At 45.9% G+C, this 71,705-nt stretch overlaps 3 protein-coding genes across 4 annotated transcripts; 1 reads left to right on the top strand and 2 right to left on the bottom strand.

Annotated features, from left to right (window-relative positions):
- Nucleotides 1-4,809: 4,809 nt before the first annotated feature.
- snf8 (SNF8 subunit of ESCRT-II) lies at nt 4,810-16,041 on the top strand. Its single transcript, XM_078424847.1, has 8 exons — nt 4,810-4,950; nt 7,484-7,534; nt 7,675-7,813; nt 8,830-8,934; nt 14,026-14,098; nt 14,197-14,338; nt 14,654-14,728; nt 15,040-16,041. Exons 1-8 carry the CDS (start codon nt 4,897-4,899, stop codon nt 15,175-15,177), a joined length of 777 nt encoding a protein of 258 aa, XP_078280973.1. The 5' UTR covers nt 4,810-4,896; the 3' UTR covers nt 15,178-16,041.
- A 3,080-nt stretch (nt 16,042-19,121) lies between these two features.
- On the bottom strand, nt 19,122-40,571 carry ube2z (ubiquitin-conjugating enzyme E2Z). Its single transcript, XM_078424373.1, has 7 exons — nt 40,390-40,571; nt 33,291-33,363; nt 31,852-32,039; nt 30,607-30,718; nt 29,332-29,444; nt 27,895-27,985; nt 19,122-24,632 (listed from the first exon to the last, which is right to left on the bottom strand). Exons 1-7 carry the CDS (start codon nt 40,560-40,562, stop codon nt 24,462-24,464), a joined length of 921 nt encoding a protein of 306 aa, XP_078280499.1. The 5' UTR covers nt 40,563-40,571; the 3' UTR covers nt 19,122-24,461.
- Nucleotides 40,572-44,329: 3,758 nt separating this feature from the next.
- On the bottom strand, nt 44,330-50,329 carry atp5mc1 (ATP synthase membrane subunit c locus 1). Of its 2 annotated transcripts, none has more exons than XM_078424755.1 (5): nt 50,269-50,329; nt 49,509-49,558; nt 48,243-48,320; nt 46,039-46,229; nt 44,330-44,623 (listed from the first exon to the last, which is right to left on the bottom strand). In XM_078424755.1, exons 2-5 carry the CDS (start codon nt 49,548-49,550, stop codon nt 44,509-44,511), a joined length of 426 nt encoding a protein of 141 aa, XP_078280881.1. In that variant the 5' UTR covers nt 49,551-49,558; nt 50,269-50,329; the 3' UTR covers nt 44,330-44,508. The 2 variants fall into 2 exon arrangements, with proteins under 2 accessions (XP_078280881.1, XP_078280880.1); XM_078424754.1 differs by having other exon boundaries at nt 50,200-50,280.
- Between the last annotated feature and the right edge of the window lie 21,376 nt (nt 50,330-71,705).

The raw sequence follows: 71,705 nt of genomic DNA, 5'->3' as shown, positions 1-71,705 counted from the left end.
ATTTGGGCAGGTGCTTGGATAGGAAATATTTAGAGGGATATAGGCAGGAAGGAACTGCAGATGCTGGTTTAAACCGAAGATTGACACAAAAAACTGGAGTAACTCAGTGGGTCAGACAGCATCTCTGGAGAAAAGGAAAGAGCCAATTTCCATACTTTATGACTCTCTGACTCGATTAATATAGAACATGCAAATCCGACCAAAAGTACATTATGGCCAGCGCAGTGGCACAATGGTAGAGTTGCTGCCTTACAGCGCCAGAGGCACGGGTTCAATCCTAACTACAGGTGCTGTCTGTACAGAGTTTGTACATTCTTCGTGTTACCGCTTGAATCTTCTCCAGATGCTCCAGTTTCCTCCCACATTCGAAAGACGAACAGGTTTGTAGGTTAATTAGGTTCTGTAAATTGTCCCTGGCGTGTAGGATAGAACAAGTGTATGGGTCATCACTGGCCAGTGCACTCAATGGGCAGAAGGGCCTGTTACCATGCTGTATTTCTAAACTAACCTAAATCAAGCCGGTGGAGCTGCTGCCTCACAGCACCAGAGACCCAGTTTCATTCCTGACATTGGATGCTACCTATGTGCACGTTCTCCCTGTGACTGCATGGTTCCTCCGGGTGCTCCGGTTTCCTCCCACATTCCACAAACGTGTGGGTTGCTCGGTTAATTGGACACCGACTCTATGTCTCCCCCTAGTGTGTAGGTGAGTGATAGAATCTAGGGAGAGCCGATGTGAACGGAGGCAGCACAAAATGGGATTAGCGTTGGATTATTATAAACGGGTGCGTGAAGACAGAGATAATCTCGATTTAAAGGGCCTGTTGCTCAGCTGCTGGACACTCATAAAGTGGATTATCTGACAGTTGCCTGCTCCTTCAGCTGAATGGTAAACTAGACTATCTGGGTGCGATTTGGACCTATACCTCCCCACTCAGTGTTCCTACTGCCTATGCTGATGGATTGGCTAAGCACAACTTTTTGGGGAGCAGAGTGCTGCCTTTGAATGAACAGATAAATGTATACATACATTTCCACGAGTGATAGTTCTACTCAATAACCAAAGTCTGTAGTCTCTTTTTTGCTCTGGTTTATTTTCATCCAACTTGTTTAGACTGTAATGGTGTATCCTTATTGTTTTGATGTGTTTATGCTTTATTCATAATTGTTAACTGTATGTTTGTGTTGTCATTTGTGAGCGGAGCACCAAGGCACATTCCTTGTATCTGCATACTTGGCCAATAAACTTATTCATTCATTCATTCATGCATTCATTCATTCATACTCATGTGTTAATAGTCAAGAGAGTTTTTATTGTCATATGTCCACAGATACATATCCCAAATGTATCCACAGTTCCTTGTTTCTACATGATAGAAGCAGAACCCACTATTGTTGAGTGCCACCAAAAGAAATGCAACCATTTAAATATAATTAGAGCAATGTCATGACCATAAAATACAAGTTATTATGCTGAACAACACAAATCCAGAAAGGAAAAATCACAAATTAGATACATTTAACCTCCAACTATAAACAGATAAACAGTGCAATAGAGGTGATAGCAATTGTAAGGATGACAAAAATAAGTGCGACAATGCTTGAAAGTTTGAACAGTGTCGATGATGTCGTAAATTGTCGATGTTGAAATAAAAGAAGTAATATCTTTAAACCTATTGATCTTGGAAAACTGCATCTTACAGTCATTATCAGGGAATCATTTTTTTGCCCTAGTAACAACAATAAAACTGAAAACAGCTTCCACGGAATTAAATTGCAACATGATTATGGAGTTAGGGTGAAGATATTTATTCACTGTTTCTCACCATGGGACCCATTATTATCAAAACCAATTCTGATGTCCACTGCAATTATTTTATCGTTCCATTTGAAAAAGATGTCTGGAGTTCATGATTTACAATCACTGTCTTTAATTCTAGGTTCCTTAAATGAGGTCCAACCATGAGATTAAATCTTGGCACAGAGCGTGATAAAATGATAGTGTTTTTTTCACCGTGGCACTCTTGACTGATGCACAGCATCCTGAGATATGACCTAAAGCTGCAGTGACAATACCTCCAAGCTCGGTCCATTCTGCTCCACCTGACAGATCAACTGCTCCTGATATGATGTGATTTGGGGCTCAATAACGCGTTAATAGATCTGGGTTCATTGATAGGCTTCACTTACCTTACCCAGCAATTTGAAGTGTATATCATTTTTTAAAGGCTATATACTAAAACAGCGAAGTTAGAACTTGGATCAGATACTGAATCCTTTCATATAAATTGAAAATGCTGGAAACATTTAGCAGGTCAGGCTGCATTTGTGGGAAGAGGAATTTGGAATAGTACACCACAGGAACAGGCCTTTCGGCCCACAATGTCCATGTCAACCTTGATGCCAAGTTAAACTATCTCTGTTTACATGTGATCCATATCCCTCCATTTCCTTGTGCAAATATATACGATGAAGGGTCCTAGTCTAAAGGAGGATCTCGATCCGGAACATCGCCTATCCCTGTCCTCGTGAGATACTGCTTGACCTGCTGAGTTACTCCAGCATTTTGTGTTTTACTCAAGATTCCAGCATCCACAGTTAATTGTGTGTCTCTCCACGTGCCTATGCAAAAGCATCTTAAATGCCACTATCGTATCGGTCTCCATCACCACTCCTGACCCTGTTCCAGGCACCCACCACTCCCTGTGTAAAAAAACGACCTCAAACATCACCTTTAAACCTTTCCCCTCTCACCTTAAAGGTATGCCCTCTAATCCATTGGCATTTATACCCTGGAAAATAGGTTCTGACTACCTACACAGAGTTAACATCTTTAACCTGAAACATTAACTCTACTTCTCCTTCCACAGATGCGCCCTGATCAGCTAAGTGTTTCAAGCCTTTTCTGTTTTTCTTTTAGATTTCCAGCATATGCAGTTTTTTAAAAAATTGAATTCCTTCTTCCTCCATCCCACATAATTGTTATCAATCAGACCCTTATTTCCACAGGTCAATATTCCTGTCAGATTTGGACATCTTAATATCACTCATAAAACAATGTCAGATTCCAAATATCATACAAAAAAAATGCTGGAGGAACTCAGTGGGTCAGGCAGCATCTGCGGAGGGAAGTGGACAGATGACGTTTTGTGTTGGGGGTGTTCTTCAAATTAGGCAAAATTATCCTCTGTCTCTACTCTTTTTACTGCTGTATTCCCCAGGGACAACCATGGCCCTAACATCAACCAAACACTTGTTGGCAAAATGTCATTACTACCCTCAGATACTGCAAGTTAATGTCTTTAAATTGAAGCAAAAGGATAAGAATCCAAGGTCAATGTTCACCAGTGGTTCAAACGTCAGCATTTGAATTTAAAAAAAATTGTTCTTAGAATTGATCAGTTGGGAAGATGTGGGTGGACAGAGGATTAGGGGGTGGATCTTATAGAAACATATAAAATTCTTAAGGGATTGGACAGGCTAGATAGATAACATAGAAAATAGGTGCAGGGGTAGGCCATTCGGCCCTTTGAGCCAGCACCACCATTCAATATGATCATGGCCGATCATCCAAAATCAGGACCCCGTTCTGACTTTTTCCCTATATCCCTTGATTCCCATGAAAGCAGGAAAATGTTCCCAATGTTGGGGGAGTCCAGAACCAGGGGTTACTTTAAGATTAAGGGGTTGGCCATTTAGGACTGAGATGAGGAAAAACTTTTTCACCCGAGACTTGTGAATCTGTGGAATCCTCTGCCACAGAAGGCAGTGGAGGCCAATTCACTGGATGTTTTCAAGAGAGAGCTAGATTTAGCTCTTAGGGCTAAATGAATCAAGGGATATGGGGAAGAAGCAGGAACGGGGTACTGATTTTAGATGATCAGCCATGCTCATATTGAATGGCAGTGCTGGTTCGAAGGGCTGAATGGCCTACTCCTGCACCTATTTTTCATGTTTCAATGAAAGATGGACGAGGGCAACATGAGAGGCAGGAGGTGATTGGGGAGAGCGAGTGTGGGGAAGGAGAAGGGTTGGGAAGAGCATGTAGGGAATAAGAGGCGAGGATGAAGAGGGGAGTGTGGAAAAGGGTGTGTAGGAAAGGAGAAGGGCTGGGGACAGTAGGTGCAGGAGGAGGCCATTTGGCCCTTCGAGCCAGCACCACCATTCAATGTGATCATGGCTGATCATTCCCAATCAGTACCCCGTTCCTGCCTTCTCCCCACACCCCCTGACTCCGCTATCCTTAAGAGCTCTATCCAGCTCTCTCTTGAATGCATTCAGAGAATTGGCCTCCACTGCCTTCTGAGGCAGAGAATTCCACGATGGGGTGTGGAAGGAAAGGGGCCGGGGAAGAGAAGGTGGGGTGGAGATGGAAAACAGGGAGGGAGAGGGGCTGGGGAAAGAGAGGGAATGGGAAAGGAGAGGGGATGTGGTGGAGAGGGGGATTTGGGGAGGAAGAGGACAAGACAACGTGGCGGGTTAGGGTCGACCAAGGCAGGGGATGGTGGATGTCATGGGGCGGCAGGTAGCTGTGGGGTGGGGTGGGGAGGGGAGGGGTGGCTGAGGGACGGCCCAGGGCCAGGACAAGGCAGGGGATGGTGGATGTGATGGGGCGGCAGGTAGCTGTGGGGTGGGGTGGGGTGGGGAGGGGTGGCTGAGGGACGGCCCAGGGCCAGGACAAGGCAGGGCAGGGCAGGTGTTGGCCGAGGTGGAGGAGGCGGGTGGTGCAGCCGGGGTTGGTTTGTCCTGCAGTTCCACCTGGCGGCCGCGGCGGGCAGGGAGAGGAGGAGGAGGAGGAGGAGGAGGAGGAGCCGGGGCCTTGCATCGAGGCGGCGGCCGGGGGCCGGAGTTTTCCCGTGGGCGAAGGCAGCGGCGGCGGCGGCGCGGGGAGCGGCCATGCACCGGCGGGGGGTCGGAACCGGCGCCATCGCCCGCAAGAAGTTGGCGGAGGTGAGTGGCCGGGGCTCGGGGTAGGCCGGGGTCTGGGTGGGGACGGCCGGGGCCCGGGGTAGACCTGGGGAGGCCTGGGGTCTGGGGGGGCCTGGGGTCTGGAGAGGCCTGGGGTCTGGGGGGGGGGCTGGGGTCTGGAGAGGCCTGGGGTCTGGGGGGGGGGGCTGGGGTCTGGGGGGTCCTGGGGTCTGGGGGGGGGCTTGGGGTCTGGAGAGGCCTGGGGTCTGGGGGGGGCCTGGGGTCTGGAGAGGCCTGGGGTCTGGGGGGGGCCTGGGGTCTGGAGAGGCCTGGGGTCTGGGGGGGGCCTGGGGTCTGGAGAGGCCTGGGGTCTGGGGGGGCCTGGGGTCTGGAGAGGCCTGGGGTCTGGGGGGGGCCTGGGGTCTGGGGGGGCCTGGGGTCTGGGGGGGGCCTGGGGTCTGGAGAGGCCTGGGGTCTGGGGGGGCCTGGGGTCTGGGGGGGCCTGGGGTCTGGGGGGGGCCTGGGGTCTGGGGGGGCCTGGGGTCCGGGGGGGGCCTGGGGTCCGGGGGGGGCCTGGGGTCCGGGGGGGGCCTGGGGTCTGGGGGGGCCTGGGGTCTGGAGAGGCCTGAGGTCTGGAGAGGCCTGGGGTCTGGGGGGGCCTGGGGTCTGGGGAGGCCTGGGGTCTGGTGGGGGGGGGGGGCTGGGGAGGCCTGGGGTCTGGGGGGGGGGTCTGTGGTCTGGGGGGGGCCTGGGGTCTGGGGAGGCCTGGGGTCTGGGTGGGGGGCCGGGGCCCGGGATAGACCGGGGGAGGCCGGTGTCTGAGGTAGATCGGGGGACGCCTCATTGCTGGTGGTGGTGCGACCATATTAGAGTCAAGAGAGTTTTATTGTTATCTGTCTCAGATAGAACAGTGACATTCTCACTTGCAGCAGCACAACAGGATAAACATCCAGGCAGGGGTTAAACACAATTACAACAGGCAGGCGTGTTGCTGTACACATCCTGCAAATGATCAGCCATGATCACATTGAATGGCGGGCTGGCTCGAAGGGCCGAATGGCCCACTCCTGCACCTGTTTTCTATGTTTCTAAATGTTTAGAGGGATACGGGGCAAATTGGAGTACCTTAGATGGGGCAACGTTGAACACAGAACTGTACAGCACAAGAACAGACCCCTCACCCTCACCTTTCACTCCCAACCTTACCCCCTACCCTCAACCCCCCACCTCTCACTCCCACCCTCACTGCCCCCACCCTCACCTCACACCCAACCTTACCCCCACCCACCACTCTCACTCCCAACCTTACCCCCCCACTCTCACCCCCACCTCACTGTCCCCCACCTAGATGCAAAAAAAATAATCCAAAATAGCTTTATTTGTCATTCGTTCAGAACGAGATTACTTAGCCAGCAGTACAAAAACACAAGACATAACCCCAACACAAACATCCATCACAGTGACTCCAAACACCCCCTCACTGTGATGGAGGCCAAAAACTTCCCCTCTCTCTTCCCCCATGCCTCTCCCACGTACAGACAACTCTACCCCTACCGAGGCGACCGACCCGCATAGCCCCCGCAAGGAGATGGAAAATCCACGCGGCCGAGCCGCACCGGGGAATGGAAAGTCCCGCGGCCGAGCCGCGCCGGGCGATGGAAAGTCCCATTGCACACCCATTTCTACCCTTCCCCCCTTTTAAAAATAAAAATATACTTCAGAATAAAAAATATAAAGAATATATACAAAACAAGAACAGTGCAAAAATGGTTCCGATATTCTCGGAGGCTATACATACATTCATTCTTCCCCTCCACATACATTCCTTGCTCTGGCTTTGCAGTTCTCACCTCTTCTATCCTTATCTCCCTACCTTTTGTCTTTTCATCTCTTGCCTTTGTCCAACCATCTGCCTATCAAAACCCACACTCACTTGTATCCACCTATTACTCGCCAGGCTTTCTCCTACCTCCTCGAGCTTCCTCTTCCACCCTTCCAGAGGTGATGGAATAAGCTCTGCAAATTCAGGTTAGTTTATAGATACAGCGTGGAAACAGGAAACACTTCGACCAGCGATCCCCACACACTGGGTCACACAATTTACAATTATGCCAAGCCAATTAGCTTACAATCCTGTAGGCCTTTGGAGTGTGGGGGGGAAACCAGAGATTCCAGAGAAAACCCACACAGGTCACAGGGAGAACATATAAACTCCATCCAGACAGTACACGGTGTCGGGATCAAACCCAGGTCTCTGGTGCTGTAGGCAGCAACTCTGCCGCTGAGCTACACAAGGTTTACAGAAAAGATGCAGTGACAAAATCTTCAGGAGAAGCGGACTTGTCTCCAACTTTCTGAAGAATATTTGTACCACTAAAACATTATCTGGTCTTTACCACATGTAGTGTAGGACAGTGTGTGCAGATTGCTACTGAATTTCCCCAATGACTTGATTTGAAACATTATTCTTTATATGTAAAAATCATTACATCCTGAGGTCATGTAATAAGCTCTGCAAATGCAAAATGTTGTTTACGTCTGACAGTAGAATGACTTGCAAACTTGATTTGTTTAGGCCAAGTATAAGGAGAGAGGAACAGTGATGGCTGAGGATCAACTATTGCAGGTTAGTGCCCATTGTCTTGAATTGAAATCCCTTCATCTGAACATTTTACTGCCTGAGTTTTGTCTTTTAAATTCCTGCATCTCTTTCTGCGAAATAAGTAGTGGACAGGTTTTGTCAAAAGTTTGTCCTACATTTTGCAGATGTCAAAACAGTTGGAAATGTTCAAGAGTCACCTGGAGGAATTTGCCAGCAAACACAAGCAGGAGATTCGGAAAAGCTCACAGTTTCGAGTTCAGTTTCAAGACATGTGTGCAACAATTGGAGTGGACCCCCTGGCATGTAAGCCCAGAAACACAATGAACTGCAGATGTTGGAATCTTAAGCAAAACACAAAGTGCTGGAGGAACTCAGTGGCTCAGGCAGCATCTGTGGAGGGAACGGACAGATGATGTTTTGGGTTGGGACCTTTCTTCAGTCCTGATCCAAAAAGTCAGTACATTCCCTCCACAGATGTTCATAAGTTAAAGCGGAAGAATTAGGCCATTCGGCCCATCAATTCTACTCCGACATTCAATTATGCTGCACTATCTTTCCCTCTCAACCCCATTCACCTGCCTGCTCCCTATAATCCATGACACCTGCAGTAATCAAGAATCTGTCAACCTGCACCTTAAAAATACCCAATGACTTGGCCTCCACAGCCGTTTGTAGCAATGAATTCCACAGATTCACCACCCTCTGGCTAAAGAAATTCCTCCTCATCTCCTTTCTGTTTCCATAACCAGCTTTGATCCTCAAGCACTTTGTGTTTTGCATGTAAGCCTGTTTATATCTCTCCAGTTTTCCTTCAACTTTCCACAGTCCATGTCCGTTGAGGGTGTAGGTTAGTATAGATGGACCTTTCCTCTGCATTTATCCCATGGCATGCCCATCCTGAGGGCATTCGATGGGCAGTTTTAGGGGGACTTTAATTCTGTATAATCCTTGTGATCTTTCCCATTGCAGTGTTTGATGGTACAGTGTACAGGGAGCAGGAAAAGGGTCCCAACCCCGAAACGTTGTCTACCCCTTCCCTCCATAGATGTTGCCAGAGCTAGAGAGGTATCTAACCCATAATGTGTCTCTATATGTACCTATGTATCTTCACTGTATCTTACCCGTTATGTACTGTACCTGTGCTGGAAGTGTTTGATGGGGTAGTGTCAGAGCAGAAAATATTAGGTATTCAGTTCTTTTGCAAAGTCACCCTAATAAAATGAACAGAACATAATGCCAACAATAATTGTATTACAGATTTTTGAAAGTTTCTGTTCTACTACCACTGACGTGAGGTTTATTTTTCACTCCCTCTGTAGCTGGCAAAGGATTCTGGTCTGAGATGCTGGGTTTTGGAGACTTTTACTATGAGCTGGGAGTGCAGATTATTGAAGTCTGCCTGGCTCTGAAACACAGAAATGGAGGTAATACACTGAAATTATTCTGTATGTATCTCTGCGCTGTGTTCATGGGTGGAATTAGAAAGGCACTGTAATTTAGTCATCGAGTTGTACAGCATGGAAACATGCCCTTTGGCCCAACTCATCCACGCCGACGAAGATATCCCATCTATGCGGGTCCCATTTGCCTGCGTTTGGCCCATGACCCTCTAAACCCTTCCTATCCATGTAACTGTCCGTACCTGCCCAACTACCTCCTCTGGCAGCTCGTTGCATATACCCACCACCCTCTAAGTGAAGAAACATAGAAAAATAGGTGCAGGAGTAGGCCATTCAGCCCTTTGAGCCAGCACCGCCATTCAATATGATCATGGCTGATCATCTAAAACCAGTACCCTATTCCTGCTTTTTCCCCATATCCCTTGATTCTAGCCCTAAGAGCTAAATCTAACTCGAAAATATCTAGTGAATTGGCCTCCACTGCCTTCTGTGGCAGAGAATTCCACAGATTCATAACTCTGGGTAAAAAAGTTTTTCCTTATCTCAGTCCTAAATGGCCTATCCCTTATTCTTAAACTGTGACCCCTGGTTCTGGACTCTCCTAACATGGGGAACATTTTTCCTGCATCTAGCCTGTCTAATCCTTTAAGAATTTTGTATGTTTCTATAAGATCCCCTCTCATCCTTCTAAATTCCAGTGAATACAAGCCCAGTCGACCCATTCTTTCCTCATATGTCAGTCCCGCCATCCCGGGAATTAACCTGGTGAACCTACGCTGCACTCCCTCAATAGCAAGAATGGCCTTCCTCAAATTAGGAGACCAAAACTGCACACAATACTCCAGGTGCGGTCTCACCAGGGCCCTGTACAACTGCAGTAGGACCACCTTGCTCCCAAACTCATATCCTCTCGCAATGAAGGCCAACCTGCCTTTAGCTTTCTTCACTGCCTGCTGTAACTGCATGCTTACTTTCAGTGACTGATGTGCAAGCACACCCAGGTCTCGATGCACCCCACCTTTTCCTAATCTGACACCATTGAAATAGACAATAGACAATAGGTGCAGTAGGCCATTCAGCCCTTCGAGCCAGCACCGCCATTCAATGCGATCATGGCTGATCACTCTCAATCAGTACCCCGTTCCTGCCTTCTCCCCATACCCCCTCACTCCGCTATCCTTAAGAGCTCTATCCAGCTCTCTCTTGAAAGCATCCAACGAACTGGCCTCCACTGCCTTCTGAGGCAGAGAATTCCACACCTTCACCACTTTCTGACTGAAAAAGTTCTTCCTCATCTCCGTTCTAAATGGCCTACCCCTTATTCTTAAACTGTGGCCCCTTGTTCTGGACTCCCCCAACATTGGGAACATGTTTCCTGCCTCTAATGTGTCCAATCCCCTAATTATCTTATATGTTTCATTAAGATCCCCCCCTCATCCTTCTAAATTCCAGTGTATACAAGCCTAATTGCTCCAGCCTTTCAACATACGACAGTCCCGCCATTCCGGGAATTAACCTAGTGAACCTACGCTGCACGCCCTCAATAGCAAGAATATCCTTCCTCAAATTTGGAGACCAAAACTGTACACAGTACTCCAGGTGCGGTCTCACCAGGGCCCGGTACAACTGTAGAAGGACCTCTTTGCTCCTATACTCAACTCCTCTTGTTATGAAGGCCAACATTCCATTGGCTTTCTTCACTGCCTGCTGTACCTGCATGCTTCCTTTCAGTGACTGATGCACTAGGACACCCAGATCTCGTTGAACATCCCCTCTTCCTAACTTGACACCATTCAGATAATAATCTGCCTTTCTATTTCTTACTTCCAAAGTGAATAACCTCACACTTATCTACATTAAACTGCATCTGCCATGTATCCGCCCACTCACACAACCTGTCCAAGTCACCCTGCAGCCTTATTGCATCTTCCTCACAATTCACACTACCCCCCAGCTTAGTATCATCTGCAAATTTGCTAATGGTACTTTTAATCCCTTCATCTAAGTCATTAATGTATATCGTAAATAGCTGGGGTCTAAGCACCGAACCTTGCGGTACCCCACTGGTCATTGCCTGCCATTCCGAAAGGGACCCATTTATCCCCACTCTTTGCTTTCTGTCTGTCAACCAATTTTCTATCCATGTCAGTACCCTACCCCCAATACCATGTGCTCTAATTTTGCCCACTAATCTCCTATGTGGGACCTTGTCGAAGGCTTTCTGAAAGTCGAGGTACACCACATCCACTGACTCTCCCCTGTCAATTTTCCTAGTTACATCCTCAAAAAATTCCAGTAGATTTGTCAAGCATGATTTCCCCTTCGTAAATCCATGCTGACTCGGAATGATCCTGTTACTGCTATCCAAATGCTCAGCAATTTCGTCTTTTATAATTGATTCCTTCATCTTCCCCACCACTGATGTCAGACTAACTGGTCTATAATTACCCGTTTTCTCTCTCCCTCCTTTCTTAAAAAGTGGGATAACATTTGCTATCCTCCAATCCACAGGAACTGATCCTGAATCTATAGAACATTGAAAAATGATCTCCAATGCTTCCACTATTTCTAGAGCCACCTCCTTAAGTACCCTGGGATGCAGACCATCAGGCCCTGGGGATTTATCAGCCTTCAGTCCCATCAGTCTACCCAAAACCATTTCCTGCCTAATGTGGATTTCCTTCAGTTTCTCCATCACCCTAGGTTCTCCGGCCCCTAGAACATTTGGGAGATTGTGTGTATCTTCCTCAGTGAAGACAGATCCAAAGTAACGGTTTAACTCGTCTGCCATTTCTTTGTTCCCCATAATAAATTCCCCTGCTTCTGTCTTCAAGGGACCCACATTTGCCTTGACTATTTTTTTCTTCTTCACGTACCTAAAAAAACTTTTGCTATCCTCCTTTATATTATTGGCTAGTTTACCCTCGTACCTCATCTTTTCTCCCCGTATTGCCTTTTTAGTTAACTTTTGTTGCTCTGTAAAAGAGTCCCAATCCTCTGTCTTCCCACTCTTCTTTGCTATGTTATACTTCCTCTCCTTAATTTTTATGCTGTCCTTGACTTCCCTTGTCAGCCACAGGTGTCTCTTACTCCCCTTAGAGTCTTTCCGCCTCTTTGGGATAAATTGATCCTGCAACCTCTGCATTATTCCCAGGAATACCTGCCATTGCTGTTCTACCGTCATCCCTGCTAGGGCCTCCTTCCAGTCAATTTTGGCCAGCTCCTGCCTCATGCCTCTGTAATCCCCTTTGCTATACTGTAATACTGACACTTCCGATTTTCCCTTCTGCCTTTCCATTTGCAGAGTAAAACTTATCATGTTGTGATCACTGCCTCCTAATGGCTCTTTTACCTCTAGTCCCCTTATCAGATCAGGATCATTACACAACACTAAATCCAGAATTGCCTTCTCCCTGGTAGGCTCCAGTACAAGCTGTTCTAAGAATCCATCTCGAAGGCACTCTACAAACTCTCTTTCCTGGGGTCCATTTCCAACCTGATTTTCCCAGTCTACCTGCATGTTGAAATCTCCCATAACCACCGTAGCATTACATTTGTGACACGCCAATTTTATCTCCTGATTCAACTTGCACCCTATGTCGAGGCTACTGTTTGGGGGCCTATAGATAACTCCCATTAGGGTCTTTTTACCCTTACAATTCCTCATTTCTATCCATACTGATAGATCTGAAGATAGTCTGAAGAAGGGTCTCGACCCGATAGTCTGAAGAAGGGTCTCGACCCGAATCGTCACCCATTCCTTCTTTCCAGAGATGCTGCCTGTCCCGCTGAGTTACTCCAGCATTTTGTGTCTACCTACCATTCAGATAATAATTTGCCTTCCTGTTCTTGCCACCACAGTGGATAACTTCACATTTATCCACATTATACTGCATGTGCCATGCATCTGCCCACTCACCCAACCTATCCAAGTCACCCTGCAGCCTCATAGCATCCTCCTCGCAGCTCACACTGCCACTTTGTGTCATCTGCAAACTTGGAGATGTCACATTTAATTCCCTCCTCTAAATCATTAATAACTGGGGTCCCTGCACCGAGCCTTGCGGCACCCCACTAGTCACAGCCTACCATTCTGAAAAGAACCCATTAATTCCTAAGAAGACCCTCCGAGACCTTTGTGTAAGAAGGAACTGCAGATAAACCAAAGATAGACACAAAAAGCTGGAGTAACTCAGTGGGACAGGCAGCATCTCTGGTGAGAAGGAATGGGTGACGTTTCGGGTCAAGAAGACCCTTCTAATCTGAAGAAGGGTCTCGAACCGAAATGTCACCCATTCCTTCTCTCCAGAGATGCTGCCTGTCCCGCTGAGTTACTCCAGCTTTTTGTGTCTACCTCCGAGACCTTTGTTTGAATTCATGGACTTATTGGATCAAAGGGCATGTTGGCTGTTATAAATTGACCCTAATTTGTAACAAAACTGGAAGAAATTGAGGAAGGAGGGGAGAAGAAAATAAAACAGGATTAATGCAGGATTGATGGTCAGCATGGACTCCGTGGACCAAAGGGCAGGTGAGGGAGAGGGAGAGGGTGAGGGTGATCAGAACGGAATTCCAGAGCTAAACATGTGGCTGAAGCCTCGAGAGGGCAGTGTAAGTTAGGAATGTGTGAGCAGGCAGAACGGGATGTGGAGATGCCGGAGGGAGGGAGGGAGGGTTGGCGGTTGTCGGGAGAACGGGGCGATTTGCAGAAGATGGTTTAAGATAAGAGGTGGTGCTATTTGTCCGTTAGGAAGAGTTTCTTGCCCAGAGTAGGCGAATCGAGGACCAGAGAACATAGGTTTACAGTGAAGGAGAAAAGATTTAATGGGAAAGTGAGGGGTAACTTTTTCACACAAAGGGTGGTGGGTGTATGGAACAAGGTGCCAAAGGAGGTAGTTGAGGCAGGAACTATTCCAACGTTTAAGAAACAGTTAGACAGGTACATGGATAGGTCAGGTTTGGAGGGATGTGGACCAAACGCAGGCTGGGGGGACGACGACTAGTGTTGGCTTGTGTGGGCAAGTTGGGCCGAAGGGCCAGTTTCCACGCTCTAAGACTATGAGATGTGTGGGATTTGGGGCAGGAATCACCGCTCCTCCTTGTATCATCGGACAGGCCTGATCACACTGGACGAGCTGCACCAGCGCGTGCTGAAAGGCAGAGGCAAGTTTGCCCAAGACGTCAGTCAGTGAGTAGTTGAGAGCCAAGAGTGTATCATCATCATTTGCTGATTGTCTTCTGAGTTCTTGGCATTCAAATTCTGTCCTTTGCAACTTGCTCATCCAGGGACGATCTCATCCGAGCGATAAAGAAGTTGAAGTCCTTGGGCAATGGCTTCACTATTATCCCAGTGGGAGGCAGGTACCTGGTGCAGTCTGTTCCGGCTGAACTGAACATGGATCATACCGTGGTGCTGCAAATTGCAGAGGTAGGTGTCCCCATCCCTGACAGCTACTGCTGCGTAACTCAGCGGGACAGGCAGCATCTCTGGAGAGGAGGTATGGAACCCCTTCTTGAGACCCAAAACGTCACCCACTTCTTCTCTCCAGAGACGCTGCCTGTCCCGCTGAGTTACTCCAGCATTTTGTGTCGATCTTCGGTTTACACCAGTACCTGCAGTTCCTTCTGAACCATCAAATTCTACTTGTGCTCTGAGTTCAACTGTTTTGTTTCAAATACTTCATGTATTTAAATTCTGATTTATTCGGGGAAGAGAATTAACTCGGCCCATCTTGTTTTACAGAGGAATGGATACGTGACAGTCAGTGAGATCAAATCAAGCTTGAAGTGGGAGACGGAGCGCACCAACCAGGTGTTGGTGGGTATTTACACCTGGTCTGGAATTCCCACCGTAACACCTCCATGCTGAGCTTTGCAAACAGTGAATTACTGCTTGCATCAAACAGCAGTCATTTCCATACATCTTGAAATAACCTTTCAGTGCAAGGTGCTGCAATCAAACAAACGACACCAATGAATGCAGGGTGATGAACTGCACCAAGAAGCATAGTTTACATGTTGCTACTGACTACGTTATAGTTGATAGCCGTTTTATGAAAAACAGTGGGCCGAAGGTCCTGTTTCCATACTCGATTTCTAAACGATAATGAAGTTTCCCACCTTTTTCAGGAACACTTGTTGAAGGAAGGCTTGGCGTGGATTGATAAACAGGCTCCTGACGAGCCTCAGTACTGGCTGCCTGCCCTCTTCTCTGACCTGTACTCTCGGGATGTGACACCAGAAGAAGCCGATGAAAGCTTGCCATGAGAGAAATAAGGTCATCAAACAGAGGAGGGAACAACGTGGAAACAACAGGACAGATCGGGACTGTCGCACTGCTGCCCGAGTGAGGGGAATTGGTGTCCGAAGGTGAAAAATGTCGCCACTTGTAGTGGGGATTTGTTATTCACATCCTGAATTTAATTTTACTTAATTTTTCTGGTGTCAGTGTCAAAGATCTCATTCTATATTGCTGTTGGTGGCAACTTTCCGTATTGTTGAGACAGAAAAAACCACAGATGCTGGAACACAAAGAGTGGAGTAACTCAGTGGATCAGGCAGCATCTGGGAGGGTGGGGGAAATGGACAAGTGGTGTTTCAGGTTGGGACCCTTCTTCACCCTGAAACGTCATCTGTTCATTTCCCTCCGCAGATGCTGCCTGACTGGCTGAATACCTACAGTACTTGTGCTATTTTACTGTATTGTTGCAGTTATATATCTTTTTCTGAGTCTTTACCTGGGGGTTAAATTTTGAGAGGATACAAAGAGACAGGGGAAGGAGGAATGGGTGGAGGAAATTGATCAATTTGTTATTATATATTCCAAAAAAATAAATGTTAAAGGTCATTGCTGAACTGCAGGTCAACTGATGTTTCTATAGCTTAGAATCAGTTACAGCAACTGGCTCATATTTAGAGATATTGAATTAAAAGTCAAGAGGTTGAATGTGATTTTGTTTCTGTAACTTAATGCACTAAAAACACCGTGCATCCTGTTCACCTCCCATCCATGGTAGAGATTGGGTCTGTAGTACTGCTACCTGAGGAAGGCCAATTGTTGTCTGAAGGTGAAAAATGTCACCACTTGTAGTGGGCATTTGTTATTCAGATCCTGTTATTAAAGGTGTGTAAAAAACAATCCAGAATAGTTTGAGTTTTTCACAGCGTTCGGTTACGTAAAGTAATGGAGAGTTTCCAGTCTGCATTGAGTCTTACAACAATGAAACAGGCCCTTTGGCCCGACTAATCCATGCCGACCAAGATGTCCCATCCAAGCTAGTTTCATTTGTTAATAGTCCTCTTTGCCATGTCTCACTTTCTTGCAGTTCTTAAAACCAACTTCAGGCTTTATGGCAGCTCATTTTACGTAACTGCCTCTAAGAGCCAATCGGAGCTAAATGTGGATTCTGGGTCAGTTTTGTCCTGAGGTTGACTGTACTACCACCAAATGAGCTAACCTTTCGAACAACCGCTTCCTGACTCTGCTCCTGTCTACAGAGCAAACCAGTGGATCATTGTGCAAATACCAAACCCAACAGCTGCCAGGCACTTCCACCGTAGCTGAAGCTTGAAATTATTGGGAAAAAATGGAAGATAAACATTTGCACTAATTTCCTGCTTCAAATTGAAGCTCCTTGTACTTTTTATATCTCTGCATTGACACCTCACACCAGCCTTAAAACAACTTGCAATCATGTTAACCTTTGTGCTTTCAACAGCTCAGGTCCCCAGTTCTGAAGTCCTTTCCCCAAAATCATCTGCACATCATTAAATCTATCTGAAGAAGGGTCTCGACCCGAAACGTCACCCATTCCTTCTCTCCCGAGATGCTGCCTGACCTGCTGAGTTACTCCAGCATTTTGTGATTAAATCTATCTTTACCTTGTGATACAATCTTATTTTTTCTTACTACATAGCTGGCACTGCATGTAAATGCAAGTCACTGCGAGGAAGAGGACTTTAGGAGTTGGATTTTATTTCAGTTCATGATAACCTATAATTATTATAAGAAAATAACTGCAGATGCTGGTACAAATCGAAGGTATTTATTCACAAAATGCTGGAGTAACTCAGCAGGTCAGGCAGCATCTCGGGAGAGAAAGAATGGGTGACGTTTCGGGTCGAGACCCTTCAGCCTATAATTATTTATCAGTCTTTTTTTTAAGGGGCCTTGACCTGAAACGTCACCTATTCAGAGATGCTGCCAGACCTGCTGAATTACTCTGGCACTTTGACTTTTTTTAAATTATCACTGGATTGTATAGTTTAACACCCTACATCTTTGTTTTTCTCCCACCCTCATTCACATCGAGCACCTTTATTCACAAAATGCTGGAGTAACTCAGCAGGTCAGGCAGCATCTCGGGAGAGAAGGAATGGGTGACGTTTCGGGTCGAGACCCTTCTTCAGACTGATGTCAGGGGGGCGGGACAAAGGAAGGATATAGGTGGAGACAGGAAGATAGAGGGAGATCTGGGAAGGGGGAGGGGAAGAGAGGGACAGAGGAACTATCTAAAGTTGGAGAAGTCGATGTTCATACCACTGGGCTAAAACTTCTTCAAAGTGGACATACCTTGAGGAGAAATCGCAGTGGAGCAACAAGTAGTATAAGAAGATAACTGTAGATGCTGGTACAAATCGAAGGTATTTATGATGCCCTTGTCTCCTTGATCTTCATGCTCAGAACTTTTAACTTGTTTTAGAGAGTAATCACTGTACAGGTCTCAATCCAAGTGGATAAACACAGGGCTAAGGTGACGTTTTGGTGCAGTACATTGTGCTGCTGTGCTGCCATTGCGATGTAAATCCAAGACCACATCTAACATGCAATCTGGACATAAATAGTTCCATAATCACTGTTTTGAAGAATAGCAGAGGCCTCTAGTATTAATCCTTTGATCATCATGACTGAAATAGATTTCAGCATTCAGTTGGTGGGGAGTTACTGTGTGCAAAATAGCTGACACTTCCTAAAAGAGTGAGTACACAGGAACAAGATGCACTCACGACACACATCCTTCCTTTCTGACAAAGTAACTGCTGTACATTCTCCTGGGCGGAAACGAAAGATTAGATATTGCTTCTGTCAAAGTAGATTCTCCTGTTTCCGTAGAGTACCCCCAAAACATCCTCATACATACCTGCAGCAAGATTGAAGAGACAGACAAGGTGCAGGCTGACAAACAAAATACAAAGTTCTGGAGTAACTCAGTGGATCAGACAGCATCTGCAGAAGGAATGGACGTTTTGGGTCAGGACCGTTCTTCACAGCAAGATTTGATCTGATTTATGATCGTTCTACTGCATCTTAATTCGTTTTGAGTGACTTTTACCGGGTCGATCCAACTCAGTTTAGTTTAGAGATACAGCGCGGAAACAGGCCCTTTGGCACATCGAGTCTGCGCCTACCTAGGTTAATTCCCGGAATGGCGGGACTATCATATGTTGAAAGACTGGAGCGACTAGGCTTGTATACACTGGAATTTAGAAGGATGAGAGATCTTATCGAAATGTATAAGATTATTAGGGGGTTGGACACGTTAGAGGCAGGAAACATGTTCCCAATGTTGGGGGAGTCCAGAACAAGGGGCCACAGTTTAAGAATAAGGGGTAGGCCATTTAGAACTGAGATTAAACTTTTTCAGTCAGAGTTGTGAATCTGTGGAATTCTCTGCCTCAGAAGGCAGTGGAGGCCAATTCTCTGAATGCATTCAAGAGAGAGCTGGATAGAGCTCTTAAGGATAGCTGAGTCAGGGGGTATGGGGAGAAGGCAGGAACGGGGTACTGATTGAGAATGATCAGCCATGATCACATTGAATGGCGGTGCTGGCTCAAAGGGCCTCCTCCTGCATCTATTGTCTATTGACCAGCGATGCCCACACATTAACGCTATCATACACACACCAGGGACAATTTACAATTTTACCAAGCCAATTAGCCTACAAACCTGTACGTTTTTGGAGTTATTCTCGGTTCAACTGAACACTTGCATTGTGGGCACAAATGTCTGCAAAGGAATAGCTGGAGAGGTTTGCAAGGCTCTTATGGAATAACAGATGGGATTAAATGATTTGTTTTTTCTAACAACCTGTGTAATGAACTGAACGGCTTTCTTCTGCATCGAGATCTCGACGAATGATCTCGACGAATGATCTCGACAAATCTGGTGCACCATCCCATCATTTACAAAGAATGAAGCTGCACAAGAATCATGCGTTTGTGTAAATTTTCTGCTATCAGCAAATTTTATTGCACCAAAAAATTCAATTGTTGCTTATATACAATATGAAACAAATAGACATCAGTGCTTTACATAGTTTGCATATTAGTTGTTAACCACGATTAGACAGTCCTTAACAGATGCAGGTGGTTAAATTGGTGTCATAACCCAGCCTGAGTAGCATTACTGGATCTCCTTTCATCCAGGGACTAAGTAATAACCCCTCCCCTCATTGTAGGAAGGAACTGTAGATTCTGGTTTACACCGAAGATAGAAACAAAATGCTGGAGTACCTCAGCAGGTCAGGCAGCATCTCTGGAGAAAAGGAATAGGCGACATTTCGGTTTGGAAGGGTTTCGACCTGAAACGTCACCTATTCCTTTTCTCCAGACATGCTGCCTGACCCGCTGAGATACTCCAGCGTTTTGTGTCTTAACCTCTTCCCTCATGTTGCCTTGGATTATGTCCGAGCTCCACCACTAATGGGCACTGGAATGTACTTTCCAGCTAGAGAATTTAAACCGCTGCAGGGAGCCATGAAAAGCTGATGAATGGCCATTCTTCCATATACATTTTCACCACTTAAGGAAGCCGATCTGAGACAAAAACTAGTGCAGCACTGTCTGGCATCTTAAACTGAGAGATCTCCTGTGCGTGTGGTCCATGCGGCCCAGATTTGTCATACAACGAGTCACTTCAGTGAGGTGTAGCTAACATGAGCAGCCCAGGCTGAACAAACCAATGTGTGGAAAGGAATTGCTAATGCTGGTTTATACCGTAGACACAAAATGGTGGAGCAACTCAGCGGGTCAGGCAGCATCTCTAGAGAAAATCCGACAGGTGATGTTTCGGGATAGGACCCTTCTTTAGACTTTGAAGTATGAAGAAAGGTCCTGTCCCGAAACTTCACCCATCCTTTTTCTCCAGATAAGCTGCTTGACCCGCTGAGTTACTCCAGCATTTTGTGTCTATCTTCTGAACAAACCAATCTTTAATTTACAAAAGGAAGTGTAAGCAGGTGTTTTACATGAAGTTCTCACTCACCTCAGTATTTTCTCTCTCCCCACTCATTGCCGAGATGCAGTTCATGGATTCCTGCACCCCATCCAGTCCCCCCTGCAAAGGGAGACTGCACAGGGCCTTTTCAGGCCAACATACGAACACTTGCGGCATTAGAGGAGGATGGCAAGGTTGGGCAGACTGACTGAGGGCATCAGTGTCAACCCCATCACAATCACAAATGAAAACACTCTGCTCTGCACAGGCCTGGGTCTCCCTGCATTTACCTGGGGCTTTAAAAAAAGAAATCCAAATAATTGGTTTAAAGATCAAAGTAGTAAAAAAAACATTTGATTAGTGCAGGGATGGAGCAAAGAAGACCAAAATCAAGTGGTCAAATTCTTTCTGCACAGAATCAGCTTCAAGGCTTGCCTGCCTGTATAAAGGAACACTGGTTTCCAATCCTTGTGAAAGACAATTCAGCAAAGACGTTCCGGGAGGTTCTGTGTGCTTCTTGGTCGGACCCGAACACACATGCTTCAAGGGTGCCCAGTGAATATACAGAAAAAATCAGATCTTCTAACCCCTTCGAACTACAACCTTCCTGCCACTAACAACATAATTTGCAATCCAGTGGATGTCTTTGTAAAAAAAGTCAATGATGCAGTGTTTGTTTACCCTTCTGATACTTTGCATCAGTCAATACTCATGCAAGCGTTTTGGTTAGAAAGAATATCTTGGCAGCTAATTTTGAAACCACACTTTTCAAGACATTGGGATCCACGAGTAAAATAAATACCAGTTTCACAAATTACTGCTTAAAATGGACAGATCAACCAGTCTTTCCATGAAATTAATTACAGGCCAGTGAACCGGAGAGCAACAATCTATTATCCATTCACCCATCTACAACAGTCCAATAATCTTGGTGGACTGTCTTTAAACATGTTCATCTAGTAATGGGCTAAACGTATAGCGTTACGTTTGATTCAAACATTTCTTCCATCTAATCCACACGACAGCATCTGAGAGAAGTTTTGTCTGAATGTGTGGGTGTTTGAAGTTCAGAGGGGCAAACCTGCTTTGAATTAGGAGTAAATGTGCCACCGGTTCTGTACTGAAGTCAGTGTCGACACTGATCTGAGATCTAAGTTCTGGGTAGCAAAGTTTCCATTGCAAATGAACATTAATGATGAAAGGGGTTTCTTCGTTTAGAACAGCCCAGTAATTGGATATCTGGGTAATGTGAGCCAGTCTATGAACTGCAAAATAGTTCTCACATCCCTATCTTCCTTTATGGCACAATACTTTACTGTGTCGTGGGGGTTTGAAGCCTGAAGTGAACGTTACATAGGTACGCGCGCACACACTCAGAGTAATGCATGTTGCCCAATTTGTTTTGCAATAGCACTGGTGAATAAAGAATCCCTGGACATCCCACTAGAAAAGCAAACTGAGTCACTGAAGTGGTCTGGCACCAACTCACTCTTGAGAAGCAAGGTGGTAGTCATCATGGAGAAATCTGACCAATTGTCTCAAATATAAAGTGACTTTATTGTTCCATCAGATATCTATGAAAGTATTTGCTCACAGGAGCAAGCCCTCACACTGGCCATGGCTATTAATTGCATTAAAAGTGCATAATTATAGGAGCCGCGATCAATACTCGTGGTTATTATCTCGGATCGCTTTGTAGGATGGAGAACCATTGCATAACACGACATGCCCACCGAACAATCACTCTCAATTCCTGTGAGCACCACACTCTCGCGGGTACAACAGGCAAGCGACAGAAGGCTCCCTCCGCATCATGCAATGGGGAAACCTTAAGCTTGGTGACCTAGGTACACACATCTTCTAACCCGATCTTGCTGGAAAGTGCGCAGGGAGACGGGTTTTTGCACATCGATCAGGAACAAAGGCAGTTTGGTGAATGTTTCTCCTCCCCTTCCTCCTGCCACCTGGTGAATGGCAGGAAACCAAAGGAGCCACTCTGGTGTCAACCAACCCAATGCACACCATCAACTGGGCCCAGGGCACCTCTGGGGTCTGTGGGAAAAGTATTACTATGCAAGAACTGAACTATTAACTGAGTTCCCTTTTTCCACAAACGCCGAGTATTTCAAGCAGTCTATATTTTTGCTTGTGGTCCATCTACTCAGTTCCAGAGAGCAAGCTCACCGAAGAGTCAAATTAAAATTGGAGACATTATTTAGAGAAAAAGGAAATACTGATTGCACCGTGATGTGAGAAGCTTCAAGATCCCGCCACAAACTTTAGGGGAAAAAAGCAGGATTCTATGTCTTCAACTTTTGAATGACACATGTGCAGGTCTCCACAGGACTCATCACCAGTCAAGCCCATAGATTAGTGTAACAAAGGATTCATGGCAAATTGATCAGACTTGTTGAGGAACACAGTGTATGGCCTTGTCCTCTGGACCACCGGAAATGGGATCCCTGGACAAACAAGGTAACAAGGTCAAAAAGCATCTACTCCACTGCACAAATCAACATCCACTTCGAAGTATAATTTCTGGGCGAGATGGAAAAATAAAGCACCAAGCAGGCCAAATGGAAAGTGTTCTTTTTTTTCTCCTATTTGTTGTTGGTCACAGCGTACTAAACCAGGAGGGCAGGATACTCAAACCCCAGGAATTTTAAAGTGGTTGGGCTATCAGGGTTAATGTTTTACAAAAGTTCTGTGATGCTGGCACCTTGTTAGCTAATTCCCCTGAGCACCAAATCTGAAACAGACACCAGAAATCAAACAAGGTGAAAGCTACTTTGAACCAGAAGGGAGATTGTGGATTGAGGGAATAAGGAAGGATACAGTCCATTCTCCTGGACTGAATTTGAACTTGCATCAGTGAGTGACAAAGTTATGATGGGAACGGAAAGAATCCAGGGTGTGGAGAGCGGACTTCAGTAGTGTAGTATGTTAGGAGAAACTTTGAAGAAAGATTTATATTTATCTCCAGTTTTAAGCCAGCACAACTGTACATTAATGCGTAAGAAAATCATCTCCAGATATAGTCTGCAGAAACCTGACAGATCACCAGCCTTTTAAACACAATGAAAGGAACAAGCAGGCAATAGTGCTTCTTCAGCAGCTTGTTAGGACCGTTAACTGCGGGGCTTTTACTGGATTCTATTTAATTTGCCAGCCCACACCTCAAACAATCTTTCTCCTCGACCTGGGTAACTGTCTGCTCAACAAGTTACTCCACAAGACAATTTGCAGGCACCCAGTATAATTAACATTATTACAGAACATGTGAGACTTGAAGTCAGACTGTGATAAACTCACAGTTTTTAATACTTAAAATCTCGATATGTGGAAAATGTCAGGAATAAAGCTGTCAAACTACCATGAACTTCAGACTAAATCTTTCACAATGCCTGGTTAGTCATGTACCACAGATTCCCTTTTTAAAAAAAACATGCCTTTGGGTAGTTTGATAAAACAATTTGAATCTTATTTATTTAAATTATTAATTGGTTAGGGGAGAGACCATAAGGAGCAGGAGCGAAGCTACTTGTCACCAGTGGAGCGTCATGGAAATAAACAAAACATAAATGAAGTTTAAAAATGCGGGATTACTGCAAATACTTACTTTATGTAATCGAATGTCATTAATATAAATGCCTGTAAAAAGTGGCCTTTCAGTAAACTGATTTTGTATTTTGCTGCCTTAGTTGGTTTGTATTTATCTGTCAGCAAGATCAAAGGGCCTTTTAAAAGGACAACAAGGTCACACTCAAGGAAGATTTTCTGTAAATGATGTGGATTAATTCTGTAGGTTGTGCAGTGCACGGTCGCCCCAAGCTCTCTCTCGCCACCTGGTCAAGCTGTTAAACTGACTGAAGATGCAAATCCTGAAGCCATAAATACTTGGAACAATAATGGCGCAGAGGAAGTCACCACAGACTGGTTTGCATGTGAATGTCACCTATATAAAACACACAAAAAACGTCTGCTGCTTGTATTGGTCGGGATGAAGCACAAGGGTGACCTTGTCGGGTAATCTGGGCATTGGAGCAACACTTTACAATGAAAGCTGGGCCCTGCCATTGAGGAGGATGGATTGGAGAGCTAAAATCTTAAAAAAAAAAAAATCATATGATTCTGACCCAAGCCAATTCTCCCCTTCACTCTCTCTCCTCTATCATTATAAAGCGAAAGCCAAATAAAACAGGCGGCCCACAAAGATCCCTGACCTTTGGTCTATTTACAAAACCACACGAAGGGTCTCGACCCTGGACCTGAGCTTGTGCCCAGCTTCCCTTAGATCCTCACCACCACAGACACGGCCCGTCCCACAGTCTGTACCCTAGAGGTTCGAGGTGCCCTGGCTGTCTTGCTCGTTTCCTGAGGAGCTGCTGTCAGAGTCTGGCTCCATCTCCTCCTCTTCGCATTTCTTTTTCAATCGTTGCCTGGTGATCTGCAGCCGATTCAGTAAGGTCTGGTAATCAAAGTGACCCCGCCTCTCCCCAAACGGATCCTGCAAGAGCAAGAAGAAAATGGCTGCCACTTTACGCTGAAATTCCAAACGATCACTACAGGTAACAAACACACGCACAGGAAGGGAGCGCAGTTCCCTGTTTATACCGAAGATGGACACAAAATGTTGGAGTAACTCAGCATGGTAACTGCGGGTAAACTCAGCATGGTAACTGCGGGTAATCTTTCATTTCACTGCACATTTATGTGTATGTGACAAATAAATTGACTATTGTCTATTGCCAGGCAACATCTCTGAAGAAAAGGAATCGGCGACGTTTCTGGTTGGAAGCCTTCTTCAGACCCGAAACGTCACCTATTCCTTTTCTCCAGAGATGCTGCCTGACCCGCTGAGTTACTCCAGCATTTTGTGCCTACACACGTATGATTGCCTGCAACATTTCAAAGCATCCAGAGTTTGGAGCAGCTATTACGGCTTGCGGGAGTTGGCACCCAGACATGGAGCAACAGGAGATAAAGGCCTTTGCATTTCTTTCAGCCTCAATTGTTCCCAAGTGTGCAACCAAAGCTTACAAACTGAGTGTGGTTTCTCTGGAGCATCGGAAGTTGAGGGGGGGAACTGATAAACTATATAAGATGATGATGCATAGATGTGATAAACAGTCAGAGTCTATTTCCCCCAGAGCGTAAATGTTAAAAACTACTGTGGCACCGAGGCGCAGCAGTAGGTCCTGCCTTACAGCGCCTGGAGCTGCAGGTTCAATCCCGACTACGGGTTCTGTCTGTACAGTTTGCACGTTCTCCTTGTGACCACGTGGGATTTCTCCGAGATCTTCGGTTTCCTCCCAGACTCCAAAGACGTACAGTTTTGTACGTTAATTGGCTTGGTGTATGTGTAAATTGTCCCTAGTGTATGTAGGTTAGTGTAATTGTGCAGAGTTTGCTGGTCGGCACAGACTCGGTGGACTGAAGGGCCTGTTTCCGCGCTGTATCTCTAAACTAAACTAAACATGTCGAAGAATTCAAAAGCACTGTGTACCTGTGTTCCCACCTTTCTTTCCCACTGCAAAAAGAGTTGGAACTTGTTCCCACAGGTTGGAAAAAGAAATCACTATATAATTCTGCCAAAATCCATAAAAACTATGATCTAAACAATCTCAGGCACGAGGAACCAAATAACATATTTCTACTTCAATATCTTAAATTCTGGAGCCTTCTTTCTTCTAAACCTTAATTACTAAATGCCCAAACCTATTTTCCTGTGCCCCTATAACCTTTTCAAAATATGAAGACCACAATTGATACTGGAATACCTTTAAGGTGAGAAGGGTAAGAATATAGGAAAGAAAGAATATAGGAGATGCACAGGGTGATGTGCACGGTTTGTCTTACAGAGAATGGTGGGTGCCTAGAACGCGCTGCCAGGGATGGTGGTTGCCACAGAAAGAGATAGTGGCGTGTAAGAGTCTTTTCGATCAGTAGATGGATATACAGGGAATGGGGAAATAGGATCACGTGCAGTTTAGCTCAACCTGGAATCAATCATGTTCGGCATGGACATTGGGCCGAGGGTCTGCTCCTATGCTCTGCTGCTCCATGTTCTTAAGCAATTTGCAGAGAAAGTAGAGGACATTTACCAACTCCTTTGCAGGATGCATAACTTCTTTCCACAAGCACGTGTGAAATCATGTAAGGCATTAAATGTGAAGCGCTTTTCCTCCTCAATGATAATTTGAGACATAAATTCAGGACATTAGCTCAGAATGGAGAGATGACAACACATTTGGGCAGTTTGTAAGAAAATAATTAATCTAATTTAAAACCTGCTAATGTTAAATTTCTCTTTGTAGTGGTGTTAATGTTAGCTTTTGACTATCAAGTGAAAACAGATGAGTCAACCTGGGATGTAATACTTGGAGCACTGATGCATCATCGATGACTTTGAAAGAATGTTTGCATTAGTCAAAAACCCTAATGGAATGATATCCCAGTAATTAATTAATAACAAATTCTGTAGAGGCAGCAACATCAATCTAGTCCATGTGGAAGGTTGCTTCACAGAACAACGTTGTGAGGAGAATCCACAAGGAAGCGCCCTGCCCAAGTGCAGGGGAAATGAAGAAGCACTATGGTTTTTAAATGCTCTAGTATGGGATCTAACAAAAACAAAATCAGCATGCCAGATATAATTAAAACAACATATGTGGGTGTTCAATACAAATCAGTGTGTAGGAAGGAACTGCAGATGCTGGTTTAAACCGAAGATAGACACAAAATGCTGGAGTAACTCAGCGGGACAGGCAGCATCTCTGGAGAGAAGGAATGGGTGATGTTTCGGTTCGAGACCATTCTTCAGACTGAAGAAGGGTTCCAACCCGAAACATCACCCATTCCTTCTCTCCAAAGATGGTTTGTTGAGTTACTCCAGCATTTTGTGTCTATCTTCAATGCAAAGGAGATGGATTGGATTAGATTGGTGTATTGTTGTAATGTGTACCGAAGTACAGGGAAAAGCTTTTGTTTGTGTGCTAACCAATTAATTCAGATCATACTGTACATGAACACAATCAAGTCATACACAAGTTCTACAGCTAGCACAAAGAGAAAAATACCAGAGTGCAGAATATAGTTGACAGCATTGTAGCATTACGTTTAGAGAAAAGCAGAAGTTTAAAAAAAATTGTTAGTTTAGTTAGTTTAATCATTATTACCGAGGTACAGTGCAAAGCTTTTTGTTGCATGCTGGCCAGTCAGCGGAAAGACAATGCATGATTGCAACCGAGCCATGCACAATGAATTGGGAAAGAAATGGTTATTTTTGTACACAAGGAACTGACGCTGGATATAGGATGAATGATGCTCAAGAAAATGTGGCTCTCTATAAGAGCACCCATTATCGCTGAATTAATCACCAACAAGGCTGGGTGGCACAGAGGTGCAGCTGGTAGAGCTGCTGCCTCACGGTGTCAGAGACCCAGGTTTGATCCTGATCTCGGGTGCTGCCTGTGTGGAGTTTGCACGTTGTCACTATGACCATAGGGTTTCCTCCGGCTGCTCCGGTTTTCTCCCACATCCCAAAGACGTGCTGGTTTGTAGGTTAATTGGCTCTGTAAATTGCCCCAAATGTTTAGTGAGTGGATGAAAAAGTGAGGATAACAGAACTAGCGTGAACAGATGATTGAAGGTCAGTGTTCGACTCGGTGGATCGAAGGGGCTATTTCCACGCTGCATCGTTCAATCAATCGATTTCACCAATGGCGCAGGAGCCATATGAGTAACAAGAACGAGCAAAAAGATGTTACCTGCATGGTTTGTCCCTGTAGATGAAGTCGATCCTTACAAGACAGTTCATAGAAGTTGTAGAACTCCATGAAAGATTTCTCCATCACACTCCTGAGACAACGGAAAACAATCATACAGCAATTTAACTAATCAATATTTACAGTTGTGCATCTGATTTATAATTTACAGCATCAAAAACAACCTGCAGCTGAAGGCTAGAGGGCATAGGTTTAAGATGAAAGGGGCAACATTTAAAGGAGATATGGGGGGCAAGTTTTTATTTTTCAGAGTGTGGTGGGGACCAGAGCTGGAGATAGAGGCAGAAATGAAATTGGCATTTAAGAGAGACTTTTAGATAGGCACACGGATATGCGCAGGCAGAGGAGATTAGATTAATTTGCTGCCGTGTTCAGCACGAACATTTTGGGCTGAAGGGCCTGTTCCTGTGACGTACTGGATATCATGCAACAAAAATGCTTTTCACTGTACCTCGCTGCATGTGACACTAAACTAAACTACTGTTCTGTGTTCCACGACTGGATGGTGGAGCAGAGATGAAGGGCAAGATAGCCTACCGCATGTTTTTATACCAGTTAATTTAAGTGCCACTAGAATTATAGAGCACAAGAGGCCATTCACCCCACTGCATCCATGCTGGCTCCTTCGAAGAGCCATTCAGCCCCCTTGCCTTCTTCACCTTTCCCCAGAATTGTGTCAATATCAAATTCTCCTCCACTGAATTGAACCCTTTCAGTCACATGCATTCCACATTACATCCACCCACTGATTAAATATTTTCATTTCCATTCGACAAATATTGCATCCTTTGGGTACTGACTGCAGTCAGTCACAACTACTCCGTGCCTTCTTTAAACTCTCTCAGTATAATTATCACACAAATTGCATTCAACAGTGAATGGCAACTGGATGGCGTTTGACAGCACTGGGCCTGTACTCGCTGGAGTTTAGCAGGATGAGGGGGGGGGGGAGACACAACAACGACGACGACTTTATTGAAGCTTACTGAATAGTGAAAGGCCTGGGCAGAGTGGACGTGGAGAGGATGTTTCCACTAGTGGGAGAGTCTAGGACCAGAGGACACAGCCTCAGAATAAAAGGAAGCACCTTCAGAAAGGAGATGAGGAGGAATTCCTTTAGTCAGTGGGTGGTGAATCTGTGGAATTCATTGCCACAGACGGCTGTGGTGGCCAAATTGGGAATTTGTAAGGCAGGGATTGACAGATATTTGATTATGAAATGTGTCAAGGGTTATGGGGAGAAGGTAGGAGAATGGGGTTGAGAGGGAAAGATAGATCAGCCACGATTGAATGGCGGAATAGACTCGGTGGGCCAAATACCCTAATTCTGCTGAAGGATCAAATATTTCAGAGCATAGTTTCACAAGCTTCATCTTTGAGTGAAATTGCTTTACTTAAACCCATGTGAAGTGACCTTACCTTAGTGCATCTGGGCAGGGACATTTCCCATCTAACATATCACAGACGGCTACCCTGACAGATTCATGCCGGATGCATTCATTGTAGTTTTTACTGTCTCCCGGATGTCTCTCCTAAAAAGATTAAGTTAAAAATATCACAGTTTTTTAATAATGTCCATTAATATATTTACAAATATTACCTGACCCATTCTCCTTTCCTTCCATTTTTTTCTCCAACTCAACAGGATAGGAAGGTTCAGTGGGATGTGGGCTAAATGCAGGCAAACGTGACAAGCCTATAATGCCAACTTGGTCGGCGTGGACGAGATGAGCCGAAGCACAACTTTTCTGATCTATATAGCTCTGTGACTCGAAGTGACACAGAGCTAGGATTTTGATGGGAATGACAATATTTTGATACCTTAGCCTTATGACTGATGTCAGAGTCACATCAGCATTTTGTGTCGATCGTTGGCATAAATCAACATCTGTGGTTCATTTTGCTTACAACGTTAAAGGAGATTTTTTTTCACGTTACCCCTCTTTCCCGTACAAAGATAAGCCGTTACTCAACCATAGTCCTGGAATAACACGTTTAAATGCTTACAGCTTGTTAGCTATGACTGCTGATGGTGATGGCTTCTCATTTGCAGCGTGCACCATTTGACGAGCCTGCCTTTACTCCATCTGTTCTCGGGTATAACAGGTGCAAACAGGAACCTCGGGTAATTTTTCCTTTTGCAAAGTCCAGAGTAAAACCTGGAGCCTGTTAAGGAATATCGGCAACCGTGGAAGAGGTGCTGACTGCAACCAAGAACTATGTAGTTCTCGGCAGTTCAATGCACTGTTTCTGGTCTCACAGACAAGGGGAGGAAGCACAGCGGTTTAAAAACTAAGTTGGATGGAAGAAGGGCCGAGGTTTGGGCTCGGTCCGAAGAAGGGTCCCAACCCGAAACGTCACCTCTCCCTTTCTCCAGAGATGCTGCCTGACCCGCTGAGTTATTCCAACACTGTGTGTCTATCTTTAGGATGGAAATTAGATTGGCAGAATTTAAATTTAAAATTCATCACCTAACAATACTTCTTTGGCATATCACTACACTCGGGAGACCAAATGCCCCAGAAGTTTGCGACTTGCTCCAACTGGACTGCAGTAGTGTTGCTGGACTTCACTTCACCACATTACTGTCACCTTCCATTTCCATCACTCATCTATTTATCTAACTTCCTGTAAATAAAATCGGCAACAAATTATAAATGACTCCAAACGTTGTTGTAGATGGCGTCAGCTTACCTGTTCAAAACCCGGCTCGTTGTGATATGGGTTCTCAGTCATCAGGGACTGGATGGATATGAGCACTGAAGAGATGCTCTGTGCTGGGCTCCATGCTGGACCTGTCCAGGTGCTGAAAGGAAAGGTGTCTCCTTAAGACAGAGCAGAATATTGGTGATTCGGCACCAATCTAATGTGATATCAGCAAATCTTTTATTTAGCGCAAAACATTGGCCTGCAACTGTTTTCTTTAAAATACAAAATGCTGCAATCATTTAGCGGGTCAGGGAGCATCGATGCAAAGAGACGCTGCCTGGTCTGCTGTGCACTTGTGGCTTTTGTTGCAGATTTCCACAACTCCATACGCAGGCAGGTGGGACTAGTGTAGATGGGGCATGCTGGTCGGTGTGGGCAAGCTGGGCCTGTTTCCACGTTGTATCACTCTATGAACTGGTGGTTCAATGATCCTGTTCCTGTGTTGTATCCTTCTATGATTCTGTCTTTGCACGGACAGCAAAGCAAAACATAACTGCATATTCCCACATCCACTGTACCAAACATCATAGCATTCTGCACCTCTGTGAGGTGTGTCAATTGCTGATTTCTGCTGGTAAAATGGGCTTCTTAAAGTTAATGGCTTTATGAGACCAGCTGTCCGATGCAGAATGGATGAGTAGGCACTTGTACAAAATGGTATATGTATAACAACTAAATCTCTCAGATAGTTACAAAGTGCTGGAGTAACTCAGTGGGTCAGGCAGCATCTCTGGAGAGAAGGAACGGGTGACATTTTGGGTCAAGACCCTTCAGACTGAAGAAGGGCCTCGACCCGAAACATCACCCATTCCTTCTCTCCCGAGATGCTGCCTGACCCGCTGAGTTACTCCAGCATTTTGTGTCTACCTTTGATTTTAACCAGCATCTGCAGTTTTTTTCCTTCAGACAGCCTGGAGATGGGTTCCAAATCGAAACGTCACTCATCCTTTTTCACCAGAGATGCTGTCTGACCCGCGGAGTTACTCCAGCACTTTGTGTCTACCTTCAGTATAAACCAGCGTCTGCAGTTCCTTCATACGTTCATAAGTGATAGGAGCAGAATTAGGCCACTCATCCCATCAAAGGCCCTTCCTCAACATTAGGTAATTCTCTCAGCTGATGGCGGAGTTCAGGCTTCAGTCCTTAATCAGGCTAGTGGGAGATATTTCAACTTTACTCAGAAACGTATCTTTAGAAGCAGCACATCTCCATCTGAACATCAGTACTTACCCAAGAATGCTGAGGCACACTTTGCCGTTTCTGTAAAAATTTGGGTTAAAGCGCACGCTGTTATTTCCAGTTGTCATGAGTTTGACCCTCGGAGGGTGGATGGGATAGTCAGGAGGGCAGCGAAAGAGAAAAAGAAAAAAGCCCCATTCATAAGGTGTGTCGAAAGGTCCAGTGATTAGTGCATGGATCTGCATGGAAATGACACAGAAAATCTGATCAGAATGTACGACAATTACTGGGCATCAACCAACACGAGTAAAATTCAGGTGTTAAATACAGCACACTATTATCCAGCCTCATATCAAAATACTTCCTTATTCGTCATCTCTTCTCAGGAATGTAATCCTCATCCTTCCTACACCCTTTGGAACCAAGTGCACCATTCTAGCATCAAGTAAAACAGTACAGCACATGGACAGGCCCTTCAGCCCACAATGTCCATGCTGAACACGATGCCAAGGTACACAACTCTCACCTGGCTGCACATGATCCATATACATCCATTCCCTGCATGTCCATGTACCTATCTAAACGCCTCTTAAACAACACCATCATATCTGTTTCCACCACTAACCCTGGCACCCAGCACCCCGTGTACAAAACCTGCCCCACACAACTCCTCTAAAACCTTTGCTCCTCTTACCTGAAAGCTATGCCCTCTAGTCTTTGACATGTTCATCCAGGGAAAAAGGTTCTAGCTATCTACCCTATTTATGCCTCTCAAAATGTTATACACTTCTATCAGGTCTTGACTCAACCTCCATAGAAAACAATTCAAGTGTGTCCAACTTTTCCTTGTAGCTACTCCCCCCCAAATCGAGGCAGCATTCTGGTGAACCTCTCCCGCACCTTCTCCCAAGCCTCCACATCCTTCCTGTAAAGGGCTGATCAGAACTGCATGCAATACTCCAAATACGGCTTTACCAAAGTCTTATAGATCTGCATCAAGACTTCCTGACTTTTACACATAATACCCTGACTGAAGAAGGTCAGCATTCTATACACCTACTTTATCGCTCTATTTCGGTGTTGCTACTTTCAGGGAGCTATGGACCAGGACCCCAAGATCCCTGTGCAAATCAATGCCGTCAATGGTCTTGCCGCCTACTGTATCCGCCCTCCTTACATTTTGCCTCCCAATGTGCAAAACGTCACACTTGCTTGGTTTAAACTCCAGCTCCCATTTCTCTGCCCATATCTGGAGGAGATCTGTATCCTGACGTACACGTTGGCAGCCTTCTGCACTGTCTGCAACTCCAGCTATCTTGGTGTCATCTGCACATTTGCCATCTACATGCATGTCCAAGTTATCTACTCCACATGTAACTATATGGATCTGACTGAACTCTAAAGGCCAGGTTTCAGAATGTATTTTGTTTTCATATGGAATGCTAAACTAAATTGTGCACGGTGAGATATGTAACACGTTGTAGTCACACCTTAGTCATATCTTGTGGGTCTGGCACCACAAACATCCCCGGGGGCGGCTCTTTGTAAATGGACATGATATCCCTGCATCGGAGAAGGAGGACAGCGTTAAAACACGTTCAACATTAAGACTGTAAAGCAATCGAATACTACAACAACTAATTAAATCACTGTAACTGAAGTCTTTGAAACTGTGAAAGGATTTGAACTTTTAGTTTAGTTTCCAGCGGGGAAAAAGGTCGCTCGGCCCACTGAGTCCAAGCCGACCAATGATCATCCATACACGAGTTCTGGGTCATCTCAGTTTCGCATCCTATTCAGGGGCAATTTATTCATGAAAATTAGCCGACAAACCAGCACGACTTTGGAATGTGGGAGGAAAACGGAGCACCCGGAGAAAACCCACGCGGTCACAGGGAGAATGTACAAACTCCATACAGACAGCACCTGTAGTCAGGATTGAACCCAGGTCTCTGGTGCTGTGAGGCAGCAACTCTACCGCTCCATCACTGTAACACACCTGGTGGTTCCAGTTACGAGGATATTTAAAAAGTATTCCTGTCCACTCTCCCACCGTTTACTCCATCGCTCCCAATGTCCTGATGTGTGGGTTCGCAATCACGGCAAGTCACTTGTGACACAGTCTTGTGTCTATCCTCAAGGAGAAGTTAAATAATGGCTTGAATTGTCATGAGGTTCTTCCCTTCATTACACAGGGCCAAGTGAGATAGCAAACGTCAAAGACAAGTTGTTGCAGTTGGTAATGAGGCCCGGAGAGGTGAGTGATAGAGGCGCAGAGATAAGGAGCACATCACACACTGTGACAATCCGCTTACTTTATTTCCTAGAATACTGTTCAGAATTGGGAATATTTTTGATTTGTTCCACTTCTCTGCGGAGAAAATAATTAATGTTACAAACACCGCGAGAGACAGAGAGATTCAAAAGAGTGCACTTGACAGTGTGAACTCCCTGGCAATTGGGAGTGATGATCGATCTTTACTGCAGAATAAGGGCCAGAGTAAGGGCAGCTTCATCCCAGAAACAGTTTGTGTTTTTGGAACATTTTCCCAACCTTACAAGCAAATTCTAGACCCAACATAGGGGTAGAGGTATAGAATCCCAGATTAAAACCAACCCAGTTCCCGTTCTATTGCGCTTTTCATCAGCATAACCACCAAATCCCAGGTCACCTCGTGCTGGTTTAGTTGATCTTGTGAGGATTAGCAGTGGGGAGGCAATGAAAAAGGTGGAGGACTCAATATTGTTTCTGATATTCATTTTTGGGACTCGTACTGGTAAAACCAGCTTTTATTCCCCACCCCGATTTCTCAAGAAGGTGTTGGCGAGCTGCCTTCTTGAACTGCTGTGGTCCTTTCGGTTAAGTTGCTTCCACAGTGTTGTTGGGACTTACCCTGTTCTTTGTGCAAGGATGTAGTCATACATGGCGGAAACAGGCCTAACAGGCCCACGCCAACCAACATGCCCCATCAATACGTCCCACTTGCCCGCGCTTGGCCCATAACCCTCTGAACCCATCCTATCCATGAGCCTGTCCAATTGTCTCTTAAATGTGATAGAAACATAGAAAATAGGTGCAGGAGGAGCCCATTTGGCCCTTCGAGCCAGCACTGCCATTCATCGTGATCATGGCTGATCATCCACAGATGATAGTACCTGCAGTACTAACCCTGGGCAATTTTCCGTATTGCCAGGAGGGTGTTAGTGTTGTGGCAGTACTGTTTTGCCTAGATGGCAGCCAGCTCTGGTGTTCAAGACGACACTTGGGACGTTGTCTGTGCTTGCAGTCATTACTCGGCATCATGCGGAATCGATGGACTGCACACTCTTCGCGGTGGCATGGATGTCAGGAGAAGCCCGGGTGCATCATCTCTTCAGCATTTCCAACATATCAAATGAAGCAGTTCTGCCACCCTATCACTCCCTGTGGACTGTTGCTGCTAAAAATAAAGGCTGAACATCAGATAAGAATAGAATTAAGATTAGCTGTGATGGCCTCCACACTCAAATTGCTCATGAAGACTAACAGTCTGAGTTTGTCCTTGAAGACACGCCAGAATGATGGCATGTGAGCGGAGTTGCCAAAGTCTGTTGACAATCATGAGATTGTGTTCAGAAATAAATGAATGTTTCAATTTTTGGTCCTGCTAGAATTTGATGACAGATTTAACAGGCAACTTTTGATGATGTGTTACTGACATGCAAAGCCTCAGCAGAATTGGTCAGTCTATCCAATAACAGATCAATAATAGAAAACAACAGCCATGCCAAAAGCTAAAAGGCCGCAACACAAAATGCCAAAGCTTAGAACATCGCCAAGGCGGCACAGCGGTAGAGTTGCTGCCTTACAGCGAATGCAGCGCCGGAGACTCAGGTTCGATCCTGACTACGGTCGCCGTCTGTACGGAGTTCGTACGTTCTCCCCGTGACCTGCCTGGGTTTTCTCCGAGATCTTCGGTTTCCTCCCACACTCCAAAGACGTACAGGTATGTAGGTTAATTGACTGGGTAAATGGAAAAATTGTCCTTAGTGTGTGTAGGATAGTGTTAATGTGCGGGGATCGCTGGGCGGCGCAGACACGGTGGGCTGAAGGGCCTGTTTCCGTGCTGTATCTCTAAAAGAATCTAAAATCTAAAAAATCCAACTCCAGTCTGGATTGGAAGGAAATTTAGTTATAGAGAGCAATTTATTTAATTATTTAGTAATGTGTGATTGCAGATCCACTTCTGTGACCAGCACACAAAGAGTCGCCTGGCTTGGGCGCCATCTTGGATTATATGAGCATATACTAAAACTGTATTTACATTCAGAATATACTAAAGACTGTTTTGAGACAATTAAGCACCTTTGAAGTACCGTCACTGTAGAAATGTAGAAAATGTAGTCTAATTGCACAAAACAAGTTCTGATCTAACGGGCGGAGAATGTTTTTGTTAGAATTATGGTCTATGCAGCTCTGGAGCAAACTGCTTCACCACACAAGTGGGATGGGAAACTTGTCATCAATTCAGAAGAGCTCACAAACAATTCTTCAGAAGGAGAGCAGGAACTGTATTTTTTTAAATGTTGATCTCGTGCTCATCTCCAGAAGAGAATAAACCAGATACCTCACCAAGCGCCTTCAGTTATTTAGCCAGGATGCATGGGAAGCTCTCAATGATACCTGAACCAAGACCTTGTGAGTTAGTTTCAACAAAGCCCTAGTTTTTGTATACACTGGAATTTAGAAGGATGAGAGGGGATCTTATAGAAACGTATAAGATTATTAAGGGGTTGGACACGTTAGAGGCAGGAAACATGTTCCCAATGTTGGGGGAGTCCAGAACCAGGGGCCACAGTTTAAGAATAAGGGGTAGGCCATTTAGAACAGAGATGAGGAAACACTTTTTTAGTCAGAGAGTTGTGAATCTGTGGAATTCTCTGCCTCAGAGGGCAGTGGAGGCCAATTCTCTGAATACATTCAAGAGAGAGCTAGATAGAGCTCTTAAGGATAGCGGAGTCAGGAGGTATGGGGAGAAAGCAGGAACGGGGTACTGATTGAGAATGATCAGCCATGATCACATTGAATGGCGGTGCTGGCTCGAAGGGCCGAATGGCCTCCTCCTGCACCTATTGTAAAATGATATGTTAATTGATAATTAAAAATTAACTGAAAGGGCAAAACTGTGCTAAATGGATTTCAATGAAGGTAAAATGAGGCTGCCCATTCAAAACTAGTTCAGAGATTGCTTTCTAAATGGAGAGGTACATAAATCATTAAAATATCAATGAGAAAGTCAGAAAATAATTTAAATGGCTAACAGAACCTGGACCTTAACATCTGGAAAATTAAAATACACAGCATCAAGTCATGCAAGAGCTTGCCTGGACTACAACTGAAATATAGCTGGCAGTTCTGGGTACCATTTAGGAATGATCCATTGGTATAAGAGCAAAGATTTATGCAAGCTATGAATGTACAAGGGGGCGGGTCACCACCGCCTTCTCAACGGCAGGTAGAAATGGGCAAAATGTGGGCCCAGATCATTAAAAAATGACTGAATTCCAAGGTTAAACTGAACAACCTCAGGGTACATTCCCTGATTAAAAAGGTTAATCTGCAATTTTCAGTCTGAAGAAGGGTCTCGACCCGAAACGTCATCCATTCCTTCTCTCCCGAGATGCTGCCTGACCTGCTGAGTTACTCCAACATTTTGTGAATAAATACCTTCGATCTGCAATTTGATTAAGGTTTCTACGGTACTGAGGAGAATTATTAGAAAGGTTGAAAGAAACACTTAGGGAATTGAGTAGTGAAAGTCAGAAATCACTTGCACCTGCAAATAGTTGCAAGTGTGGAATCCTCTCCCACACACAGCAATTGTTTCTAATGTCAACGGTAAACACTGATAACCCTTATTAACCAACAGTGCAGGGATTTACGAGGATGTCGCCAAGGCTTGAGGGAGTGTGAGACCCGTCCTTGATTATGCTGGTGGCCTTGCCGAGGCAGTGTGAAGTGGAGATGGACTTAATGGAAGGAAGGTTGGTTTGCGTGTTAGCCTGGGCTGCACCCACAATGCTCTGCAATTTCTTGCAGCCTTGGATGGAGCTATTTTAAATTTAAATAGTACCTGCCTCAACTTCCACCTCGGGCAGCTCATTCAAAAAAGCAACCACCCACTGTGTGAAAAAGTTGCCCCTTTTTGAGGTTGGGCAGGTGAGGAGTTTATTCCTTGGAGAATGAGGGGTGATATTACAGAGGTGTATAAGATCATGAGGGGAATAGTCAGGTAGACATACAGAGTCTTTTGCCCAGAATAGGAGAATCAAGAACCAGGACATAAGTTTACGGTGAGAGAGATTTAATAGGAACCTGAGAGGCAACATTTTCACACAGTGGTTTAAATGAGCTGCCAGAGGTGGTAGTTGAGGCAGGTACTATTTAAATTAAAAAATAGCTCCATCCAAGACCGCAAGAAATTGCAGAGCATTGTGGATGCAGCCCAGGCCAACACGCAAACCAACCTCCCTTCCATTATCTCCATCTGCACTTCACGCTGCCTCGGCAAGGCCACCAGCATATTCAAGGACGGGTCTCACACTCCCTCTACTCCTTTCTCCTCTCTCACATCTGGCAAGAGGTACAGAAGTATGAAAATGCAAAGCTCCAGATTTAGGAACAGTTTCTTCCCAGCTGTTATCAGGCAACTGAACCATCCTATCACCAACTAGAGAGTGGTCCTGGCCTAGCATCCACCTCATTGGAGACCTTGAAACTACATGTAGTTGGATTTTATCCTGCATCTGTCCACAGTGGACGGCTTGATTGCAATCATGTATAGTCTTTTTGCTGACTGGATAGCACACCTTTCACTGTACCTCGGTCCAGGTGACCAAAAACTAAACTAAAGGCATTTGGACAGGTATATGGATAGGAAAGGTTCAGAGGGATTTGGGCCAAATGGAGACAGGTAGGACTAGTGTAGATGGGGAATCTGGTTGTTAATGGGGCATCTTGGGCAAGTTGGCCCAAAAGCATGGCGCTCTAATAATTCTGCAGTATAAGAATGAGTAGATCCCTGGACCTCAGGGCAAAGATAAGCTACAATCTCACTCCTAAACGGCAGCAATAGCTCCAGGGGCTTGATGACTTTCCCCATTCCTACCACAACTTCCATCTACATTGTACCCATTGTCTCACTGCACAGAACATTGCCAAAGGGGTTTGGTCTCAATATTTTAATTCTACCAAATCCTCCGTTGCTTTAAAATATTCCCAGGCCAGACAGAAAGATCCAAATAGCTTCATCAGAACATCTGTAACTGCTGGCACTTTGTTAACTAGCAACAGATATGAAGGCTCATTAGTGTAGGGAGTTCAGCGGGGGGGGGGGGCCTCCATCACAGAGAGAAGTAGGAAGTTGAAATAAACACCAACGTTTGTGCAAAGACTATATGCAAATAAAGCTGGCTTTTGAAAACACAAGAAAAAGCGGGCTTAGGGAATGCTGGTGGAGGAAAAACCCAAGTTGAAGGTACAAAACAAAAGAGATACAGTAAATATACATTTAGTAAGCGCATGGTGCATTAAAGTGAAACTGAAACACAAAACGCTGGAGTAACTCAGCGAGGCAGGCAGGATCTCTGGAGAGAAGGAATGGGTGACGTTTTGGGTTGAGACCCTTCTTCAGACTTGAACCGTCACCCATTCCTTCTCTCCAGAGGTACTACCTGACCTGCTGAGTTACTCCATCATTTTGTGACTATCTTCGGTTTACACCAGCATCTGCAGTTCCTTCCTGCACAAATGGAACTAGCTGATAGTTGTGTACGAGGGAGGATGGGATTGAAAGGCTCGTGGATGAAGGAAGTGATTGAGCTAAGGGGACTGCACCATGAACGTTCTCCTGGACCTATTTATTCACAAAATGCTGGAGTAACTCAGCAGGTCAGGCAGCATCTCAGGAGAGAAGGAATGGGTGACGTTTCGGGTCGAGACCCTTCTTCAGACTGATCTCGACCCGAAACGTCACCCATTCCTTCTCTCCTGAGATGCTGCCTGACCTGCTGAGTTACTCCAGCATTTTGTGAATAAATACCTTTGATTTGTTCCAGCATCTGCAGTTATTTTCTTACTTCTCCTGGACCTAGACCATTCTCGCTTACTGCACCCTGCTATCCTACACACCCCACCCCTTCCATCTCATAGCCACCCCCAGAAGCCCCCGTTCTCTACACCTCCTGGATATTGGGCTACTTCACTAACATCCTCCCCCCTCGCTCACCCTGCCCAGTTACCCCTCTTACCCTCACCCTTCTCCCCTGTGCCCCCCCTCTTCCCTCCATTGTGACCCCTCTCCCTGTCCCCCCTCGACCTTCGCCCTAATACCCCTCTCTCCGTCCCCTCGCCCTGTGACTCCTCTCCCTCTGTCCCCTCACCCCATCCCCTCGCCCTGTGACCCCTCACCCCGTCCCCTTGCCCTGTGACCCCTCTCTCCCCTCGCCGTGACCCCTCACCCCGTCCCCTCGCCCTGTGACCCCTCTCTCCCCTCGCCCTGTGACCCCTCTCTCCCCTCGCCCCCAGCCCGCCTCTCCAGACTAACCCACCTCTTGATCCGCAGCAGGCAGGGCTGCGAGGGCTTCTCGCTGTCCCAGTCGGTGCTGAGGGTGGGGTCCCACGAGGTGGCGTGGAGCTGGCTGAGGAGGCCGGTTGCCATCGTGCCGCTGCTGCCCGGTAACAGCATCGGGCTCACGCTCTCCTCCACCGGAGCCTCCGCCATGTTGCCCTCTGCGCCCGCACTGCGCACGCGCCAGGCAGCCCCGGCGCTCAGCAGCGCCGCCACCGTCCGCTCCGAGTACTGCCGCCCGCTGCAAACAGCGCCACCCGCCGCCTGCTCCGAGTACTGCCGCCCGCCGCAAACACCGCCGCGAGTACTGTCGCCCACCGTCCGCTCCGAGTACTGCCGCCCGCCGCAAACACCGCCACCCGCCGCCCGCCGCAAACACCGCCACCCGCTCCGAGTACTGCCGCCCGCCCGCCCGCCGCAAACACCGCCACCCACCGCCCGCTCCGAGTACTGCCGCCCACCCGCGCGTATCGCGAACCATGCAGCAGCCTCGCCCTGCGTCTTGCGCTTGCCGGGAGCTGGTGTCACCATAGGGCAGGTCCACACACACAGGCTCTGCAGCAAATGGCGGACATCACCAAGGAAAGACTGCAATGCCGGCATAGTAATGAGATTCCCAGAATAAAGTGCAAAAGATAAACTGCTGGACAAACCCCAGCAGACGCAGCCTGACCGACTGAGCTCATCTGTGTTTCTATCTGTACATATTTACGGGGATTCCCAGATTTTTTGCTTTTATTTCAAATTCTAGTACATGCATTTTGTTTTCTTCTTTAAATCACTGCTGAATGTAAATCGGTGCCTCTATATATCAAACATTGTGCGCTGTTGTGTCACTTCCTTATGGGGAGAGCAGGAATTTGGGAATTATCCACGTTGCAGACGATGTTACAATTGCTATTGAGGGCGTGCAGCATAGGTTTACTAGGTTAATTCCCGAAATGGCGGGACTATAATATGTTGAAAGACTGGAGCGACTAGGCTTGTATACACTGGAATTTAGAAGGATGAGAGAAGATCTTATCGAAACGTATAACTAGGAAAATTGACAGGGGAGAGTCAATGGATGTGGTGTACCTCGACTTTCAGAAAGCCTTCGACAAGGTCCCACATAGGAGATTAGTGGGCAAAATTAGAGCACATGGTATTGGGGGTAGGGTACTGACATGGATAGAAAATTGGTTGACAGACAGAAAGCAAAGAGTGGGGATAAATGGGTCCCTTTCGGAATGGCAGGCAGTGACCAGTGGGGTACCGCAAGGTTCGGTGCTGGGACCCCAGCTATTTACGATATACATTAATGACTTAGATGAAGGGATTAAAAATACCATTAGCAAATTTGCAGATGATACTAAGCTGGGGGGGTAGTGTGAATTGTGAGGAAGATGCAATAAGGCTGCAGGGTGACTTGGACAGGTTGTGTGAGTGGGCGGATACATGGCAGATGCAGTTTAATGTAGATAAGTGTGAGGTTATTCACTTTGGAAGTAAGAATAGAAAGGCAGATTATTATCTGAATGGTGTCAAGTTAGGAAGAGGGGCTGTGCAACGAGATCTGGGTGTCCTAGTGCATCAGTCACTGAAAGGAAGCATGCAGGTACAGCAGGCAGTGAAGAAAGCCAATGGAATGTTGGCCTTCGTAACAAGAGGAGTTGAGTATAGGAGCAAAGAGGTCCTTCTACAGTTGTACCGGGCCCTGGTGAGACCGCACCTGGAGTACTGTGTGCAGTTTTGGTCTCCAAATTTGAGGAAGGATATTCTTGCTATTGAGGGCGTGCAGCGTAGGTTCACTAGGTTGATTCCCGGAATGGAGGGACTGTCGTATGTTGAAAGGCTGGAGCAATTAGGCTTGTATACACTGGAATTTAGAAGGATGAGGGGGGATCTTATTGAAACATATAAGATAATTAGGGGATTGGACACATTAGAGGCAGGAAACATGTTCCCAATGTTGGGGGAGTCCAGAACAAGGGGCCACAGTTTAAGAATAAGGGGTAGGCCATTTAGAACGGAGATGAGGAAGAACTTTTTCAGTCAGAGTGGTGAAGGTGTGGAATTCTCTGCCTCAGAAGGCAGTGGAGGCCAGTTCGTTGGATGCTTTCAAGAGAGAGCTGGATAGAGCTCTTAAGGATAGCGGAGTGAGGGGGTATGGGGAGAAGGCAGGAACGGGGTACTGATTGAGAGTGATCAGCCATGATCGCATTGAATGGCGGTGCTGGCTCGAAGGGCTGAATGGCCTACTCCTGCACCTATTGTCTATTTAGGGGTTGGACACGTTAGAGGCAGGAAACATGTTCCCAATGTTGGGGGAGTCCAGAACAAGGGGCCACAGTTTAAGAATAAGGGGTAAGCCATTTAGAACTGAGATGAGGAAAAACATTTTCAGTCAGAGTTGTGAATCTGTGGATTTCTCTGCCTCAGAAGGCAGTGGAGGCCAATTCTCTGAATGCATTCAAGAGAGAACTGGATAGAGCTCTTAAGGATAGTGGAGTCAGGGGGTATGGGGAGAAGGCAGGAACGGGGTACTGATTGAGAATGATCAGCCATGATCACATTGAATGGCGGTGCTGGCTCGAAGGGCCGAATGGCCTCCTCCTGCACCTATTGTCTATAATACAGCAAAATGCTGTTTGACCCAACCAGCCTGCTCTTACACATTTCGTCTGCTCTTACTGCCAGGCACATTGCCGTAAATCTAGCTGGTCCTATCTCCATAACTTATTTGTTCAATCTAATCTTAAAATATATCTACACCATATACCTCAACTACACAAGAAAACAAGTCAGATAGACACAAAATGCTGAGGTAACTCAGCGGGACAGGCAACATCGCCGGAGAGAAGGAATGGGTGACGTTTCAGGTCGAGACCCATCTTCAGACCTTTTTCTTGAGTCAATGATGTTACTCAATACTCCAACTGATGAAGGCCAAAGTGCCAAAAGCTTTTTTGACCACTTTATCTACCTGGGACTCAACCTTCAAGGAACCATGCATCTGCACTCTTAGATCCCTCTGATCTACAACACCCCACAGAGGCCTACCATTCACTGGGTGGGTACTGTTCTTGTTAGGCGTAATCTTTAATCTGTATCTGCATGGATTCTATTTCTGTCTTGCCCCTTTTTTTAATTGCAGATACTGTGATGCCCAATAGGTATTGCAACTCCACCCCATTTCCTTCTATCCTTCATAAATTCATCTCTCCCCGAGCTGTACCATCCTCATCCGATATTTCTTTAGCCGTCTCATTACATCCCACCTAGTCCTATTTCAGTTTAGTTGATTGTCATGTGTACTGTGGAACTATGAACAACTTTTGTCGTGTGCTAACCTGTCAGCAGAAAGACTATACATGATTATAATCGAGCCATCCAGTGTGCCCACTTACCCGTAGCTTTATTAGACATCATTGTCTAGAACGTTTAACTCATTTTAATTGGATTTCCTCTCACCGTTATGCTCTCCACACAGTTTAACTCCCAGGAATCCTTGTGCAACCTACTCATTAATAACCTCCCATATTTTTGTCATATGCTCTTTTTCTCTAACTATACTTTTTGTTTATATTTCTTGGAGATGTTTCCTTATCTAAGGACTTTGACATCTTCCCATTTCCATAGATTGCCTGACCTTGATGGTAACTCATTGCTGAGTTACTTCAGCATTGTGTGTCTATCTTTGGTTCAGCTCCATGTGTGGGAATGCTTTAAGTGAACCACAGTGGGGCCAGTACAGATACTGCCATGATTGAAGTACACATGTAAAGACACGTTCATGGAATCCTCAAAATGTGAAGAATAAAGTCAGCACAGCGAGCTGCCCCACCACTGAACTTTAATCAAATTTCTGGCTCCATATAATTACCCCACTCAGTCATGCACTGTTTCTGGACAGGACAATGATTCATTACTGACACACATTTTAGGAGCTGGTTTAACCATTTTATTCAGACATCGATCCTGTTGGACTAAATCAAGAAGTTCTTACACAATTGGACTGGACAAAATAATCGGTTTGAATACTCGGGGACAACAGAGGCCACCCGTCTTTGTAATAATTTACTCTTCCCCAACATCTCTTCCAGGTCTCTGCAGGGATTTACATGGCAAACAGGATGAGGAAGGCAACCATCAGGCAGAAGAGCCCCATGGCTTCAGACAGGGCAAATCCCAGGATGGCGTAGGAGAAAAGTTGCTGTTTCAGGGAAGGGTTCCTGTTGATGAGACAAAACAACGATTGAGAAAATTAAATCCACATTCGCCGATGAAGCGTCATTGAACTGAAACCTTAATAGTTTATCCAAGTCTGAAGAAGGGTCCCGACCCAAAACATAGTCTGTCCATTTGCTCCACTGATGTAGCCTGAACCGCTGAGCTACTCCAGCACATCCTATTCAAGATTCTAACATCTGCAGCTCCTCGTCTCCACTATTATATTTGAGACACTGATTTTGTTTGTTCCCTTGGCTACCTGCTCAGCAAATCCCTGCCTCCCACGGTAGAGTTCTCATTAATCTTAACACCCCATGTATAGTGCCTTCTCCCACACACAGCAAACCTGGAAAATGCTGATACTTCCCTGCGTCCCGTAACCTTCTAACCAGGGAGCATTAAAACATCACCCCATTCAATCCCCATGTTGAACTAAACTACAATGGAACTGGGTCTCAGTTGCCCCAAGTGACCAGTGGGGGAACTGGGCATCAGCTGAAGTCCTCCCACTGGAGACCCACACAACTGTGGATCTGCACATGAGGTGGGCAAGACAATCCAAGCACACCACTGCCAGGAGCCAGCCACGCTCGTCACACGGCAAGCACTTGCTGCCACCACTGCCGTACACGCCCTCTAGAACACGCAACCGCGCCACTGCGGATGGAGCTCCCATAATAATTACACCGAGTAATCAGGTTACCGGCCTAGTTGCATCCCAATCACTTGCCTAGTGACCTGCATCCAGCACTCTGACATGGGGGAGCAACTACTACTGCCTCATTATCACAGGGTTCACAACTAAGCAACTCCTGGAGCACCTTCACCATCTCATGGATCAAAGGAGCTGTTCCACCATCCCATGGATCAAGGCAAAACATGGAATAACTGATTTTGAGGCAAGTGATTGGGAAGCAACTAATTTAGCCACACTTTTGGAGGCAGCATGGGGACTGGGCACAGGAGCAGAAACTGGGAACCTGATTACAACCCTTGGGGTAATTATGATGCTTCAATGCCAGAGAAACTGTGTATGAAGATATTTCACCTGGAAGACAGCAGTAAAAGAATCCCGATCTTTTCTCATTGTTCCAAAGAACAGGTATAAACTGTTCAGACCAGGATAATGATGAAATCCAAACCAGTTACTTCTCCCTAGAGTATTAATCCTCCTTTAGATCGAAGCAACGTGGGACAGATTCAAAGTTTTAGAGAACATGGATTGGTGGCATTTCAGACCGTTAAAAGATACCTCACCCAAAATATCACCTATGTTCTTCAGAGATGCTACCTGACCCACTGAGTTACTCCAGCAATGTCTTTGTAAATCAGCATGTGAAGTTCCTTGTGTCCAGTCCCTTGGTTCAACACGAGATAGCTAAACAAACGCACCACAACTTGGCTCAAGGAGGCTCACCTCGCATATCCGATGATCAAGCTGCCAAATACAGTTCCAATACCAGCACCGGAGCCAGCTACCCCCACGGTGGCAGCCCCAGCACCAATAAACTTAGCAGCAGTGTCGATGTCCCGGGAGGTGACACTGGTCTGGAGGTCCCGCCGTACAATCTGCATCAATGCGCTCCCCGGCCCAGGGAGGAGCTGTGCCTAAAGAGGAGGCAGACCGGGTTAAATTCACCGCCCCCAAAACACAACCAGTCCTTGCAATTTGTCAAATTCTACCAGTTGATACAAATCACAGCCGTGTTGCCAACTGACCTGCCATGGGACTTTCCTGGCCAAAATGGGAGAGATGAGGGGGTCAGATCCCCAGCAGACAAGCATAATGTAACATACACACCAACCAAAACTAGATTTAAGGGAACTGACTCCATTTGATGCAAAGGATAAACTTAAAGAGTAAGTGCATGATCACTTGTCATATTTCTGTTAGGAACGGTGGACAAGAGGTTTTGGTTTATGTACAGGGACCATTAAAATGACACAGGCAGGTACAAACATCAATGGGATGTTCGGCAGCTTAGCCAAAAGACGAGAATATCAATGGGAATATGTGGGTGCTGCCTCTTCACCACATCCATGATACTGCATGATCTACCGGGGACCGCATTGGTGAATTGCCTCAGAAGGAAAGCAGAGCAACAAACCACAATGGCAGAGCGAGGATCAGCACTCAGGCTTTTATATGGGGCAATTTAATTAAAAATTATAGGACGTTGACAGAATAACAGGAATGGTTTAGAGGGATATGGACAAACAGATAAATGGTATCAGCTTAGATTACTACAGTAAGGTTGAGCCGAAAGGCATGTTTGTGCTGTATTACTCAATGACAGTATGACACGCATACAGCAAACAGAAGCTACAATGTAAAGGAGCTCCAGAAGCACCTGCCACAAAAAGCTCGGCAGGCCGTTCAATGTTAAATCTGAGTACAACCCTTTGCTAGCCAGAGGACATGCAGTCAAGGTAGGATAAGCACATGAAGCTCAATCGGGAATGTTGTACAGGTGAACAGAAGCTTCCGCTGGCACAAGGCAGCTTTATCCCCACTGGGCTTATCAAGGACAAAGCACGAAACTTTATCCTAATGCTTTGGGATAGAGCAAAATAAATGGGGGGGGGTGAAATGGACACCTCCTCTATTGATCCTTGTGTGTCTGCTTTACTATTTAAATGGAACATCTCCCTCCCATATCCTCACCCAAACATCTACCAATCGGGCGGCACGGTAGCGCAGCGGTAGAGTTGCTGCTTTACAGCGAATGCAGCGCCGGAGACACAGGTTCGATCCTGACTACGGGTGCTGCACTGTAAGGAGTTTGTACGTTCTCCCCGTGACCTGCGTGGGTTTTCTCCGAGATCTTCGGTTTCCTCCCACACTCCAAAGACGTACAGGTATGTAGGTTAATTGGCTGGGTAAATGTAAAAATTGTCCCTAGTGGGTGTAGGATAGTGTTGATGTACGGGGATCACTGGGCGGCACGGACTTGGAGGGCCGAAAAGGCCTGTTTCCGGCTGTAGATATATGATATGATAATCCTTGGTCCCAGCCAAAACCCACTGGAAGGAACTCCAGATTTTCACTCCATGGAATTTTCACCTCACAGAAAATTTGCTTCGCTTCAGAAGCAGGACCTCTGTTAACCCAATCAACTACCTACCTTAATGGACTGGTGAAGAACTCTGCTGCAGGCACCACCGGATAGATTGGAACCCAGCACCAAAGGTCATTTGCAGCGAGCTTAGCAAAGGCAACCGATGGTACTGGCCCTGGGCTCCAATGGGGAGGGTAAAAGACCAGAAAAATCACCAATCTATTCCTGAGAAATACCATTGGCTGTTTTTCTTTTGCCACATTCTATACAAATAGGCATTGCTACTGCTGTTTGAACAGCAGCACTTAATTGAGCAGAGGTCACCTGCAACATGCACAATGGAGGTGTGTAAAGTAGTAAATTGCTTTTCCTGTACCCAGTCTTTGAATCGTGTTACTTGAGGGGTGGTTCAGAATTTACAGCAGTAACCCATTTCGGGGAAGGGAAATGTCCGCTGTGCTTTTGATTTGGCGCCATGACAAGTGGCCAAGAGCAGTCTGACAACCGCGGCATTTAACAACCCCATTTCCCAAACTCCATGAGCTTTCAAAGAAATTCGCACCTGTTCATTTCGGGGTTCTGGTCTGTTTAGGACAGAGCCTGACACAGGCCTGAGGAATGTCCTTGAAGTGCTGCGAACCTGCAAACAAAAGTGTTTCAATAACAACGTAAAAAACCCTCATCCTACTTCAAACCCACGGGCACTAATTGTTAGTGCCCATCCACTAACTCTCCATGTCCAATGGCTAGTGATTCGGACACTCCACCCATGCCACCAACTGATTACCTCACCCAACCATGTCCACTTTGAACCTACATGCTACCTCTCTACCCAACCATCCATATCCCAGTTTTTCATACTTTAAGCAGAGATATAGAGGATGTCAAGGACCAGAGGGCACATCCTTACAATAACAGGACATAGCTTTAAAATGGAGATAAGGAGGAATTTCTTTAGCCGGAGGATGGTACATATTCTATGGATTTAATTGATCGATAGGTTCTTGATGAGTACGAGAGTCAAATGTCACAGGGAGAAAGTAAGAGAATGGGGTTGATAAAAAAACAGACCAGTAAAGGTCTGTTGGCAAAGCAGACTCGATGGGCTAATTGGCCAAATTCACCCCTGTCTTATGGTCAACAGCTCAGGGCACCCTCTAAAGATCATGACCCACAACTAAACCATCTCTCTCTCCTGCAAAATGGTGCCAGATCATGGCAACTCTTTGCATGCTCTTCCCAGAGATGTATCTACAACTACCACTCAACTCTTCCAATTATCCTTCTTACAAAGTATCACCCCTTTGCTCTATTTATTGTACTCAAATTTGAATGAATTACATCCATGTATGTGTCATATCTGTTTGGATAGCATGCAAGACAAATCTTTTCACTACCTCAGTACATGTGACAATAAAAACCTGAACCCCAAATGCTCAACATATACCATTATACAACACATCCTTTCCAAGTATCAGTGCATTTCATTAGAAATATGTTCCAACAGGATCTGACCATTAAGGTTTTCCATTTTCTAAGCAGCACAAGGTCAGATACAAGACAATACCAAGATAGGGCACAAGATGGAGAAATTGCTAATATTGGAGACACATGAAATTGCAGTTAACATTTCTTGCTCCAAAGTGGCAAGAGAAATTAATTCAAGTACACTTCACCTTTACATCGAGTATAAAGACAAAGACAAGGTGACACACAATTATACCAGAGGAATGTATATCAAATCAAGGAGATTAATTCCTTCATACAAAATGAACCAAAATGTCAAAGTAAAGAGCAGAGAACCAGACAGTTTCCATTAAACACTTACCACAGCAGGACAGGAGACAAACTTAGCACAAGCGTACATCATGGTTAAACCTTCAAGAAAGAAGAAAGGTTACACACAATCCCAACGAAACTGACCTGCACAAGACTCACAACCTGCAAATGTTAATCTGACTCGCCCTTTATGGCCTGCACTATAACCGGCACTTTAATACGCGGAGATAAAGAAATAATGCGAGGGAGGGAGCGGATGCCGAGTGAATGGGGACACGCAGGGTTGGGGTCACTGCGGCCAACACCGAGCCCCGGGTGGGTCCCGCCGCTCGGTCACCCTCGCCGCCGGCTGGAGGTCAGCCCGAGGTCGGGTCTGGAGGACCCTCCGCTCGGCCGCACAGGGAAGGTAAGCCGGGAGGTGGCCGCGCCGCGGGGCCCAGGAGGCGGCGCTGACCGCCCGAGGTCAATGGCCGAGCCGGGACACTGGAGGCCTCGGGACGCGGCGAAGGCTGCGGCGGCCTGAGGAGGTGCTGAGCCTGGCGCCGGGGAGGAGCTGGGCCCCGACCACCGGGATCGCCGACCCTCCCGTCATGTCCGACCATGAGCCGCAGGCCTCGGCGCCAAAGCAGGCGAGGCCCGAGGCCCAACCCAAACCCTCCGAAGTCCGGGTGGATTCCCACCGCGGTGGGGATGGGGGCGGGGGGTGACTGGGCCCCGGGCGCGGCGGCGAGGGCTGTTACCGGCGGCGGTGTAGCGACGCGCGTCTGCCTGTCCGTCCCACTGCCTTAATGGCGCCGCCGCTCACTCACCTTCTCCTTGAGTCACCTCGAAGCTCCTCTGTGCCGATTGGCTGCGCGTGCCGGATATCCCGCCCCATTCAGGCACTTCCTCCCGCCGATGATAGACCGGCTGTGCTGAGCGGCGGCGCGGGCGGCCAATGGCCGTGCGGTCGGCGGCGGCGAGGACGAGGGGGGCAGCGCTCCCTGGCGGCGGGAGGAGCGCGGGGCAGCGCTCCCTGGCGGCGGGAGGAGCGCGGTGCAGCGCTCCCTGGCGGCGGGAGGAGCGCCGTGCAGCAGCCAGCGCCCCGTCCCTGCGCGCCAAACCGCCGTCCGCTGCTGCCCGCTCAAGGTGACTTTGAATTTGGAGCACGTTCATTGAGGGGGATAAGTAATTGTCACCGCATCTTCACACCATGAGTCGAATTTACAGTCACCTCATAGAGTGATACAGTGTGGAAACAGGCCCTTCGGCCCAACTTGCCCACACCAGCCAACATCTACACACTGGTCCCACCTGCCTGCACTTGGTCCTCAACCCTCCAAACCTGTCCTATCCATGACATGTACCTGTCCAAATGTTTCTTAAACGATGGGATAGTCCCAGCCTCAACGACCTTCTCTGGTAGCGTGTTCCATACACCCACCACCCTTTGTGTGACAAAGTCACCCCTCAGATTCCTATTAAATCTTTTCCCCTTCACCTTGAACCTATGACTGTCCTCTGGTCCTCAATTCACCTACTCTGGGCAAAAGGCTGTGCATCTACCCAATCTATCCTCTCATGATTTTATACACCTCTACGATCGTCCTGCTGTGTAGGAAGGAACTGCATACGAAAATGCAGGTTTACACCGAATATATTTATTTAGTCACCTTAAACATGAAGAGAATTAATTGTGATTAGTGCAGCCTCGTAGAGAAGGGTGCTGATGGTCTGCAGGGATTAGACGGGCCAAAGGGCTTACATCCTGCTGAATTACTCTGAAACAGAGACAGACACGCCAAAGCATTAGGCATCTTTTGATGGAGAGGGTGTTTCTTCTCTGTGAAGTGGATCATTTACATAGTTAAATAATAAATCTGCAGATTGAAATGAGAAATTCCTTCCTGCTGAGTATTTTAAGGATACTGGAATCAGATTTCACAGAAGCTAAATAAATAATTTAGACACACGTTTGAGGAAGGCTTATTTACAAATGATAGAAAATCAAGATGAGAAGTTGGATTGCAATAATCCAGCTTTTCCTCTTGAATATACTATTTTATATTTTGTTAATTAGCAATTTTATAATTTTATAAGTTCATAAGTCATAGTAGCAGAGGTAACTCAGCAGGTCAGGCAGCATCTCAGGAGTCTGAAGAAGGGTCTCGACTCAAAATGTCACCCATTCCTTCTCTCCTGAGATGCTGCCTGACCTGCTGAGTTACTCTAGCATTTTGTGAAATAAATACCTTCAATTTGTACCAACATCTGCAGTTATTTTCTTATCGTAGCAGAGGTAAGCTATTTGGCCCATCAAGCAATTTGAGCACCATTGTAAGCAATTTTGTGCACCATAGCTGAGAAAGGATGTGCTGGCTCTGAAGAGGGCCCACAGGAGGTTGCTCAGTTCCTGACCCGAAACGTCACCCATCCTTATTCTCCAGAGATGCTGTCTGACCCGCTGAGTTACTCCAGCATTTTGTGAATATGCTCAGTTGTACAGTTTGATGCCTGGACTGTGATATATATTTATATATCCACATTACCTTCTTATGGCAAAGAAGAGAGCCATTCAGACAGGCATGTCTATGCTTCCAAAGCAATCCCGTCAATCCTATTCCCCCATTTATTTTTCTGTAACCTATTGGAATGGCACCGTGGCGCAGCGGTAGAGTTGCTGCCTCACAGCGCCAGAAACCCAGGTTCGATCCTGACCTTGGGTGCTGTCTGTACAGAGTTTGCACGTTCCCCCCGTGACTGTGTAGTTTTCCTCAGGGTGCTTTGGTTTCCTCCCGCATCCCAAAGATGTGTAGGTTTGTAGGTTAATTGGCCTCTGTAAATTGCACCAAGTGTGTGGGGAGTGGATGAGAAAGTGGGATAGCTTAAAACGAATGTAAATAGGTGATCACCCTTGGACGGAACCCTTCTACGGACTGATTATGATAAGGAGAAAGCTGGAAAAGAGAGGTGTGGGCGGAACAATTCCTGGTAAATGGAATGTGCCCAGAATGCCGACTTGGTCAGTATGGACAAGTTGGCTGAAGGGCCACTTGGCATGCTATACACTCAATGAATCTATTACACTACAATGGATTGGGCCCACGCCAACCATCGATCATCCATTTACACTAGTTCCAAGTTATCCCACTTTTACATCCACTCTCTACACACCAGGGACAATTTACAGAGGCCAATTGACCTACAAACCCGCATGTCTTTGGGATGCGGGAGAAAACTGGAACACCCAGTGGAAACACATGAGGGCACGGGGAAAACATATCGTTTTTTCGATGAATGGATAGTGTGTAACGAAAAGCTTTTCACTGTACATTGGTGCACATGACAATAATAATAAACTAATCTAAACTAAAACATGCAAACTCCACAAACAGAGCACCCAAGGTCTGGATCGAACCTGAGTCTCTGGCGCTGTGAGGCAGCAGCTCTACCAGCTGCGCCATTGTGCTGTCCAAACTAGTGTGTTGAGCAGCAGCAGTAGGAAATATCTTCATGAAGGAAGGAACTGTTTAAAGGGAGAAAGATACCTGAAATAGCCTGTTAATATTTCACAGTGGACAGGATCAAATAACCATGATAAATTTTTAGCACTGACATATCTTCCACCCTTCCAAAGATAAAGGGTCACAGGAAGAATTAAAAGCATCTCATAAACATTACAGGATATAAATAACAAACAATTTAAAAGGCTGAAGCCTCCCGCAATTTAGATGATGTGTAAACCCTGCATTTACAGTGAATGAAATCATCCTACAAGATTATTGCTGTGTAATTATTCCTCTGTGATTTCTCTTTTGTTTTTTTTATTTATATAAATTGAACTTTAATAATGTAAAGATGATTGAACCCAGGATAGATTTGAAGTTTGATCAGTTCTTGCTTACAGTTCAGTAAAAATCTTACGATACATCGGCACAATCATACTTAAGTACAAGAGTGTAAGAACGGTAGATTACACTGAGGCAGTGCACAAGTGTCGCCACGTTTTGGACGCAATCTTGTATCCTTCGTTTCAAAGTAGTTAAAAACGTAGAGCCTTAACTTGGCCATAAAGGCCTGTGTAGGGAGGAGGTATGGATTAAGCACCACAGCTTTGAGGCTGTGGAAATTAAGAACTGACTTACATTTTTTCCTGAGTAATAATCAGTGCAGCAGATGGTTAAAATGGACCAGCCGACACTTATAACTCTATAAGCCCAATTAATCTGATAATATTCTCAGTTTCAATCATATTAGGGCGGCACAGTGGTGCAGTGGTAGAGTTGCCGTGTTACAGCGCCAGAGACCCGGGTGTGATCCTGACTACAGGTCCTCTCTGTACGGAGTTTGAGCGTTCTCATTGTGACCTGCATGAGTTTTCTGTAGGAGCTCTAGTTTCCTCCCACATTCCAAAGACGTGCAGGTTTGTGGGTTAATTGTTTTCTGTACATTGTAAATTGTCCCCAATGTGTAGGATAGTGTTGGTATACGGGGTGATTACTGGTCGGCACGGACTCAGTGGGCCGAAGGGCCTGCACACTGGCACTATCCTACACACTAGGGACAATTTACAATTTACAGAAGCCAATTAACCTACAAAACTGTACGTCTTTGGAATGTGGGAGGAAACGGTTTCCGCACTGTATCACTGAACTCTAGATGGAGGAATTCTTCAAAGTGCATAAAGCATGATTGGGGTTAAAGAGCTGGACTTTGCAGAATGGGGGAATCGCTTTGGTTGACCTCTGCACCGTCACCAGACCACTTCCTTTGCAGTTCCGTCACTGGCCAGACGGTGCCACATGCGCCCTGTTAATATGAAGACCCTTCACTTACAACACGAGCTAGGCATGGTCCCGAAATCACGTGGATGACAAGACCCAAAGGAACACTTAGCATGTCTCAGCTTACCCCGAGCCAGACCCTTTGCCCTGTAAAAGTGTCTGAAGAAGGGTGTCGACCCGAAACGTCATCTATCCATGTTCTCCAGGGATGTTGCCTGGCCTGCTGAGTTTACTCCAGCACTTTGTGTGCTTTTGTGTATTAACCAGCATCTGCAGATCTTTATTTCTATTATTTAACGGTGTATTATTGTCTGTGGTTTGGGTTTAGGTTTATTCTTGTCAAGTGTATCGAGAATCAGTGAAAAATTAGTCAGTCTGAAGAAGGGTCTCTATCAAAACGTCACCTATCCATACGACTCTTGTGTACTGCCAAGGTGAGGTCTGCTATATGATTTTACCGGATTATATGCAAAACAAATAATTTTACTATACTTAGGTTCATGTGACAATGGTATAATTGATTGATTAATTCTCCAGAGATGCTGCCTGACCCATTGAGTTACTCCAGCACTTTGTGTCCTTTTGCGAAATGCTTGTGTGTTGCATGCTATGTAATCAAATCAGATAAAATGGCAGAGACACAAGGAATTGCAGATGTTGTATTTTTGAGTAAAACACAAAACGTTAGCGTCAGTGGATCAGATAACTATCCTAGGACGGAATGGACTAGTGATGTTTTGGTCAGGACACATCTTCAGTCTGCCACACGATACATGGGTATAATCACAACAAAAATAACCACAACTGATAGAGCAAAGAGGAAACTACCAGAGTGCAGAACATCATTTTTTAGCATTGTAACATTACAGTGCCCAATGAAAAAAGTACAATGTCTGCAATTGGGTGGGTTGGAAGATTGGGACAGTACCCTCACTTTTGGGAGGACTGTTCAGAAATCTGATAAAAAAGGTGAAGAACCTTTGACACCCTTACTAATTAAGAACCTGTTAATCTCTGCTTTAAAAATACCCAATGACTTGGTGTCCACAACGGTCTGTGGCAATGAATTCCACAGATTCACCACCCTCTGGCAAAATAAATTTCTCCTAATCTCCATTCTAAAGGTAGGTTCTTTTATTCTGAGGCTGTGCCCTCTGGTGAGACTCTCCCATAACTGGAAGCATCCTCTCAACATCCACTCTATCCAGACCTTTCAGAGCAGCCACCAAGTTTCGGTTGAGTGAGCTAAGCTGAAGCCTTACGATCAAATAACGGCCCTGGTGTACCGGTAACAGCATCAACAAATACTGAGGCTGCACTAAATCTCCACTCTCAACCAGTACATATGACAATTGAACACTCTTGACTTGACTTGAAACTGAATGACCTACTAGACTATTTCAGAGAGCACTTTGCACTGGGTTAGGAGTCCCAATGAGACCAGAGAGGATAAGGAACAACATATGAAAGGGCATAAGTGAGCCTGGCATGTGTTTAAGAATGATCTGGCAATTTCATGATTACCATTATGGACACTTACTTTTTTTAATGGTCCAGAATTACTTCAATTACTTTAAAATCTTCAGCTACCATTTCGACAGGTACATGGAAAGGAAAAGTTCAGAGGGATATGGACCAAACACAGGCAGGTGTGACTACTGCGCATGGAGCATCTTGGATGGCATGGGTATGTTGGGCCAAAGAGCGCATTTCCATGCTGTATGACTCTATGACTCTAAGGAGTTTCAATTCATCTCCCCAGTCTTTAGTTTAGGCTTCAGAATTTTTCAACCAGTAATGATAACCATGTTGGTTCTGAACGCCAGTAGAAATACTTTAGCCTGTCTAGATGTTGAATGAATGCAATATTCCATACAGTTGCTACATCCCTCTGGTCATTTTGCCAATCAGAACACTACTTAAAAAAGACACAAGTCTTGGAGTAACTCAACAGAAATCCTTTGGAGAGGAGCAGAGTGGAACAATCCATCATGAATAGGATTAAAATTTAACAACTTTGGATAGGAAAGGTTTAGAGGGATATGGGCCAAACGCGTCCAGATGGTGCTAGCGTAGATGGGGCATCTTAGTTGTTAAGCTGGAAAGTGCAGAGAAGATTTACAAGGATAGTGCCAATGAATACAGGGGCGGCATGGTGCCACAGCAGTAGAGTTGCTGCCTCACAGCACCAGAGACCCACGTTCAATTCTGACCACAGATGCTGTCTATACGGAGTGTGTACGATCTCCCTGTGACTGCGTAGGTCTTTGGAATGTGGGAGGAAACCGAAGCACCCGGAGAATTGGATTAATTGGATTTGGTAAAAATTGGAAATTGTCCCTATTGTGTAGGATAGTGCTAGTGTACAGGGTGATCACTGGTCGGCACAGACTCGGCGGGCCAAAGGGCCATATCTATAATGTTAAGTCTAAAGTCTAACTGCCTCAGTGTATCTCGCCCCAGAACCTTACCTCGATAGAGTTGGGATTGGCCTTCTTCCACAAACACCTTCTTACCCCCAACTCAAAGAGTTGCTCCTTGCTCTCCCAACGAGAATAGCCATGGGTGAGAGACCAGGGTCCATCCTCGACAGTAGAGTTTACACAGTTGCAGAGGTGGTGTGGCTATAGCACTACCACTCTGCAGAACCACTAATCTCAGTGATTGGGGGTTCAATCCTCAGCACGGCTTGAGAATATCATTTCAATTTAAAACAATAAATCTGCTATTAGTTAAAAACAAACTGACAAGCTCTCAGAGTGTCATAAATCCTAACCGGTTCATTATATGTGACTCCGGTCCTTAACAAACGACCCCCTTTAGTAACGCTCTCAATCAGGGCAACTACCTGTAGCCAATATTTGGCAGTGCTAGTTGTATCAAGTTTACCCTAAGTTGAATAAAATTCCGATGAGAGGCAGGGATGGCGAATTAGGGAGAAATAACCTTCAATGTTATTCATATTGACGAGGGCCTCAAAATCTAAATGGCATCATTTGAAACGTGGAAGTGAACAAGGACTTCAGGTAGAAACATTCCACATCAATAAACATGTGGATTAAGTTACCAGGGAAGGAGCGAAGGTCATACAAAGTAATTATGATGAATGGATTCAAGAGACAGCTCTATATTCTTACCGAGAAAGAGGGGATTGGTGAGGGCGCAGGAAGTTAGAATTAAAATCGACCAGAAGGAAACAGACTTATTAGGTCAAATGGCCTTTACTTGTTGCTGAGCTGTTTTAATGGATTGGGGGAGGAAGGGAGCAGATGACTGGGAAATCATCAAGGGTGTACTGCAGTCACCAGTCCTCGTGATTCATGCTTCCACACATCCCTGTTCCCTGTGCAAAGTCCTGACACGTGCTCCATTATCTCCTTGGAAACTGGAAAATCAATATGCTGTCAGCTATAGCTCAATGGGAAGCTCCCTTACTCCTGTCCGAAGAAGGGTCTCCACCTGAAACGTCACCCATTCCTTCTCTCCAGAGATGCTGCCTGTCTCGCTTAGTTACTCCAGCATTTTGAGTCAGAAGCTGGCGATTCCAAATTCCACTTGTTTAGTTTAGTTTATTGTCACGTGTACCGAGGTACAATGAAAAACTTTTGTTGAGTGCTATGCAGTCAGTGGAGACTATACCTGATTACAATCGAGCCGTCCACAGTGTACATGATGAAAGGAATAACGTTTAGTGCAAGATAAGGTCCAGTAAAGTCCGATTAAAGATAGTCCGAGGGTCTTCAATGAGGTAGATTTTTAAAAAATGCATTATCTATGTGTATTGTGTTGCTAAACTAAACTCCAAAGACGTACAGGTTTGTAGGCTAGTTGGCTTGGTATAATTGTAAATTATCCCTAGTGTGTGTAGGATAGAGTTAGTGCAGTAAAATTGCTGCCTTACAGCTCTTGCAGCGCAGAAAACCAGGGTCTGATCCTGACTACGGGTGCTGTCTGTACGGAATTTGTATGTTCTCCCTGTGACCTGAGTTGGTTTTCTACAAGATCTTCGGTTTCCTCCCACATTCCAAAGACGTACAGGTCTGTTAGTTAATTGGCTTGCTATAAATGTAAATTGTCCCCAGTGTGTGTAGGATATTGTTAGTGTGCGGGGATCACTGGTCGGCGTGGACCTGGTGGGCTGAAGAGCCTGTTTCCGCGCTGTATCTCTAAACTAAACAGCTATAGGAAGAAAAAACTCCCCTCTGGAAGACAAAACCCATTACCTCTGCTGTGGCTAACCTTCTTAACTTGGTATTAATATTGGTTTATTATTATCAGGTGTAATGAGGCACGATGAAAAGCTTTTGTTTGTGTACTATCCAATTAAATGAGATAATTTGATCAGCATTTGATGGCTCTGGGTATGTACTCACTGGAGTTTAGAAGCAAGAGGGGAGGATCTCATAGAAACATACTGAATAACAAAAGGTCCGGATAGAGTGGATGTGGAGAGGATGTTTCCAGTTATGGGAGAGTCCCGCCAGAGGGCACAGCCTCAGAATAAAAGGACCTACCTTTAGAAAGGAGATGAGGAGAATTTTATTTTGTCAGAGGGTGGTGAATCTGTGGAATTCATTGCATTCAAGAGAGAGCTAGATTCTGAATGCATTCAAGAGAGAGCTAGATAGAGCTCTTAAGGATAGCGGAGTCGGGGTATGGGGAGAAGGCAGGAACGGGGTACTGATTGAGAATGATCAGCCATGATCACATTGAATGGCGGTGCTGGCTCGAAGGGCCGAATAGCCTCCTCCTGCACCTATTGTCAATTGTCTATTGTCACAGACCCCTGTGGACACCAAGTCATTGGGTATTTTTAAAGCAGAGATTGGCAGGTTCTTAATTAGTAAGGGTGTCAAAGGTTATGGAGGGAAGGCAGGAGAATGGGGTTGAGAGGGATCAATAGATCAACCATGATTGACTGGGCTGAATGTCCTAATTCTGCTCCTATGTTTTATAGTCTCATACTACACATGAGAACTTTCACTCATTTCCAGATCTTGTTGCTTGCTCTGGAACTCACCTGACATCTGTCCTAACTTCACACACTATCGAATGTCTACAAACTGCTATGTACATTGTGGAACTTTACAGGCAGATGCACACTAACACACACACTCATACATCATTCATGCACGTACATTGATGCACATCAAGATGGAAAGGGTCCAGAAAAGATTTATGTGGATGTTGCCAGAACTCCAGGGCCTGAGCTCCAGGGAAAGGTTGAACAGGCTAGGACTCTAGTCCTTGAGCGCAGGAGGATGAGGGGTGATCTTATACAGGTGTACAAAATCATGAGAGGAATACGTCGGGTAGACACACTGAGTCTCGTGCCCAGAGCAGGGGAATCCAGAACTGGGGGAGATTTAATAGGAACCTGAGGGGTAACTTTTTCATACATGGGGTGGTGGGTATATGGAACAAGCTACGAGAGGAGGTAGTTGAGGCAGGTACTATTACAATTTTTAAGAAACATTTGGACAGGTAGATGGGTAAGACATGATTGAAGGAATATGGGCCAAATTCAGGCAGATGGGACTAGTGTAGATGGGACATATTGGTCGGTGTGGGCAAGTTGGGCTGAAGGGCCTGTTTCCACACTGTATGGCTATGACTCTATCACATTTCACACACCAATAACCACACATAAATACTGTATATACAAACAGATATGTACACTCATGATATGTACACTTTCATACAAATACAAACATAGAAAATCTATGACACAAATGTTCATATACTAATGCAAACAGCAGATCCAATGCAAAAGAATTTGCAGACTCTTGCAGCAATTGGTGCAGGGGTGTGAAGTCCCTTTAAACGTGGGGCTGCAAGGAGGGGGCTGGATGCAGCCGTGAATGAGGGCAGAGGGGATTCTTTGTAATGTCGCCATGGTATTGTGCTGATTGTCAGCCAAAACCCGGAAGCAGATCTCACTGAACTGCAAGTTACGTTGTGAAAGTATATGTGTAGGGAACGCCTTCTGGGTTTATATTTCATTGTTCAAGGTGTGCAGTCACTTCTGTTGTGTGTATTTGTCAATATTATACAGTCACACAACTGCACAGACATATGTACATGGACATACGCACACACACTCGCACACACACATGCACACACACCCACACACACTCACCCACACACACACATACACATACACATTCGCACATGCACACACACTCACACCCACACATACACACACACACATACACACTCGCACATACACACATTCACATGCACACAAACACACACACATACATGCACACTCACACACTCACATGCACACAAGGACACACCCACACCCACACACACACACACACACGTGCACACACACACTCACACACACACACACACACTCGCACACGTACACCCACAACACACTCATACATGCACACAAACACACCCCCACACACACTCACACATACATACACACACACTCACATGCAAACACACTCACACACTCATGCACACTCACTCATACATACACTCACACACATGTGCACACCTGCGCACACACACACACACACACACACAAACACATACACATTATCTCACACTCGCATTCACACACATGCTCACACACTCACTCACACACTAAAATACACTCATGCACACTAACACACTCACACACACACAGATCTGCATACATAGAAAGGTAAGCAGTTGTGCATTTTAGACAAATCAAAATTAAAGGTAGAAGATGCTACTTTGTCACGTTTTTAACCATGGAGACAGTCATCCAGTTACACAACATGAAACAGGCTATTCAACCCTCTAGGTATGTACTGACCGATGATTGGCGTGGTCTCGGTGGGCCGAAGGGTCTGTCTCCATGCTGTAACCTTTCGTTCCAGCTCTGTGCTGGACAGGGAGCTGGAAATGGAGATATTATGCAAACAAGTCATTTTAAAAAAACATTTTAGAGATACAGCGTGGAAACAGGCCCTTCGGCCCACAGAGCCCATGCCGACCATTGATCACCCGTTCACGCTAGTTCTAAGTATCCCACTTTCTCATCCACTCCCTAAATGTTCCTAGGGATATTTTGCAGAGGGCCAATTTACCTACAAACCCACACGCATTTGGGATGTGGGAGGAAACCGGAGCACCAAGAGTAAACCCACGTGTTCACAGGGAGAGCGCCGACCAGTGATCACCCCTTCTTCGGGTCTCGACCCAAAAACGTTACCCATTCCTTCTCTCCCGAGATGCTGCCTGACCTGCTGAGTTACTCCAGCTTTTTGTGTCTACCTTCGATTTAGACCAGCATCTGCAGTTTTTTCCCGACAACCTACAAACCTGTACGCCTTCAGAGTGTGGAAGGAAACTGGAGCACCCGGAGAAAACCCACGCGGTCACAGCGGAGAATGTAGAAACTCTGTACAGACAGCAGCTGTACTCAGGATCGAGCACGGGTCTCTGGTGCTGTAAGGGAGCAACACTACCACTGCGCCACCGTGCAGCTTCTAGTTGATTCTAATGCGTTTTATTGAAGCAGAGTGCAAGGGCACAGGGAAAAGCACAGCAGAGGGAGTCATTGGATTCCACTTCCAAGGAACTGTTGCAGGCACGGTGGGTTAAATGATTTCCTTGTGCAGTGAGCTGCCGAATGATTTCAGGATTCTGATCGTGGATCAGATGGTGAGTACAAAACTGAGGATCTGCTCAGAAACGGAGGGGAATCTGGACTCCTCCTTGGGGCGGAGGAGCAAGGATGGTAATCGGGGTCTTATGATAAAGGAATGAATGAGCGAGCAAGCCTGCTGATTGCCTGGACTCCAACATTCCCATCCTCCACGGTGCCTCCATCCCGGACTCTCGACTGTCGGTCAATAAACATTTTACAAGACGCTTCGTTCCCATTGCACCTGCTGCTTGTTAAATAATCTGCGATCTCAGCTTCCTCACTCTCTCAACAACCCCTTTCACCCTGCTTCCTCCCGTCTAGACACATTGTAAGTGCTTTATTTACCTCACCCTTCCTCAAGATGATTCCATATGCTGGAGTACAATACACATTTTATACCGTGCATTTCAAAGCAGCACATTTTGGGGAACACAGGAGTGGGAAGTGTTGGTCTTGATATTTGTTTATTATTGTCACGCATACAGTGAAAAACTTTCTTTGCGTGCTGCCCAGTCAAATTATACTGTCCACGAGTACCATCAAAACCATGTACAAGAACAACAGGTAGTGCAAGGAGAAATACACTGTAACTGTGTTACAGAGTTACAGTCACAGAGAAAGTGCAGATAAGAAAAAGTGCAAGGCCCGAGATAAGGTAGGTAGGGAGATCGGTAGCTTATGGGAGGACTGTTCGGTAGTCTTGCAACAGCAGGGAAGAAGTTGTTCTTGAATCTGGTGGTACGGGCTTTCAAACCTTTGTGGCTATTCAGCTTGTTGAGTCTGTACCAGTATTAGATCAAATAGGTAGGAAGGAACTGCAGATGCTGGTTTAAACAGAAGATAGACACAAAGTGCTGGAGTAACTCAGTGGGTCAGGCAGCATCTGTGGAGAGAAGGAATGGGTGACATTTTGGGTTGACCCTTCTTCAGACAAATAGGTCAAGGATATGGAGACACAAGAGACAGCAGATGCTGGAATCTTGCAACAACATAGAAATAGGCCATTCAGCCCATCTTGCTTATACTGGACAACCTGAAGTGCCACACAAACAGAACCTCTTGGCATTTCATATGCATGGAGACTCATGGAGCAGTTGTGCAAGATGACAAATACTTGTATTGGTAAGGTCATGGTCTATGAACTGAGTCTTTGATTGTACTACATACCTTTTTTGCAAGAGTATTAAGGTTATTTTTTAATTTATTTTTTGTTTATTTTATATTATCTGTGTGCATTGCCCTTTACAGGCCTGTTAAACTCCTGCAATAAAGAATTTCATTGTTCCATTGTCGGTACAATGACAATTAAACACTCTTACCTTTTGACTCTTAGCTCAGGACTGCTCTCTAGTTGTTGGCTCGGTTGGCTCAGAACAGCCGGGAAGAAACTATCCCTGAATATGGAGGTGTGGGTTTTCACACTTCTGTACCTCTTGCCTGATGGGAGAGGGGAGAAGAGGGAGTGACCAGGGTGAGACCGGTCCATGATTATGTTGGTGACCTTGCCAAGGCAGGGTGAATTGTAGATGGAGTCAATGGGAGGGAGGTTGGTTCGTGTGATGGTCTGGGCTGTATCCACAATTCTGTATCTACGGCGCATCTGTAGAAGTTGGTGAGAGCTGTTGGGCTGAACGTCCTAAGCCTTCCAAGGATGTAGAGGCATTAGGGTGCTTTCTTGACCATTGCTTCGATATGGCTAGTCTAGGTCAAGTTGCTGGTGATATTTACTCCCATGAACTTGAAGCTTTCAGCCATCTCTACCTCATTGCAAACCGGGGCATGTATACCGCTTCGCTTCCTGATTGCTTCACTGATTGCTGCGGGAGGCACCCTGGAGCACGGAGGCTGAGCAGTGGCCGAGGGAGGCGAGGGGCCGGGAAGTTCGTGGTTCGAGGTGTGGGTGGAGCGGACCGCTGGAGGCCCTGCGGCAGCCTGGGCCTTGATTGGATCGGGCACGGCTCCAAATGACTGAGGGTGCGGACCGGACGCGGCTTGAAGCGGCACGGAGTGGCGGGACAGCAGTGGAGTACACCGGCAACATCGCCAGGTCCGGCCGGCCCACCCCTGCAACTCCCACCCACTGCCATCGCCAGGACAATGCACCCTTATGGCCAAGTTAAAAGTCTACATTTTGAACACCTTTGAATATGAAGGATGCAAGATAGCGCCAGGAACATGGCGACTCTTGTGTACTGCCTCAGTGTAATCTACTTTTCATTCACACTTGTACTTACGTATGATTGTGCTCATGTACAGTAAGATTTTTACTGAACTGTATACCTAGGTACATATGACAATAAAGTACCATTGAACCAATGAATCAGTGAGGGACCATCTCAGCCTGGTGTAGATTGGCCTCATATGTTTGGACTGGGTCTTGATCAGAGGGGTTCTTCTCCAAACTGGAAGTGAGAATTGTAATTGTAATTGTAATTAATTTATTATTAGTCAAGTATGTAAACATACAAGGAATTGTTGGGAATCGTGACTGATAACAGAGATGAGAATGAGTTGGATAGTTCAATGGTTCAATGGTGCTTTTATTCTCACATGTGCAAAGTGAAATTATTTTCATACAAACAGTCCAGAAGTACATTGCCATACCTAAGCTCACCCCTAATCTACCCCCAACCAGCAAATTGTACAGAAATAGTCTATTGATCCTGCATGCAAGAGGGGCTATGTTTTGTCGCCGTTCCCAGAGTCCAGTCCGTGCTCTAGTTGTTATGAGCGGTGCTCGATCCAGGCGAGCCCTAGGCTGCTGCTGGGCCTCCAGCCGTCACCTTCCCTTGGATGTGCGGGTCGACCAGTGAACCCACGTCCCTCTCCTCGCCCGTCCACCTTTGTGCCCCGGGGAAAGCCTTCAGCAGATAAAAGATACGACCACGGTGGTGTTGGGAAGGACTGTGGGCATCAAATACATCCCCAGGACATGTCTGAGGGAAAGATCTCTGGAGCATTTAAAGATACATAAAGTGATAAGAGTCATACAGCACAGCAGCAGGCCCTTCAACCCAACTCGTCCATCCCAACCAAGATGTCCTACCTCAGCTCGTTCCATTTACCTGTGTCTGCTGTATGGATTTAAATTCATCAGTTCATAAGTGAAAGGAGCAGAATTAGGCCATTCGGCCCATCAAGTCTACTCCACCATTCAATCATGGGTGATCTATCTTTCCTTCTTATCCCCATTCTCCTCACTTCTCCCCATAACCCCTGACACCCGTCCTAATCAAGAATCTATCTATCTCTGCCTTAAAAATAACCATTGACAGCCTCCACAACCTTCGGTGGCAATTAATTCCACGGATTCACCACCCTCTGACCAAAGGAATTCCTCCTCATCTCCTTCCTAAAGGAACTTCCTTTACTTCTAGGGCTATGACATCTGGTCCTAGACTCTCCCACTAGTGGAAACATCCTCTCCACATCCACTCTATCCAGGCCTTTCACTCTTCGAATTCAAGCAATTACAGTAAATGGATCTGGAATAAGCATCTGTTCTCAGTAACCGTGACCACAAAACTAGAGAGAGGTGCTCGTTCTTGCCTCGTTGGCCTGTATGTGACTTGACGTTCACCAGTGCAGTCGGCTCTGAACTGCCCAGTGAATAGCCCAGTTAGTTCAGGGGTCAATCAGGAATAGACCATAAACACTGGCCTCACCACTGATCTCTATGCCCCGCGAGTGAATTAAACAGAAAAGGGAAACCAAATGGAAGGAATAGTTACCTTTGAAGGATCACATCCTTTAGATTAGCAAACAGGCTCGCTGGTTATAAATTAAAGCTAACCGTCTCACTGATCGGTTGACAGAACATGGTGCAAGAGGGGCGCGGGGGGCTGATTTTAATTAAAGCCCCCTTCCTCCACGTTTAATTAGCTTTCAACCCTCTCCAGTACAGTCCACATCATTCATGAGCAGCCAGGTTGCTGTCTGCACATCAGCACTCACCCACTATAACACACTTCCCCTCATTTTTCCGGCCCCTGTGACATTGACTGCAACGACAGGCAAAGTTGGCCCCGTCTCCATTGCATCTCAATACCGACCTTCCATATTTCACCCGACAGACAAACGGGAAAAGAAACAGGAGTGGATGTGTTTCTAATTTATTAATTTAGTGCAGACCAGACTCCTGGCCCTGCGCCTCTGAGTCCATTAAGACAGAACGCTGTCTGCCCCGATTCAGTCACATCTTTTTTATTGCAGCGTTTTACTGCCTTCCTCTGCCACCTCCAGCAGTTATAGTCATTTTTCCTGTTGTTTGTGATCATATTTATTGCTAATAAGCCTTTATCTGTGAACGATGAGATCACTGATACATGGGATGTTGCAGCACGAGAGGGTTTGTGAATCTCAAGCTCGGTGGTGCTTTTGACTCGAGTTTTGGACTTGACTCCATTTCTTCACCAACACCGCTGTTTCCACTTCTGTTCATTTTGCTACTGTTTCCCTGAACATTCACAACCTCTTCAGTTCAGTTTAGTTTATTGGCACATGTATCGAGGTACAGTGAAAAGCTTTTGTTGCGTGCTCTCCAGTCGGCAGAAAGACAACACATGATTACAATCCAGATGTGTGCAGATGCATGATAAGGGAATAACATTTAGTGCACAGTAAAGCCAGCAAAGTCCGATCAAGGATAGTCTGAGGGTCACCAATGAGGTAGATAGTAGTTCAGCACTGTTCTCTGGTTGTGGTAGGATGATTCAGTTGCCTGATAACAGCCGGGAAGAAACTGTCGCTGAATCTGGAGGTGTGCGTTTTCACACTTCTGTACCTTTTGCCTGATGGGAGAGGAGAGAAGAGGGAGTGGCCGGGGTGCGACTGGTCCTTGATTATGCTGCTGGCCTTGCCGAGGCAGCGTGAGGTGTAGATGGAGTCAATAGAAGGGAGGTTGGTTTGTGTGATGGTCTGGGCTGCGTCCACAATTCGTTGCAATTTCTTGCGGTCTTGGATGAATCTGTTCCCTCTAGAGTTGACTATTCACTTGTTCTTCCTGGTCTAACTCCCTTACACTGCTTCTCATGGACACAAGATGATCTGGTATTCTCCTGTTCTTCCCCTTGGTTATCGGGCTTCTGAACGGTCCTTCCATATGCTAGGGTACTGTCCGATCCACCTCTACACCATTGTGGACATTAAACTTTGTCTATGGAACTGATGCGCTACAATGCTGAGAACTACATTCTGCACTCTTGTCTCTTTTCCTTTGCTCTACCTATTGTACTTGAGTTTGACTTGATTGTATTTGTATATGGTATTATCTAATCAGATTGGATAGCTCGCAAAACGATGTGCATCTTGTGTACACGTGACACTAATGAATTGAAACCTGTACCTAAACCTATCTACTCTACCAGAACTCACTGGTCAATCCCAGTTCTTAACATGCTTTAACCATTTTCTTGTTTCTAAAGCCTTGCATGGTCCTTCCCTCTCTTCCTCCCTCAGTGATTCTTATCCAGCCTTCAAGTCACCAGTGGTCTCTTTACTGCTGGAGATACAATGAACTATAAATGCTGGAATCTTCAGCAAAGCACAAAGAGATGGACATTGAATTCTCTAATTTTAATTAAACCTTGCCCTCCTCTCTCTTTCCTGTGCTCCCCTGCCCTGCATCCTGGTGTGAACTAATTTCTCTCACTATCCTGCCTCTCTTTCCCCCCCACTCCCCACCCTGGCTCCTTCCTCTGGTTTTACATTTTACTCCTCTTCTCACCCAATCTGACACCCTTTTGTCTCCTTTTCACTTCTCGCCTTTGTCACTTACTCCACCCTTCTGCCCATCGCCTCCCTCACCTGCAATCACCCATCATTTGCTCGGCCAGGCTTTTTCCCACCCCTGCCCCATTTCCAGCTTTCTCCCCTCTAATACAATCGGTCTGAAAAAGAGTCCAAAACCGAAATGTCACCTGTCAATTCCCTTCACAGATGCTGCCTGACTCGCCGAGTTACTCCAGCACTTTGTGTTTAGCTTTAGTTCTAGCCTCATGATTATCTCCAACTTTAATTGTTCTTTAAGGGGATGGGGAAAAGATTTAAGGTGAAGGGGAAAAGGTTTAATAGGAATCTGACGGGTAACTTTTTCACACAAAGGATGGTGGGTGTATGGAACGAGCTGCCAGAGGAGGCAGTTGAGGCTGGGACTATCCCAGCATTTAAGAAACAGTTAGATAGGTACATGGATAGGACAGGTTTGGAGGGATATGGGCCAAATGCGGGCAGGTGGGACTAGTGTAGATGGGACAAGTTGGACAGTGTGGGAAAGTTGGGCCGAAGGGCCTAATTCCACACTAAATCACTCTATGACTCTATGACCGCTGGCCTTAGAACATAGAACAGTACAGCACAGGAACAGGCCCTTCGGCCCACAATGTTTTTGTGAACCATGAAGCCGAGTTAAACTGATCTCATACAATAGACAGTAGGTGCAGGAGTAGGCCATTCGGCCCTACAAGCTAGCACCACCATTCAATGTGATCATGGCTGATCATTCTCAATCAGTACCCCGTTCTTGCCTTCTCCCCATACCCCCTGACTCCGCTATCCTTAAGAGCTCTATCTAGCTCTCTCTTGAAAGCATTCAGAGAACTGGCTTCCACTGCCTTCTGTGGCAGAGAATTCCACAGATTTACAACTCTGACTGAAAAAGTATTTCCTCATCTCTGTTCTAAATGGCCTACCCCTATTCTTAAACTGTGGCCCTTGGTTCTGGACTCCCCCAACATTGGGAACATGTTTCCTGCCTCTAACGTGTCCAACCCCTTAATAATCTTATATGTTTCAATAAGATCCCCTCTCATCCTTCTAAATTCCAGTGTATACAAGCCTGGTCGCTCCAGCCTTTCAACATACGACAGTCCCGCCATACGCTTGCACATGATCCATATCTCTCTGTCCTTTGCACTTCCGCATGTCTATCTAAAAGCCTCTGTGCCTGTCCAAATGTATTTTAAATGCTATTATTGTACTTTCTTCAATTACCTCCTTTGGCAGCTTGTTCGATATACCAACCACCCTCTGTGTGGAAAGGTTGCCTCTCAGGTTCCCATTAAATCTTTTACTCTCACAGAACAGGCAAATGGATAAGACACTGTTGTTGAAAAGAGTTACCCAAGACATCCAGAGTGGATGGGATAAAATATTGGACTGCTCATTTCAAAATTTGGAACAATTGCTTCAGCCCATTGGCATTCTCATAATGCCGCCATTTATTATCCATCTCTAATTCTCTAGTTTATTGGCAACCCCGAACTGCCGGTCCATCACAGATACTGTGATTGCCGCACATTGCCGCACTGGTGGGTAAGGCTAAGCAGCGCCTTTACCACCTTTACCACCTTAGACAACTGAGGAAATTCAGAGTGTCGCTGAGGATCCTTCATTGCTTCTACTCTGGGGCTGTAGAGAGCATCCTGTCCGGCAACATTACAGTCTGGTTTGGGAACAGCTCTGCCCAGGACAGGATGGCCCTGCAGAGAGTAGTGCGTTCGGCAGAACGCACCATGGGAACTACACTCGTCCCCCTGCATGACCTATACATCAGGAGGTGCAGATCCAGAGCAAGCAAGATCATGAGGGACCCCTGCCACCCCAGTAACGGACTGTTCCAGCTGCTACGGTCAGGCAAACGTCTCCGCTGTCACGCTGTGAAAACGGAGAGGATGAGACGGAGCTTCTTCCCACAGGCCATCAGGACTGTCAATTTTTATAACCCCAGAGACTAAATTTTTGTCGACACTTTTTGTGCTATGTTTAGTAACTTATTAACTTTATTTATATGCTGTAACTGTAATTCTTTTTGTGCACAACCCGCAGGCATTGCCACTTTCATTTCACTGCACATCGAGAATGTGTATGTGACAAATAAATTTGACTGACTTGACTTGACTTGATCAAAGAAATACACAGGAAGGATAGTCTCAAAAAGGAAGCCAATGTTATCTCAGATGACGCACCCAAGAACCAATTGCGTTGCTACCATCAAGAAGAAGGGACAGGAACCCATGATTCATGACCTTCTGGTTCAAGACCAGCTTCTTCCCGACAACCATTAGGCTCCTGAACCACCCTGCACAACCCTAACCACAACCCTCACTCACAACCACATTGCCAGGGAGTTTATTCAACAAATAGTTGCAATATGCTTTGGCATGCACTCTCATGGTCAGGTTTACCTAGAACTGAACCAATCTATCAACAACTAGAGAGCAGTCCTGAGCTACCATCTACCTCATTAGAGACTTGATCTATGTTTAATCGGACTTTACTGGTCTTTATCTTGCACTAAACGTTATTCCCTTTATCATGTGTCTGTACACTGTGGACGGCTCGATTGCAATCATATATTGTCTTGCTGATGACTGGTTGGCACGCAGTAAAACCTTTTCACTGTACCTCGGTACACGTGACGATAAAATAATCAAAACTAAACTAAACTAACTATCTTAGGATCCTAGAATCGCTGAGCAATAAAACCAGCTGCTTGATAATGTTGACACAAGGAACTGTAGACGCTAGAATTTTGAGTAAAAACACACAAACTGCTGGAGGAACTCAACGGTCAGGCAGCATCTGTGGAGGGAATGACCAGGCAGCCTTTCGGGTCGGGACCCTTCTTCAGACTGATTCTAGCAGTAGGGACTACAATCTACTGTAAAACTCTGCACCGCCTACTACGTTCAGTCTGAGGAAGGGTCATAAGATCAGAAGACATAGGAACAGAATTAGGCCATTCCGTCCATCGAGTCCACTCCGCCATTCGATCTTGGCTGATTTATTTTTCCCTCTTAACCTCATTCTCCCGCCTTCTCTCAATAACCTTTGAGATTCTTACTAATCAAGAACCCGTCAATCTCCGCTTTAAAAATACCCAATGACATGGCCGCCACAGTCGTCTGTGGCAATGAATTCCACAGATTCACCACCCTATGGCTCAAGAAATTCCTTCTCATCTTCATTCTAAAGGTGTGCGCTTTTATTTTGAGGCTGTGCCCTGTGGCCCTTCATCTCCACTATTGGAAACATCCTCTCCACACACTACTTCCGACCTGAAAGGTCGCCAGTCATGATTTTACACGTCAATAAGATCACCCCTTAGCCTCCTGCGTTGCATGGAATAAAGTCCTACCTTGCCCAATCTCTCAAAATCAGTCCGAAGAAGGGTCCTGACCCAAAACTCAAGATTGATAGATTCTTGATTAATACTTGTGTCTGGGGTTACAGGGAGAAGGCAGGAGAATGGGATTGAGAGGGAAAGATAGATCAGCCATGATTGAATGGCAAAGTGGACTTGATGGGCTGAATGGCCTAATTTTGCTCCTATAACCTATGAACGTATGAAAGTCTAATTTGTCCGTTCCCTCCACAGATGCTGCCTGACCCTCTGAGTTCCTCCAGCACTTTGTGTTTTACTGGAGTAGGTCACCAGCTGCAGTACTGGCGAAGGCCAGGAGAGGACTCTGCTGCCCCATAATGGAACTCCACCGGCTGCTCACCACAAGACTCAGGTGCTGGGGAGGGGGCGTTTCTGTGGCGGCCTCTCCTTTAGTCCCTGGGTTCAAGGAATCACTGAAATAGGCAGTGACTTCCAGCTGATGCCTTTTCTGTTCTTATATTAATCGAGCCAGTCATATGCACAAGTGAACAGCGCAGCTAGTAGAGCCACTACCTCACAGCGCCAGAGACCCGTGTTCGATCCTGACCACAGGTGTGGTTGTGGAGTTTGCACGTTCTCCCTGTGCTCCCGGTTTCCCCCCACATCCCAAAAGGACGTGCAGGTTTGTTGGTTAAATGGCCCTCTGTAAATTGCCCACTAGTGTGGGGGGTGTGGATGAGAAAGTGGGAT

This window comes from Rhinoraja longicauda, chromosome 29 (genome assembly GCF_053455715.1).
Source record: "Rhinoraja longicauda isolate Sanriku21f chromosome 29, sRhiLon1.1, whole genome shotgun sequence".
In the NCBI taxonomy this organism is placed as follows: domain Eukaryota; kingdom Metazoa; phylum Chordata; class Chondrichthyes; order Rajiformes; family Arhynchobatidae; genus Rhinoraja; species Rhinoraja longicauda.
This window is presented reverse-complemented; position numbering and strand designations above follow the sequence as displayed.

Bases quoted from the DNA above. Each gene is read 5' to 3' on its own strand.
- snf8 (XM_078424847.1), top strand. From the start codon at position 4,897: ATGCACCGGCGGGGGGTCGGAACCGGCGCCATCGCCCGCAAGAAGTTG. The intron at 7,535-7,674 runs GTTAGTGCCCAT...TACATTTTGCAG, and splicing joins CTGAGGATCAACTATTGCAG to ATGTCAAAACAGTTGGAAAT. The intron at 14,729-15,039 runs GTGGGTATTTAC...CACCTTTTTCAG, and splicing joins AGCGCACCAACCAGGTGTTG to GAACACTTGTTGAAGGAAGG.
- ube2z (XM_078424373.1), bottom strand. From the start codon at position 40,562: ATGGCGGAGGCTCCGGTGGAGGAGAGCGTGAGCCCGATGCTGTTACCG. The intron at 32,040-33,290 runs GTGTGACTACAA...ATTTCCATGCAG, and splicing joins ACCCACAAGATATGACTAAG to ATCCATGCACTAATCACTGG. The intron at 27,986-29,331 runs GTAAGGTCACTT...CCGTTGTCTCAG, and splicing joins CCCTGCCCAGATGCACTAAG to GAGTGTGATGGAGAAATCTT.
- atp5mc1 (XM_078424755.1), bottom strand. From the start codon at position 49,550: ATGATGTACGCTTGTGCTAAGTTTGTCTCCTGTCCTGCTGTG. The intron at 48,321-49,508 runs GTAAGTGTTTAA...TTTTGTTTGCAG, and splicing joins TTGTCTCCTGTCCTGCTGTG to GTTCGCAGCACTTCAAGGAC. The intron at 46,230-48,242 runs GTGCGAATTTCT...CCTCCTCTTTAG, and splicing joins CAGAACCCCGAAATGAACAG to GCACAGCTCCTCCCTGGGCC.